At 41.9% G+C, this 67,411-nt stretch overlaps 1 protein-coding gene across 1 annotated transcript; it reads right to left on the bottom strand.

Moving 5' to 3' along the window:
• Window positions 1-7,241: 7,241 nt before the first annotated feature.
• anapc5 (anaphase promoting complex subunit 5) lies at window positions 7,242-45,303 on the bottom strand. The gene is made up of 17 exons (XM_061985741.2): window positions 44,821-45,303; window positions 44,660-44,739; window positions 38,615-38,724; window positions 38,306-38,543; window positions 38,022-38,088; window positions 37,838-37,939; window positions 32,304-32,494; window positions 32,143-32,224; window positions 31,980-32,072; window positions 21,606-21,778; window positions 21,262-21,397; window positions 19,036-19,110; window positions 17,183-17,304; window positions 16,998-17,105; window positions 16,755-16,902; window positions 10,869-11,031; window positions 7,242-8,246 (listed from the first exon to the last, which is right to left on the bottom strand). The coding sequence occupies exons 1-17, from the start codon at window positions 45,019-45,021 to the stop codon at window positions 8,026-8,028; spliced, it is 2,310 nt and encodes a 769-aa protein (XP_061841725.2). The 5' UTR covers window positions 45,022-45,303; the 3' UTR covers window positions 7,242-8,025.
• Window positions 45,304-67,411: the final 22,108 nt, after the last annotated feature.

Raw genomic sequence — 67,411 nt, 5'->3', positions numbered from 1 at the left:
GGTATGGATGGTATGGTATGAGAACAATTGATTTATATCATACATGCACTTATACAGCAAAATATAGATTGCAGCACAATAATTCATTGGATGAGTTTGTTTTTAGGAAATGATTACATTTTATTCGTATTAATACATTAAGCCTTCAGGAGTTTACAAACCCCAAAACCAGTGTGTAAATGCTAAATAAAAAGAGAATACAATGATTTTTCAACTTATATTCAATTGAATAGACTGCAAAGACAAGATACTTAACGTTCGAAATGGAAAACTTTGTTATTTTTTGCAAATATTAGCTCATTTGGAATTTGATGCCTGCAACATGTTTCAAAAAAGCTGGCACAAGTGGCAAAAAAAGAGTGAGAAAGTTGAGGAATGCTCATCAAAGACTTATTTGGAACATCCCACAGGTGAGCAGGCTAATTGGGAATAGGTGGGTGCCATGATTGGGTATAAAAGTAGATTCCATGAAATGCTCAGTCATTCACAAACAAGGACGGGGGCGAGGGTCACCACTTTGTCAACAAATGCCTGAGCAAATTGTTTAAGAACAACATTTCTCAACAAGGAATTTAGGGATTTCACCATCTACGCTCCGTAATATCACCAAAAGGTTCGGAGAATCTGGAGAAATCACTGCACGTAAGCCATGATATTACGGACCTTGGATCTGCTGCATCAAAAACAGACATCAGTGTGTAAAGGATATCACCACATGGGCTCAGGAACACTTCAGAAAAACCACTGTCAGTAACTACAGTTTGTCACTACGTCTGTAAGTGCAAGTTAAAACTCTACTATGCAAAGCCAAAGCCATTTATCAACAACACCCAGAAACGCCGCCGGCTTCGCTGGGCCCGAGCTCATCTAAGATGGACTGATACAAAGTGGAAAAGTGTTCTGTGGTCTGACGGGTCCACATTTCAAATTGTTTTTGGAAATATTCGACATCGTGTCATCCGGACCAAAGAGGATTGTTCTCGGCGCAAAGTGTAAAAGGCAGCATGTGTGATGGTATGGGGGTGTATTAGTGCCCAAGACATGGGTAACTTACACATCTGTGAAGGCACCATTAATACTGAAAAGGTACATACAGCTTTTGGAGCAACATATGTTGCCATCCAAGCAACGTTACCATGGACGCCCCTGCTTATTTCAGCAAGACAATGCCAAGCCTCGTGTTACAACAGCGTGGCTTCATAGTAAAAGAGTGCGGGTACTAGACTGGCCTGCCTGTAGTCCAGACATTGAAAATGTGTGAAGGCTAAAATATGAGAAGGGAGACTGTTGAACAACTTAAGCTGTACATCAAGCAAGAATGGGAAAGAATTCCACTTCAAAAATGTGTCTCCTCAGTTCCCAAACTTTTACTGAGTGTTGTTAAAAGGAAAGGCCATGTAACACAGTGGTAAAAATGCCTTTTTTGCAATGTGTTGCTGCCATTAAATTCTAAGTTAATGATTATTTGCAAAAAATAACAAAGTTTCTGAGTGTGAACATGAAATATCTTGTCTTTGCAGTCTATTCAATTGAATATAAGTTGAAAAGGATTTGTTGTATTCTCTTTTTATTTACCATTTACACAACCTGACAACTTCACTGCTTTTGGGCTTTGTATGACACAGTTGGAGTGGGAATGTTTGGATCTCATACAGGAATGTTGCAAACTCATTATGTCATCTATATTGTTATTAGCACTCAAATATATTTATAAGATAGAAGACTGTAGAAAAAACACATTTATTGTGCCAGTAACATACTGAAATCATTTTGTAAGAGCTTTAAGTATTGTTCATGGCGACTTTGTGTCATGAAACAGAATGTCTGCTTTGCATTACTTGCAGAAATAAAGACATCAATAATAAATAATTTGAACAAACAGAAGCCTGAACATGTTTTCTTCATCTCAGTCACTAATTCTATGATTGATCAAATGTTGACATTCCAGGTTTCTCTTTTTAAAACTGACATTACATAGTCATCTTAAAATGATCCTGTTAATGTAATATGCTTTTATAAATATGACATTTTTTATTTGGACATACATTCTAAGGCAGTTCTTAACCTTGTTGGAGGTACCGAACCTCACCACTTTCATATGCGCATTCACCCAACCCTTCTTTAGTGACAAATAAAATGTTGTTTTTTTCAAATTCAACACAAAGTTATATGTTTTTGGTAACACTTTAGTATGGGGAACATATTCTAAGTAATAAAGTGTCATGTCTGTGTAATCATGTTTTGTTTTAAGTGATGTTTTGTTTAGTTTCTGGCTTTTCACTCCCTTGTCTTGTTTGCATGATTACCCCATTAGTTTCACCTGTTCCACGTTTGGACTCATTGTGCACTCTTGTTTGTCACCATAGCAACCATTAGTTTTCATCTGTCACGTCACGCACCTGTTTCACGTTTTGAGTCACGCACCTGTTTTCGTTAATCATGTCTGTAGTATTTAAGTTCATTCATTTTCTGTTGTTCGTCCTGACGACCTCACCACATGTATGCTCTGTCCATGCCTGATACTTCTTTCCATGTCAATTCCTCAAGCAACTATTTTTGTCCAAGCCAAGTAAGTTTTTGTTCCATGTTTATAGTCTTTTTGGTTTCATAGTTTGTTCTCCGCCATTGTGCGTGTTTTTTGTTTGTACTTTTTTGCTATAGTCTTTTGGTTTCATAGTTTATTCTCCACCACTGTGCGCGCTTTTTTGATATATTAATAAATCATGTACCTTCATTCATTGACTTGCGGAAAAGCGGGTCTGCTGACGACCTACTGTCATGACTTGGTCTTGGGTGTTTGCTTTTCCGGGATGCAACGGAAAGTTGGCACGGGCGAGACGGGAATTAAAGGTACATGATTTATTAATATATTAAAAAAAAGTACAAACGAAAAGCGCGCACAGTGGCGGAGAATAAACTATGAAACCAAAAGACTATAGCAAAAAAGTACAAACAAAAAACACGCACAATGGCGGAGAACAAACTATGAAACCAAAAAGACTATAAACATGGAACAAAAACTTACTTGGCTTGGACAAAAATAGTTGCATGAAGAATGGACATGGAAAGAAGTATCAGGCATGGACAGAGCATAAATGTGGTGAGGTTGTCAGGACGAACAACAGAAAATGAAAAGCTTAAATAACAGACATGATTAACGAAAACAGGTGTGTGACTCAAAACGTGAAACAGGTGCGTGACGTGACAGGTGAAAACTAATGGTTGCTATGGTGACAAACAAGAGTGCACAATGAGTCCAAACGTGGAACAGGTGAAACTAATGGGTAATCATGCAAACAAGACAAGGGAGTGAAAAGCCAGAAACTAAACAAAACATGACTTAAAACAAAACATGATTACACAGACATGACATAAAGACTTAATTTAGAGTTATTTGGTTAGGGTTAGGGCCAGGGTTAGGGTTATAATAAGGCCATGCCGAATAAGGCATTAATAAGTACTTAATAATGACTAGTTAAGAGCCAATATGTTACTAATTTGCATGTTAATAAGCAACTAATTAATGGTGAATGTGTTCCCCATACTAAAGTGTTACCATGTTTTATTACTGGTGCACAAAATGAAGCGTGCATGAACATCACCTTGTTCAAACAACAAAACCAACACAGTGCATAAACTCACAACAAATTACACACCTGCAAATCAGTCTGCTGTTGTCGTATCTGTAATACGCTGATAGGGAGAAGTTTGTATTTACCGTATTTTCCGCACCATAAGCCGCCCTGGGTTATAAGCCGCGCCTTCAATGAACGGCATATTTCAAAACTTTGTCCACCTATAAGCCGCCCCGTGTTGTAAGCCGCATCTAACTGCGCTAAAGGGAATGTCAAAAAAACAGTCAGATAGGTCAGTCAAACTTTAATAATATATTAAAAACCAGCGTGATGTGGGCGCGCATGGAGTCGTATATCAACATGGACGGAGCTGCGTGAAAAAAGCCACCCGGCCTCTTCGCGTAAACTTACCTTAACCACTCGCTCATCTTTTCTTCATCCATCCATCCCTTCGAGTTAGCTTTTATGATGACGCCGGCTGGAAAGGTCTCTTTTGGCAAGGTCTTCCTTTTGAATATCACCATGGGTGGAAGTTTCTGGCCATTAGCATGGCAAGCTAGAACCACAGTGAAGGATGACTTCTCATTCCCTGTGGTGCGAATATTCACCGTACGTGCTCCCGTTGTATCCACAGTGCGGTTCACAGGAATATCAAAAGTCAGTGGAACCTCGTCCATGTTGATAATGTTCTCTGGCCGGATCTTTTTTTCAGCTATCTTGTTTTTACAATATGCACGGAAAGTAGCCAGCTTTTCTTGAAAGTCTTTAGGCAGTTGCTGTGAAATAGTAGTCCGTGTGCGGATGGAGAGATTGCGTCTTTTCATGAACCGGAAACCTGTCGCTTAGTAGGAGCCATTTTGTGGTCTTTACAGATGTAAACACACAAAGGAAATGAAACGTAATATCCGCGCTTCTTCTTCTTCTTCTACGGGGGCGGGTGGTTGCTTACAGTAGAAGAAGAAGCGCTTCCTGTTCTATGGGGGCGGGTGCTTACCTTGGCGGTTGCTTGCGTAGAAGAAGAAGCACTTCCTCTTCTACGGGTAAAAAAGATGGCGGCTGTTTACCGTAGTTGCGAGACCGAAACTTTATGAAAATGAATCTTAATATTAATCCATATATAAAGCGCACCGGGTTATAAGGCGCACTGTCAGCTTTTGAGTAAATTTGTGGTTTTTAGGTGCGGCTAATAGTGCGGAAAATACGGTACACGATGAGTCGGGTGTGTTTTAACCTCCGCCGAACCCCTGAGGCCGACTCACCGAACCCCTTAGGGTTCCATCAAACCCAGGTTAAGAACCACTGCTCTAAGGTTTGTGCTAATGCGATGTTTTACGTGGGACTCCAAGCACACTTTTAGGAAGGAGACCCCTGATCACAGACTGTATAACAACCAGAAACCGCCTCAGTTTACGTCTTCCATGAGACGTCTGAACAAAGAATGTGTTAAAGCAGCCATCCACGTTGAAGCTAAAGAAACATGTACGGTCAAAATAAATGGTGTGAATAATCTGCGTTTGAATATAATGAATGCTACCAGTTTTTGTGATACATCACATGTGTTGAAGCTCATATCGAAACACTTGTTTTGCTTTTCATGTTTTTTGCTCAGAAAAAATACATGGACGTGTATCATGACCAATTATGCAAATTAGACATAGACCCATTTGCACAGACAGGTTAGGTTGGGTTGAGTTTATTTCGAACATGTATAAAGTTTCAATACGTTTCATTACATATTCTCTTCATAAATAGCTAAGTCAGTTATGAATCACCCAATTTTCAATAAGTTCAAGACATGCATCATTCTTCTTCTTCTTTGTAAACACTTGTAGTTTGAACAGTGTCTTAGACTGGATCGTATTAGTACGTTGTTTGACTTCTTTGCTTAATCCATTCCATAGTTTCTTCTTCTTTGTAAACACTTGTAGTTTGAACAGTGTCTTAGACTGGATCGTATTAGTACATTGTTTGACTTCTTTGCTTAACCCATTCCATAGTTTCTTCTTCTTTGTAAACACTTGTAGTTTGAACAGTCTCTTAAACGGGATCGTATTAGTACATTGTTTGACTTCTTTGCTTAATCCATTCCATAGTTTAATTCCATATACTGATATGCTAAAGGTTTTAAGTGTTGTACGAGCATACAAATGTTTTACGTTAGATTTTCCTCTAAGATTATATTTCTCCTCTTTTGTTGAGAAGAATTGTTGTATATTCTTGACTAGCTTGCTTTGTGTATCATTTTAGCTGTTTGCAAATGCACCAGGTGGTTGAATTTAAATATTTCTGATTCAATAAATAAAGAGTTTGTATGTTCTCTATATCCAACATTATGTAATTAGGGCCCGCATGGCCCATTGCATAAGGACTCCCACAGGGAGTCCTTATGCAATGGGCCATAAGGACCTATTGAATTTGTAAGGTTTTATTCTTTCTTTATTATTCTTCCGCCGCCTCTTTGAGCACTAATTTGACCCAATTAACATGCTTCAAAACTCACCATATTTGACCCACACATCAGGACCTGCGAAAATTGCCTTTTAATGAAAAAACCGAACCCCAAAACTCATAATTGCGCTCTAGCGCCCCCTAGGGGAAAAAAAAAACTAGACTGCCTGTAACTCCCACTAGGAAGGTCGGAGAGACATGAAACAAAAACCTCTATGTAGGTTTGACTTAGACCTAGTTTTCATAATTGTATATCCTCGGGCAAAAATCAACAGGAAGTTGGCAATTCCCCCTTCAAGACAAAAAAGTACTAAAAACAGTCACTTTTGCCTTTTTGAGCTGTAATTTGACCCCCTTAACATGCTTCAAAACTCACCAAACTGAACGCACACATCAGGACTGGCAAAAATTGTGATCTAATAAAAAAACCTAACCCCAAATTTAAAAATTGCGCTCTAGAGCAATTTTTGAATAAAACGGAGAAAAAACTGCTCCTCGGAAGAAAAAAAAATGACAAAACTGCCTGTAACTCCCACTGGGAAGGTCGGAGAGACATGAAACAAAATCCTCTCCGTAGGTCTCACTTAGACCTACATTTCATAAATTGACAACCCCCAGCAAAAATCTAAAAGAAGCTTGCTATTCCCCCTTCAACACAACGTTTTTGTAAAAACCGGTCACCTTTCTTCAAACATTATCTCCTCTGAGCGTGTTTGTTGTTTCGGCTTCAAACAGGAGAGAGATTGAACCCTTTTGATTAAAAGTTATCGAAAGAGTTTTAATAACGGCTCCGGTTTTGATTTTATGACCCTTCAAAGAGCCGCATGCTGCTGTTTTTTTCAAGAAGGCTGCTTAAAAGCAGGAAGCACCAGCGTGCCCACACAATGCAGACAAGGTAGGTACACTAAACAAAAGTATTGGGACAATTCGGACTAAAAGTAGACAAAAGTATTGGGACACTTATGACTACCACTGGACAAAAGTATTGGGACACTTAGGACTAGCACCTGCCAAATATGCGGGCCCGACCAATGCTGCTTGCAGCTTTAATATTCTAACTGATCTTTTTTGTAGCACAATTAGTGAATACATTGTAGTTTTGTAATTATCACCCCACATAATGCTTTATTCATTAATGAAATATTTCCTACCACATTATGTTGTATTTTTTTATATATTTCCAGTTAATTGTATCAGTTTATTTCAGGGTGTACAAAGTCAGCTGGGATAGGCTCCAGCTCACCGCTGAGCCTAATGAGGACAAGCAGTAAACAAAAAGGATGGATTTTATTGCACAAATCTGGCAAGGTTCTCCACACAATTTATTGTTAAACTAATGAAAACAAAGTATAAGATGAAACTACATTTTTAAAAGAAGACAATCAATATAATTACAGTTCTAGACCACAGTCCTGTGATAAAACCTAGATGTTATCAGCACAAATAGCCCTCACACATTGAGTTAAGTGCAATCCAGACACAGCGTCTACTCTTATGTCATGTTTTCTACATTATAAATGGGATGACTATTTCCTCCTGTGGATGCAGCATCAGTATTCTCCAGGCGCACTATGAATCAGCCGGGCCGGAGAAACTGCATGATTACCTTCATTTATCATAAAGCGTGCGCCTAAAAAGCGTCGGCACGACAGCTGCTGATAAACTTGCACAATTTCTTGCAGCAGGTCTGACAAAGCAAGGCTGCTGCTGCTGTTTGCAAGCTATTAAGCCATGTTGGGTTTATCCACAAGCCATCATTTACAACGCTGCCTGTCCACCATTAAATGGGAAGTGGACCTTGTCTTGTTCTACTCAAAACTGAAGCACTGCCTCATATTTATTCCAGAACATTTTTAGCTGAGATAGGCTCCAGCACCACCCGCCACCTCAAAAGGGACACACTGTAGAAAAATGGATGGATGGCTGGATTAAAGCAGTTTCTCTACAAAAAAGAGGTTTTGAGTGTCACTGCCATCTAGTGGTGTTAGCATGAAAGTGTCCTTTAGAGGCGCATAGAGAGTGAGGGTGCTGGGGACTGTAAGTCCTGGTCCAGCAGGCGGAAGAGCATAGTGCTTTTGTTACGTTGTGACGTTTGTCCCAGACAGTGGTAGAGCTGAGCTTGCAGGTAGTGGACGTCTCGCAGGCGCTCCTTGCAGTTGAGCTTGGAGAAATAAACTGCAGCCTCATCTAGCATGTCTACCGCCGAGACAGCCACGCACAAATCTGTTAGGGAGAACATCGTGTGAGGCCGAGTCACATGTAAGTCTAAGGCAGGGGTCACCCGAGGGATACTTGCTAGGTAATATATTGAGGGCACTCTTCTGATTGACTTTATTTCATTTTGAATGATATTAATCTATATGCACAAAGTCACCACATTAATAATGTCTCAAAATAATGATCACAAATGATGTAACAAGATAAACATTAAGATGCAACACTTTTTTAATCAATTGTTTCATTTTGATCATTCGTTCCATTTTCACAAGACATTCTTATAATCATGAATTATGTTGCATCACATTTGTACATGTAAAACCAAATATGAATTAGTCAATGCTAGTTTTAGTTAGGGATGACACTCGGGGTGTAACGGTACGTGTATTTGTATTGAATACCATGGTCCGTAAACCAGGCACGGGTAGATTTTGCGCTGTGTGCAGGCGCCAAGTCCTGTTGGAACTTGAAATCTCCATCTCCATAGAGCAGGTCAGCAGCAGGAAGCATGAAGTGCTCTAAAACTTGCTGGTAGACGGCTGCGTTGACCCTGGATCTCAGGAAACAGAGTGGACCGACACCAGCAGATGACATGGCACCCCAAACCATCACTGATGGTGGAAACTTTACACTAGACTTCAGGCAACGTGGATCCTGTGCCTCTCCTGTCTTCCTCCAGACTCTGGGACCTCGATTTCCAAAGGAAATGCAAAATTTGCATGGTTGGGTGATGGTTTGGGGTGCCATGTCATCTGCTGGTGTCGGTCCACTCTGTTTCCTGAGATCCAGGGTCAACGCAGCCGTCTACCAGCAAGTTTTAGAGCACTTCATGCTTCCTGCTGCTGACCTGCTCTATGGAGATGGAGATTTCAAGTTCCAACAGGACTTGGCGCCTGCACACAGCGCAAAATCTACCCGTGCCTGGTTTACGGACCATGGTATTTCTGTTCTAAATTGGCCCGCCAACTCCCCTGACCTTAGCCCCATAGAAAATCTGTGGGGTATTGTGAAAAGGAAGATGCAGAATGCCAGACCCAAAAACGCAGAAGAGTTGAAGGCCACTATCAGAGCAACCTGGGCTCTCATAACACCTGAGCAGTGCCAGAAACTCATCGACTCCATGCCACGCCGCATTAACGCAGTAATTGAGGCAAAAGGAGCTCCAACCAAGTATTGAGTATTGTACATGCTCATATTTTTCATTTTCATACTTTTCAGTTGGCCAACATTTCTAAAAATCCCTTTTTTGTATTAGCCTTAAGTAATATTCTAATTTTGTGACACACGGAATTTTGGATTTTCATTTGTTGCCACTTCAAATCATCAAAATTAAATGAAATAAACATTTGAATGCATCAGTCTGTGTGCAATGAATAAATATAATGTACAAGTTACACCTTTTGAATGCAATTACTGAAATAAATCAAGTTTTTCAAAATATTCTAATTTACTGGCTTTTACCTGTATATACGTATATACATATTTATTTTATTATATGTATATATATATATATATATATATATATATACGTATATATATATATATATATATACATATATATATATATTAATTTTATTATATATATATATATATATATACACATTTTATTATTTATATATGTATATATATATATATGGTGGCGACTTGTCCAGGGTGTACCCCGCCTTCCGCCCGATTGTAGCTGAGATAGGCTCCAGCGCCCCCCGCGACCCCAAAGGGAATAAGCGGTAGAAAATGGATGGATGGATATATAAAAAAAAAAATACTTGAATTTCAGTGTTCATTTATTTACACATATACACACACATAACACTAGATGGCAGTATTGTCCTGTTTAAGAGTGTCACAACATTGCTGTTTACGGCAGACGAACTGCTTTACGGTATACAAAAACGTGACTGCTGTTGTTGTGTGTTGTTGCCGCGCTGGGAGGAAGTTAATGAAACTGCCTAACAATAAACCCACATAAGAAACCAAGAACTCGCCCTCCATCATTCTACAGTTTTAACGTGATTGGGCAGGTATGCTGAATTTCGGGAGAAAATTTGTCACGGGAGGTTTTCGGGAGAGGCGCTGAATTTCGGGAGTCTCCCGGAAAATCCGGGAGCGTTGGCAAGTATGGTACTGTTACACGCCTAGCGCATATAGATTTATAGATTTAATATAGATTTCCTTGGCATCTTAATACTTATTAACTGATACGGATCGTTAGTGTATTTAAGAAGTATGCCGCTATAAAAATATTTAATGACAACTATAGGGACACGTGAAATATAGCTGTGGTTTTAATGACTATTAGCTTTGGCAAGAGCAGTGAACGCAACATTTAAGAGTAGAACCATTTCAACAAGAAGTAGTATTTCCCTTCTCTCCTAAGTGTTCGATGGCATCTTATAACGCGCTGGAATTCTAAGTTATTGAGGTCTCTGTCGGCGTGGTTCGCAAAGTGATGTGTGTTTCAAAACTACTGATGAGGCCGCAGAATACCAACACAATAAAAGACCATTTTAGACACAAATAACTGCTATTTTTAGAACAGGCTCCAATGTGACTCGTATGTTGCTCGGGTGTGACCTTATGGCCGTGGTGACCCCTGCTCTAAAGTGTGTAAAAGTTATAATGTGTTACCTGCTTGCCCTTGTCGGTTTGGCCTGAATCCAGCAACCGCCATCTGACAGCGGGCTGCCAGCAACAGGGCGCGCCCTTTGTCGACCAGTGCACCGTGTGCCAGGATGGGCTCGATGGCTTCATGCAGGACTAGAAGAGCCTGCGCGGGGACCCCCAACATCAACTACGGAGAGTGAGGAATAAAATAGTAAAGCCATTGATGAATAGGGTTTGATTGATTGATTGACATTTGTATTAGTAGATTGCACAGTACAGTACATATTCCGTACAATTGACCACTAAATGGTAACACCACAATAAGTTTTTAAACTTGTTTAAGTCGGGGTCCACGTAAATCAATTCATGGTTCTTCAGGGCTGGGCGATATGGACAAAAAAGTATATCTCGATATATTTTTACTTAAACTCGATATTCGACATACCGTATTTTTCGGAGTATACCGTATTTTCCGCACCATAAGCCGCCCTGGGTTAAAAGCCGCGCCTTCAATGAACGGCATATTTCAAAACTTTGTCCACCTATAAGCCGCCCCGTGTTATAAGCCGCATCTAACTGCGCTAAAGGTATGTCAAAAAAACAGTCGGATAGGTCAGTCAAACTTTAATAATATATTAAAAACCAGCGTGATGTGGGCGCGCATGGAGTCGTATATCAACATGGACGGAGCTGCGTGAAAAAAGCCACCCGGCCTCTTCGCGTAAACTTAAACTTACCTTAACCACTCGCTCATCTTTTCTTCATCCATCCATCCTTTCGAGTTAGCTTTTATGATGACGCCGGCTGGAAAGGTCTCTTTTGGCAAGGTCTTCCTTTTGAATATCACCATGGGTGGAAGTTTCTGGCCATTAGCATGGCAAGCTAGAACCACAGTGAAGGATGACTTCTCATTCCCTGTGGTGCGAATATTCACCGTACGTGCTCCCGTTGTATCCACAGTGCGGTTCACGGGAATATCAAAAGTCAGTGGAACCTCGTCCATGTTGATAATGTTCTCTGGCCGGATCTTTTTTTCAGCTATCTTGTTTTTACAATATGCACGGAAAGTAGCCAGCTTTTCTTGAAAGTCTTTAGGCAGTTGCTGTGAAATAGTAGTCCGTGTGCGGATGGAGAGATTGCGTCTTTTCATGAACCGGAAAACTGTCGCTTAGTAGGAGCCATTTTGTGGTCTTTACAGATGTAAACACACAAAGGAAATGAAACGTAATATCCGCGCGCTTCTTCTTCTTCTTCTACCGGGGCGGGTGGTTGCTTACAGTAGAAGAAGAAGCGCTTCCTGTTCTATGGGGGCGGGTGCTTACCTTGGCGGTTGCTTGCGTAGAAGAAGAAGCACTTCCTCTTCTACGGGGAAAAAAGATGGCGGCTGTTTACCGTAGTTGCGAGACCGAAACTTTATGAAAATGAATCTTAATATTAATCCATATAAAAAGCGCACCGGGTTATAAGCTGCACTGTCAGCTTTTGAGTAAATTTGTGGTTTTTAGGTGCGGCTAATAGTGCGGAAAATACGGTAAGTTGCTCCGGAGTATAAGTCGCACCGGCTGAAAATGCATAATAAAGAAGGAAAAAACATATATAAATCGCATTTTTGGGGGAAATATATTTGATAAAAGCCAACAGCAAGAATAGACATTTGAAAGGCAATTTAAAATAAATGAAGAATAGTGAACAACAGGCTGAATAAGTGTACGTTATATGAGGCATAAATAACCAACTGGTATGTTAACGTAACATATTATGGTAAGAGTCATTCAAATAACTATAACATATAGAACATGCTATACGTTTACCAAACAATCTGTCACTCCTAATCGCTAAATCCCATGAAATCTTATACGTCTAGTCTCTTACGTGAATGAGATCAATAATATTATTTGATATTTTACGCTAATGTGTTAATCATTTCACACATAAGTCGCGCCTGCGTATAAGTCGCACCCCCGGCCAAACTATGAAAAAACTGCGATTTATAGTCTGAAAAATACAGTGCATCTCAATATATCTTTCGGTGAAAGTATACATATAAAGATATTCATTTCTGAGCGAGATTCAGTAAAATTGAAGTGAATGACAACTGTACTGTAAACAGTCAGTGACACTTTTATTAACCCAGTTAGTCAAGATGGGTATTAACAGCACTTTTATTAACCAGTTAGTCAAGATGGGTATTAACAGCACTTTTATTAACCCAGTTAGTCAAGATGGGTATTAACAGCACTTTTATTAACCCAGTTAGTCAAGATGGGTATTAACAGCACTTTTATTAACCCAGTTAGTCAAGATGGGTATTAACAGCACTTTTATTAACCCAGTTAGTCAAGATGGGTATTAACAGCACTTTTATTAACCCAGTTAGTCAAGATGGGTATTAACAGCACTTTTATTAACCAGTTAGTCAAGATGGGTATTAACAGCACTTTTATTAACCCAGTTAGTCAAGATGGGTATTAACAGCACTTTTATTAACCCAGTTAGTCAAGATGGGTATTAACAGCACTTTTATTAACCAGTTAGTCAAGATGGGTATTAACAGCACTTTTATTAACCCAGTTAGTCAAGATGGGTATTAACAGCACTTTTATTAACCCAGTTAGTCAAGATGGGTATTAACAGCACAGAAAATAAACTGTTGAAGTATCACATAATTTTACATAACATAAGTAAAATATTATTTCTATCTAAAATAAATAACATAGCTGTGCAAATAATACAAAATGTATCAAACTCAGAAAAAAAAATAATTTGCAGGCAGGCACTTTTTAATTCCCAGTGGATGATGTAAAGGACTGTCTCACACGTACGGTTCAGGTCAGCACCAAGTACCGTATTTTCCGCACTATTAGCCGCACCTAAAAACCACAAATTTACTCAAAAGCTGACAGTGCGGCTTATAACCCGGTGCGCTTTATATATGGATTAATATTAAGATTCATTTTCATAAAGTTTCGGTCTCGCAACTACGGTAAACAGCCGCCATCTTTTTTCCCCGTAGAAGAGGAAGTGCTTCTTCTTCTACGCAAGCAACCGCCAAGGTAAGCACCCCCCCCCATAGAACAGGAAGCGCTTCTTCTTCTACTGTAAGCAACCACCCGCCCGCGTAGAAGAAGAAGAAGAAGCGCGCGGATATTACGTTTCATTTCCTTTGTGTGTTTACATCTGTAAAGACCACAAAATGGCTCCTACTAAGCGACAGGTTTCCAAGACGCAATCTCTCCATCCGCACACGGACTACTATTTCACAGCAACTGCCTAAAGACTTTCAAGAAAAGCTGGCTACTTTCCGTGCATATTGTAAAAACAAGATAGCTGAAAAAAAGATCCGGCCAGAGAACATTATCAACATGGACGAGGTTCCACTGACTTTTGATATTCCTGTGAACCGCACTGTGGATACAACGGGAGCACGTACGGTGAATATTCGCACCACAGGGAATGAGAAGCCATCCTTCACTGTGGTTCTAGCTTGCCATGCTAATGGCCAGAAACTTCCACACATGGTGATATTCAAAAGGAAGACCTTGCCAAAAGAGACCTTTCCAGCCGGCGTCATCATAAAAGCTAACTCGAAGGGATGGATGAAGAAAAGATGAGCGAGTGGTTAAGGTAAGTTTACGCGAAGAGGCCGGGTGGCTTTTTTCACGCAGCTCCGTCCATGTTGATATACGACTCCATGCGCGCCCACGTCACGCTGGTTTTTAATATATTATTAAAGTTTGACTGACCTATCTGACTGTTTTTTTGACATTCCTTTAGCGCAGTTAGATGCGGCTTACAACACGGGGCGTCTTATAGGTGGACAAAGTTTTGAAATATGCCCTTCATTGAAGGCGCGGCTTATAACCCAGGGCGCCTTATGGTGCGGAAAATACGGTAGTTATGCTGTCAACATTTAACAATATTTCTTCAACTTGGACTTGAAAGCATAAATAGTATAAACACTTTTAACAGTATAACAGTACTAAACAATTCCAATAGATAACATTGGTGTCATTACCTTTTTGTGGCTAAAATCCGAAAAACGTTGAAAGTTTTCCACTTGTATCGCTAGCAACGGCATTAGACTTGTGTTTTTTTGTCCCAACGTGGTCTTTTACATCGCTAATTCCTCCGTGTCCGATCGAAAAATCTTGTCTGCACAAGGTGCAATTCGCGTAGTTTTCACCCTTTTTGGAACGGATAATTATTCCCGGATAGGCTTTTGAATATTCTTCACGGAATGACTGCAGTTTTCTTTTCGGTTTAAGACTCATTTGCGATTTTTCTCCGGCTGATTCCATGATCGTTCACTCGTTTGGAAACAATGGCAACTAGTGCCTCGTGCTTGGCAGCGGTGCTATAAATAGCCTCGCGCATTTAAAAAACTTTTTTTTTTAAATTAATGAAAAACCGTATTTTTTATCACTGCAACCGTAACCCGGAATAGGTTGATGAAAACCGTACTAATTACGGGAAAACCGGAGTAGTTGACAGGTATGGACTCATCATAGTAAACAACCAACCAATCATGGATGTTCTTATACATGCAAGCACGTCTTGGAAGGAGGAAGGGGAGGGGCTTAGTAGCCAATGGACTTTTTGAGAGGGAGTGGGAAGCGGGGGAAGAACAAGGAACACATCAAGTGATTGGTAATTTTAACGTGAAATACATTATATCAATATTACGATATTTTCTTAATTCATATCTTGTTTAAAAATATATCGATATATCTTGCAAACTCGATATATCGCCCAGCCCTAGTGATGAATGCGACTTAAAGCAAAAGTGTTAGGACTAGAGATGCGCGGATAGGCAATTATTTCATCCGCAACCGCATCAGAAAGTCGTCAACCATCCGCCATCCACCCGATCCAACATTTGATCAGAACCGCACCCGCCCGTTGTTATATATCTAATACAGACGATGCAAGGCATTAGTGAGGTTATAAAGCTTTTGCCTGTTAAAGAAAGGAGACTGATCCAATGCAGCACAGACATTCGCGTGCCACGCTGTCACGGCCCAGACGCACACCAGTGCGCAATCATATGAGAGCCGCGCCGAGCGCAACTCCAAGCGCATCTCGCTGCCGGCGACGGCCGTATGGGCCCGACGCTCCAGTGCCATCCATTTTCAGGGCTAGTTGATTCGGCAGGTGGGTTGTTACACACTCCTTAGTGGGTTCCGACTTCCATGGCCACCGTCCTGCTGTCTATATCAACCAGGGTGAGCCCCACCCCTTTCGTGAGCGCACTGCGCGCGGAGTGACCCCTGTTACGCGCCCCCGGCAACAGGGGTGGCGGGCAGGTAAGCTGCGCGGGCGGAGCGCGCGGAGTGACCCCTGTTACGAGCCCCTGGCCACGGGGGTGGCGGGCATATGCTGCATATGCCACAACAGAAGAAAAAAAAGAAAAAGAGATGGACACTTTTACGGAGCGGAGAAGGGACGCGCCGGCCGCGGCGAAGGCGGACGAGGCGGGGTGTCGGTGCGGTGGGCGCGGTGGTGACCCTGGACGTGCGTCGGGCCCTTCTCGCGGATCGCCTCAGCTACGGCTCCCGGTGGGGCCCTCTCGGGGGAAGGGGCCTCGGTCCCGGACCCCGGCGAGGCGTCCCTTCTCCGCTCCGTAAAAGTGTCAATCTCTTTTTTTTTTTTCTTCTGTTGTGGCATATGCTGCAGGTGCCTGCTCGCTTTTCGTATGTGGGTAACAACATTTAACTATGTATATATATTTCCGAATTGGTTTAACTGCCACCCGCCTGAATCTATTTAAAATCAATTTTTTTTTTATTTCAACCGCCCGACCCGACCCGCGGATAAAATCTAATTTTTTTTTATTTCATCCGCCCGATCCGCGGATAATCCGCGGACTCCGCGGTTGTGCCCGCAAACCGCGCATCTCTAGTTAGGACTGACCTGAGTGAAGGCCAGGTGCATGAGGGTCTCTGAGGCCAGCGACTGGAGGTGGTGCTGTCGGGCCAGAGCCAAGGCCTGGAAGAGGAGAGGAAGTGCTGTGGAAAAGTCGGATGACTCCCAGTGGAGCTCAGCTGTTGAAAGCAGAACTCTGTGCGAGATAAAAAAACCAAACTGTTTTGCCTTCCCAAGATAAGAAGGACACGTAAATGTATTTTTAGATAAAGAGCAGGAGTGTTTGTCAACCTGATGACCGTCTCTGTGCATTTATTCTTCTCGCAATGCGCCTGCAGTCGCTGCAAGATGCTGTAAGCCTCAGTGGTCCGACTCAAAACCTTAAGGACACAGACTTTCCTGGCAAAAACCAAAGGACTGTTTTAACTGCAATGATAAAGGCGGGTTATAGTTAAATGTGTCTGCCTTCCACTTACCTGTAGAGACCCTCTGTTTTGTTTAAAGCAGAAATAGATGGGACCAGTTGTTCGGCCAAATTGTACTTTCCTTCGACCATGTGCCTCTCAAATTGGATTTTTATGTCACTCAGCATCCAGAGCTGCATTGGAGAAGAATGGATGCAAGTCATGCACCAAAAATACACAGTCATCTCTTCCCAAATACAGTGGGGCAAAAAAGTATTGTCAGCCACCAATTGTGCAAGTTCTCCCACTTAAAATGATGACAGAGGTCATAGGTACACTTCAACTGTGAGAGACAGAATGTGAAAAAAAATTCCAGGAATTCACATTGTAGGATTTTTAAAGAATTTATTTGTAAATTATGGTGGAAAATAAGTATTTGGTCAATAACAAAAATTCAACTCAATACTTTGTTATTGCCAACAAAGTTTATATTACAGAGGTCAAACGATTACTATAGGTCTTTACCAGGTTTGCACACGCAGTAGCTGGTATTTTGGCCCATTCCTCCATGCAGATCTTCTCGAGAGCAGTGATGTTTTGGGGCTGTCGCCGAGCAACACAGACTTTCAACTCCCTCCACAGATTTTCTATGGGGTTGAGGTCTGGAGACTGGCTAGGCCACTCCAGGACTTTCAAATGCTTCTTACGGAGCCACTCCTTCGTTGCCCGGGCGGTGTGTTTGGGATCATTGTCATGCTGGAAGACCCAGCCACGTTTCATCTTCAAAGCTCTCTCTGATGGAAGGAGGTTTTGGCTCAAAATCTCACGATACATGGCCCCATTCATTCTTTCCTTAACACAGATCAGTCGGCCTGTCCCCTTAGCAGAAAAACAGCCCCAAAGCATGATGTTTCCACCCCCATGCTTCACAGTAGGTATGGTGTTCTTGGGATGCAACTCAGTATTCTTCTTCCTCCAAACGCGACGAGTTGAGTTTATACCAAAAAGTTCTATTTTGGTTTCATCTGACCACATGACATTCTCCCAATCATCCATGTGCTCTCTGGCAAACTTCAGACGGGCCTGGACATGCACTGGCTTAAGCAGGGGGACACGTCTGGCACTGCAGGATTTGATTCCCTGTCGGCGTAGTGTGTTACTGATGGTAACCTTTGTTACTTTGGTCCCAGCTCTCTGCAGGTCATTCACCAGGTCCCCCCGTGTGGTTCTGGGATTTTTGCTCACCGTTCTCATGATCATTTTGACCCCACGGGATGAGATCTTGCGTGGAGCCCCAGATTGAGGGAGATTATCAGTGGTTTTGTATGTCTTCCATTTTCTGATAATTGCTCCCACAGTTGATTTTTTCACACCAAGCTGCTTGCCTATTGTAGATTCACTCTTCACAGTCTGGTGCAGGTCTACAATTATTTTCCTGGTGTCCTTCGACAGCTCTTTGGTCTTGGCCATAGTGGAGTTTGGAGTCTGACTGTTTGAAGCTGTGGACAGGTGTCTTTTATACAGATAACCAGTTCAAACAGGTGCCTTTAAGACACGTAACGAGTGGAGGACAGAAGAGCTTCTTTAAAGAAGAAGTTACAGGTCTGTGAGAGCCAGAGATCTTCCTTGTTTGAAGTGACCAAATACTTATTTCCCACCATAATTTACAAATAAATTCTTTAAAATTCCTACAATGTGAATTCCTGGATTTTTTTTCACATTCTGTCTCTCACAGTTGAAGTGTACCTATGATGAAAATTACAGACCTCTGTCATCATTTTAAGTGGGAGAACTTGCACTATCGGTGGCTGACTAAATACTTTTTTGCCCCACTGTACATAGAGGTAAAGTGGGCCCCTGCATCCTTTGATTTTTCAGTAGATGGTTTTGGTGGAAGGTTAGGACACCCCTGAGCTGGAACATACCTTGGCATGCTGTGTATGAGCAGGAAACTGATCTTTAAGATGCTGGAGGATGTCAGCAACAGCCCCATACAGGCCCTGTAACCCAAGCAAAGGAATAAAAACAAGAACCGCTTACTGGTCGCTAAGCCGTCGATCGCAAGCGACCAGTAGATCTTTGGGACACTATTGTGAAAATATTAGAAAAAATAAATATGACATCAGTGACACCCCTACTCAGAGAGTGATCAGCAGACCCGCAAACAGGCACCCATTTTAACCCCTGAACCCACCTCGCCTCTCCCTCTTTAGCCTCACATGCGGCACTACCGACACCGCGGCCATGTTCCCGAGCGTGGCTGCACACAACACCCGCTCGACTTACAAACGCGCATTGCATGACGTGGACAAAAATCTCCGGGCTGCAACAATGCATTAAGGCTGACTGCTGCAGCACATCGGACATTTTCTAGCATCCAACATCAAACAACTCCCTCAACCACGATCATCATCACTCACCTATGACTGGAAGCTAACAAACACCCGTGAACATTGCTCCAAAGTACGGATTTGCTGTTGATTTATTGTGCATACAAAAGTCAAGATTGACATGTGCAAAGGCAGTAATATGATAAAACAAGGTGGCAGCTAAAGAACGACTACCAAGTTTAGCCCCTCTTTATAACACACAGGAAAAACCCGCCAGGTGAAAGGCTGATTTTACTACTGCCCACGCTGACTCGTGTCCCAAATGTGATCAAGGATGAACAAATATACTACAGTATTAAGAATAGAGTGGCCATAAACAGTTAGTTTTTTTACAAAAAAGTGCGGCACAGGGGCCAAATGGCCCCAAATGGCTTGTGACTCGTTTGTCAATGGCCCTAAGCATAATACCAAAAAAATAGCAAAAATTGGGAAAACAGCTAGAAGCACAATGAGAAAGGAACAACATTATTGACAAAAGCCAATAACAACACAAAGCTTTGTCTTTAAAACATAAATTTAAAAAAATATATATATACTTTATTTATACATATCCATAAACAGTATGAATGTATATATATATATATATATATATATATATATATATATATATATATATATATATATATATATATATATATATATATACTAGGGGTGTAACGGTACACAAAAATTCCGGTTCGGTACGTACCTCGGTTTAGAGGTCACGATTCGGTTCATTTTCGGTACAGTAAGAAAACAACAAAATATACATGTTTGGGTTATTTATTTACCAAATTTGCAAAATCTTCCACCAAAAATATTTTTCTTAGTGGAATATTTGATGTGAAGTAATGGGAACCTTGGATAGGTCAATAATTCATAATAACATTGATTTTGATTCAATATTATGTTTTGAGCAATGACAGTTTGAAAGAAAAAAAAAACAGCTTTGTTTTATTAGTCAACATTGCAACTTTTTCTAAATGACATTTAACCTTTAAGCTTTTTTATTTCACTTTTGTTATGTTTTTGTTTATTTTAATAGTATTTTTAGAATGTGCCGTGGGCCTTTAAAACATTAGCTGTGGGCCGCAAATGGCCTCCGGGGCACACTTTTGACACCCCTGCTATAGATAATAAAAAATTAAATGTGATAAATCTATGGATAAAAAGCAGAGCCTGGCGACGCATACGCGTTTATCATAACTCTCTCTCTCTCTCTCTGTCTCTGCCCCTCCCTCACCAATGCTGCTGCGCACACAATTTGTTTTGTTTTTAACCCCTTCTTAACCCTGAACGTACATTGAAAATACACGCAACCCTAACTCAAAATGCCGGACATTTGAGGCATTTAAGAAACTCTGCCCTGACAGCTCCGCAAAAGAGGACATGTCCGGTGAAAAGAGGATGTATGGTCAGTCTATCCTAGCCCGTTAGCAGCTAGCATGCCGTGTGTTGTGCCTCGGTGTGCATTGTTTACACAACGCGCGTTACGCTACTTAATATGTCCGTGTGGAAACTCGTTCGGTACAGAACCCCCGTACCAAAACGGTTCAATACAAATACACGTACCGTTACACCCCTAATATATATAAAACATAGTTGACCTAGGGGTAGGTCTTGCTTTGTTTTTTGGCTGAGACCAGGGATCTTGGGCTTGAAAAGGTTGGTGACCACTGCGCTAAGGAATGCTCATCTGTGTTATTACTTTCTCCCCATGCATGTCAGTGATGTACCAGCAGGGCATAAATCAGGCACAGGAAATTAAATTCAGAGTGTTACCTGCTCAGCGTGCAACTCAGCCAGATGGCAGAGCGCCACGGCAAAAGCCTCTGTGTTATTCTGCTGGACCCCGTAATTGACCGGCTCTAGGCTGCTCATGTGGAGAAGCAGCTGGGCCTGCTGCAGAGCCATGGTGCTGCATACGGGCGACACATGAATACATTGAGAGGAAGACAATTCATCTGTATAGATAAATGATCCATCCTTTATGTACTCAAGATCACCCAAGTGCTACCTAGTTACGTGCATGCAACTTTTCAAATGTTCAGGAAGTCATTCCATGTGACTGTGTCTGCAGGTGTAGCAGAGTAGACAACTTTGTGACGCCAGGTGAAGGGTCTGACCTCTTGCCATACATCTTCCATATGGACGTTGTCTGAGCCAAGCTGATCTCGATCAGCTCCGACAAGCTGTGCTTCCAGTGCAGGATGTCTGCGTCCTTCAGTGCCTCCATGGCCGTTTTACCCTGCGTGGTCCTCTGCTGGACCAAAGACTGGATGCGCAGAGAAGCCAGGTACTGTAGCAGAGAGAGGAGACTATCAGTCGCTCAACCTCGACAGTGCACATGCTTCTTGTGTTGACTAAGTAGGTGTTTGTTTTCTGTTTGTTGGACAAATGAAAGATTTGGCCTCTGCCTCAATATGTATGAACTTGTACCATTACACCACCAGGGCATGTAAACAGCTTATTAGAAAAGCATAAATGGGACAATTGCCCAATAACACTAACAATGCGCAAATACTGCACTGCAAAAACTGAAATCTACCGTATTTTCCGCACCATTAGCCGCACCTAAAAACCACAAATTTACTCAAAAGCTGACAGTGCGGCTTTTAACCCGGTGCGCTTTATATATGGATAAATATTAAGATTCATTTTCATAAAGTTTCGATCTCGCAACTTCGGTAAACAGCCGCCATCTTTTTTCCCGGTAGAACAGGAAGCGCTTCTTCTTCTACGCAAGCAATCGCCAAGGTAAGCACCCGCCCCCATAGAACAGGAAGCGCTTCTTCTTCTACTGTAAGCAACCACCCGCCCGCGTAGAAGAAGGAAAAACGCGCGGATATTACCGTACGTTTCATTTCCTGTTTACATCTGTAAAGACCACAAAATGGCTCCTACAAAGCGACAAGGATCCGGTTCACGAAAAGACGCAATCTCTCCATCCTCACACGGATTACTATTTCACAGCAACTGATATTCCTGTGAACCGCACTGTGGATACTGTGGATACAACGGGAGCACGTACGGTGAATATTCGCACCACAGGGAATGAGAAGTCATCCTTCACTGTGGTTCTAGCTTGCCATGCTAATGGCCTGAAACTTCCACCCATGGTGATATTCAAAAGGAAGACCTTGCCAAAAGAGACCTTTCCAGCCGGCGTCATCATAAAAGCTAACTCGAAGGGATGAATGGATGAAGAAAAGATGAGCGAGTGGTTAAGGGAAGTTTACGCGAAGAGGCCGGGTGGCTTTTTTCACACAGCTCCGTCCATGTTGATATACGACTCCATGCGCGCCCACATCACAGATGGTGTCAAAAAACAAGTGAAGCACACAAATACAACACTCGCCGTCATTCCGGGTGGATTAACCAAAGAACTCCAACCGCTGGATATTGGTGTCAACAGGGCATTCAAATCACGACTGCGAACGGCGTGGGAACAATGGATGACCGAAGGCGAACACACTTTCACTAAGACAGGCAGACAGCGCCGGACGACATACGCCAACATCTGCCAGTGGATCGTAAATGCCTGGGCAGATATTTCGGTCACAACTGTGGTCCGAGCTTTCCGGAAGGCAAGATTCACAGAACTGCTGGACAACAGCGACACTGACTCCGATGACTTCGACGAGACGGAACCGGCCATTTTGGATCCCACATTTGCCCAACTTTTCAATTCGGACACCGAAAAGACGAAGAATTCGAAGGATTTACGAATGAAGAATAACTTCAGAAAGTGAGTGCTATGTTTATTTTGTGTGTTGTGACATTAACGTTCGAGCAACATTATGTTGCTATTGCTCTGCACTATTTTGAATTTTACTATGTTTGTAATTGCACATTTGCGTACATTTTGGGACAGAGTTGTTAGAACGCTGGTTTTTAATATATTATTAAAGTTTGACTGACCTATCTGACTGTTTTTTTGACATTCCCTTTAGCGCAGCGTAGGCGCGGCTTATAGTCCGGGCGGCTTATAGGTGGACAAAGTTTTGAAATATGCCATTCATTGAAGGTGCGGCTAATAACCCGGGGCGGCTTATAGTGCGGAAAATACGGTAAGTAAGATGAAATATGTCAAATAAGGGTGTTATTTGCTTATTTTCTGTCTGAAAAGATAATTATTCTCACTAAGCAGATTTTATGTTAGAGTGTTCTACTTGTTTTAAGGGTTTTGGTCCTAAATGATCTCAGTAAGATATTTAGCTGAGATGTGATGACCTATATTGAGTAAAACATGCTTGAAACTAGAATATCAAGTGTTGCAAAGCTGTGTCATCAACACTCACAAGTATAAAACTACTTTTTTTTAAAGTAACAATTTCTTATTTCAAGCATTTTCCGTTCAACAAAAAAGAAAAAAACATCTCCTCATGGCAGACTTCATGAGAGCCATCAAAGACTACTTCAGAACAAACGATGATCCAGAACCTTATATTTCTGCAGAGGTGGGTAGTAACGCGCTACATTTACTCCGTTACATCTACTTGAGTAACTTTTGGGATAAATTGTACTTCTAAGAGTAGTTTTAATGCAACATACTTTTACTTGAGTATATTTATAGAGAAGAAACGCTACTTTTACTCCGCTACTTTTATCTACATTCAGCTCGCTACTCGCTACTAATTTTTATCGATCTGTTAATGCACGCTTGGTTTGTTTTGGTCTGTCAGACAGACCTTTAAAGTGCCTGCGTTACTGGTGACGTTTCACTCCGTTCCACCAATAAAATGCAGTCACTAGTGACGTTTGACTCCGTTCCACCAATCAGATGCAGTCACTGGTGACGTTGGGCCAATCAAACAGAGCCAGGCGGTCACATGACCTGACTTAAACAAGTTGAAAAACTTATTGGGGTGTTACCATTTAGTGGTCAATTGTACGGAATAAGTACTGTACTGTGCAATCTACTAATACAAGTTTCAATCAATCAATCAAAAGTGTGAAGGAAAAAAGACACTTTTTTATTTCAACCGTACATCCCGTCAAAAGCCTAAAGACTGACTGCACAGTTCCTGTCTTCACAATAAAAGTGCCGCTCCATCGCACCTGCACTTACAAAATAAGAGTCTCCGAAAGCCAGCGCAAACAAGCTAGTAAGCTACGGAATTTGCCGCCAATGTATTTCTTGTAAAGTGTGTGAAAACGAATATGGAAGCTGGACAAATAAGATGCCAAAAACCAACCACTTTCATGTGGTATTAGACAGAAAGGAGGAACTTTTCTTCTCCTCCATTTGAAAACGTGGACGTTATCATCACTACTGTCTGATTACAATCAATGCAAGTCATCAGAATCAGGTAATACACCAACTTATATTCTTGTCTTCATGAAAGAAAGGAATCCGTATGTTAAACATGCATGTATATTCATTAAAACACCTTTAACATGTAAACAAAAACGGCAAAATAAATAAATATAAATGATATACTGTATATATCAATTTATATATATATATATATATATATATATATATATATATATATATATATATATAATATGTGTGTGTATGTTACTCATCAGTTACTCAGTACTTGAGTAGTTTTTTCACAACATACTTTTTACTTTTACTCAAGTAAATATTTGGGTGACTACTCATTACTTTTACTTGAGTAATAAATCTCTAAAGTAACAGTACTCTTACTTGAGTACAATTTCTGGCTACTCTACCCACCTCTGTATTTCTGAGCCTGAATATAAGGAGGATGATCTACAAGTTTTAGAAGCTGGATCCAGCTTTAGTGAAGCACTTAGCATCGTGAAGCAGTATTGCTAAGTGCTAAACAAGAAATACAAACAAACCACGAAACAATCACTTCCTGTAGAATGTTAAATATCGCTGGGATGCCGACTGATGGGATGTTCATATCTTCCCGTTTGGATGAAGAACTAATCATAATCCACCAGAGGTAAAAAATAAAAAAAGGGGTTGTCTTTCTTGACATCTGCGGGTCTAAGTCGACTCTCAAAGTTGACCAACTTCTCGGTTTATGGCCACGACCTTCTACTATTCAGGTGAGACACATGATTTATATAATAGAATTAACTTTTACCAGCTCAGAGGCGATGCAGCAGCTGACCGCCTCAATATGTCAATACAGCAGCACCAGCTAGTTAGCGCTCTGTGATGACGGCGCCACTAAAAATAGTTTTGTCTGCGTTAGCGCTTATAATACCAATAACAATGACATATTCCCGTCGTGAGATGTAAATGGAGTGTTGGTGGTGGTTTTTGGATGTTTTTAGAGGGCTTTATGAGTGCAATAGAGTAAAATCATAAGGTGCGTTTTTAGCCACCTAATACATGAAGTAAATGATAAATGATAAATGGGTTATACTTGTATAGCGCTTTTCTACCTTCAAGGTACTCAAAGCGCTTTGACAGTATTTCCACATTCACCCATTCACACACCCATTCACACACTGATGGCGGGAGCTGCCATGCAAGGCGCTAACCAGCAGCCATCAGGAGCAAGGGTGAAGTGTCTTGCTCAAGGACACAACGGACGTGACTAGGATGGTAGAAGGTGGGGATTGAACCCCAGTAACCAGCAACCCTCCGATTGCTGGCACGGCCACTCTACCAACTTCGCCAAGTAATTTACGACTTATATAATGCGTAAGAAAGAAAAAAGAAAAACATGAGTTCTTGTCTTACATAAGGATTGTGAATGATAGGCATTAGAGATGCGCGGTTTGCGGGCACAACCGCGGAGTCCGCGGATTATCCGCGGATCGGGCGGATGAAATAAAAAAAAATTAGATTTTATCCGCGGGTCGGGTCGGGTCGGGCGGTTGAAATAAAAAAAAATTAGATTTTAAATAGATTCAGGCGGGTGGCAGTTAAACCAATTGGGAAATATATATACATAGTTAAATGTTGTTACCCACATACGAAAAACGAGCAGGCACCTGCAGCATATGCCACAACAGAAGAAAAAAAAAAAAAGAGATGGACACTTTTACGGAGCGGAGAAGGGACGCCTCGCCGGGGTCCGGGACTGAGGCCCCTTCCCCCGAGAGGGCCCCACTGGGAGCCGTAGCTGAGGCGATCCACGAGAAGGGCCCGACGCACGTCCAGAGTCACCACCGCGCCCACCGCACCGACACCCCGCCTCGTCCGCCTTCGCCGCGGCCGGCGTCACGCGCAGCAGGCAAGCAGCTTACCTGCCCGCCACCCCCGTGGCCGGGGGCTCGTAACAGGGGTCACTCCGCGCGCTCCGCCCGCGCAGCTTACCTGCCCGCCACCCCTGTTTCCGGGGGCGCGTAACAGGGGTCACTCCGCGCGCAGTGCGCTCACGAAAGGGGTGGGGCTCACCCTGGTTGATATAGACAGCAGGACGGTGGCCATGGAAGTTGGAACCCGCTAAGGAGTGTGTAACAACCCACCTGCCGAATCAACTAGCCCTGAAAATGGATGGCGCTGGAGCGTCGGGCCCATATACCCGGCCGTCGCCGGCAGCGAGACGCTCTTGGAGGTGCGCTCAGCGCGGCTCCCATATGATTGCGCACTGGTGTGCGTCTGGGCCGTGACAGCGTGGCACGCGAATGTCTGTGCTGCATTGGATCAGTCTCCTTTCTTTAACAGGCAAAAGCTTTATAACCTCACTAATGCCTTGCATCGTCTATATTAGATATATAACAACGGGCGGGTGCGGTTCTGATCAAATGTTAGATCGGGTGGATGGCGGATGGTTGACGACTTTCTGATGCGGTTGCAGATGAAATAATTGCCTATCCGCGCATCTCTAATAGGCATCATTTTAGTGCTGTTCCCCTTTAAGATAACATTTATATAGGTTCTCACATGAATACAATGTATTTGTGGCGTTGGGTTGCATAATTGGTTATAACACATGTAATTTTGTAAAGGAAAAAAGCAAAACAAATATGTTTAGAAATACAAATTCCATTTTCCTCTCTTGCTTCTTTTTATGTGTGTGTTTATTTTTTTAACGTGACAAGCAAGACAAAGTTGCCTATGAGAAGTGTCAGGGACCTAGAAGCAATGGCTGGAGAATTGAGAATGTTCTTTTATCTTTAAAAAAAAAAAAACTAATCTAAAAGGGTCTGAATACATGCTAAAAGTTTCTAAATTGGCAAAACTGGTTTGTATGAGGTGTGTTAAAGCAGAGTTACGATGCAATCTAAATTCACACACAGTCCTATTATAATGTGTTTATGAGCGAGGGCAACAGAATGTGGCAGACAAATTTTGTGGCAATCAAAATGCATTTGTGGCAACCCGCCACAATTATTGAATACATACCACTGATTTATGATGCACTCAATTAAACTAATAAATGATCTACAGTACTTTCATGATCACATGCTGCAGTGGGTATGTTACCTGATTGCCATGTGTATTGACTTTTGTTGTTTTTGACTTCTGCTATTTTTACGGTGCCTTCCATTTATCTCAGAAGTTGGGAGTCTGAGCTGGGAATGACGTCACAGCCGAGTTGTGAGCGTTCCCCTTACGAGGTCGGAAATCAAGAAGGCCGCAGCCACAAAAGCTATTGTTGCGCTTGCCTTGTCTGAATATAAACAACTTATAGAGAAATTGGCACTCTTTCTGCAGTCCTCAAACACGGTGGATGGAGAGGAAACACAGATGCTATTGCTAGCAATGTAAAACGTATAAAAACATGAAATACATTTAGTTTACACTACACTAACGTCACGATATATACCGGTAAGCGTTGAACAATACATTGTATTTGGCTGATTTAGTGCAACAAAAATGAATCAGAAGTGCTAACAATGGATATTTTAGAAGCATATATCAATGTTTACATCCAGAGCAGCCATCTTTGAAACCAACTCGGGGGGTGGTGAGAATGCTCCGACTTTCCGAGTAGGGAATCAGACCTCGAGGGGCGTTCCAGAAATTCCGACAAGACAAGAAACTTGTGAATTCCAACTTCCCAGTACAAATGGAACGCACCATTATTCCCACCACGGGTGAGAAAGGTTGTTTGGATTGCTCCATACAGAACTAAGCACAGACCTAACTCGTAAAATATATAAAGTCATTGACTAACGATCCTCCCCGTCATCAAGATGTGAGCATTCTTGAGGAACACAACTGCCTGGACCTTTAAAAAAATAATAATTAAAAAATCATAAGACATTCCAGTGGCCAGATTGTGGACGTTGGCGGGCTGTAGTTTAGACACCTCTGTTTATGTATACAATTATGTTTAGCCTTTAAAAAATGCCGGTAATACACGTGTCATAGCTAATTATGCAAATTATACAATGACGTCCAGTGTTTCCCACAGGACAGACATCTATTTGTGGTGGTGTGGTCGAGGGGCGGCGGCGGCAGCGGCGATGACCAAGAAGAACGCGGAGTTGGAATATAATTACAACATTTTATGTACATATTTATATACAGATTTGAACAATTAGTGATTCACTGAAATATATTTATTAATTGTGGTTCTTACAAAAAATATATCTTATAAAATATAAAAGCTAAAATGTCTCTTAAAGCTCTGCCCCTTTAATTAGTGAATACTAAATAATTTAACTTTAGCCTACTACTACAACCATATTATTTACCAGCAACATGAAGTGAAACAGAGGCAGAGGTGTCCTGCCACAGTCAGTCAACCTCCTCCTCCTCCTCCTCCTCCTGCTGCTGCTGAACTGGTCGCACCTGTGGTCCGAACTGTAGGCCTACCTCCTCTCCAAGTCCAGCCCTTTTCGGCCGTTGAAAATATTTTTCTATACTCATCTGTGTGAAGGAGTGAACATCCAACATTAGAATTTATTACTAACGAGCAGAAGCGCTCTATGTACAGTGCCGTCTAACCTTAAGCGGCAGCAGCTCAACACATGCAGGGTTCAACGTTAAGGTTTTTTTCTACTTGCCTGACTTCTCAAATCTACTTGCCCCAATATTTTTACTTGTCCTGCCTAGGTTTTTTTCTGGCTGTGTAGTGCTCATGGCTTATATCTTACTAAAATTCTTCCCGTTGACGATTTATAACACTACACAGTATTTATTATTATTATTATTATCTATAATTACATTTAAATGGCATTGCATACATGTAAAATTAAATGCTATTTCACATTATTTGACCAGTAGCAGTTACCGTATTTTCCGCACCATTAGCCGCACCTAAAAACCACAAATTTACTCAAAAGCTGACAGTGCGGCTTTTAACCCGGTGCGCTTTATATATGGATAAATATTAAGATTCATTTTCATAAAGTTTCGTTCTCGCAACTTCGGTAAACAGCCGCCATCTTTTTTCCCGGTAGAGCAGGAAGCGCTTCTTCTTCTACGCAAGCAACCGCCAAGGTAAGCACCCGCCCCCATAGAACAGGAAGCGCTTCTTCTTGTACTGTAAGCAACCACCCGCCCCCGGAAGAAGAAGAAGCGCGCGGTGCATGCTGGGATATGTGACGTTTCATTTCCATTTGTGTGTTTATGTAAAGACCCCAAAATGGCTCCTATTAAGTGTGTTGTCTGTCTAATTATAAATAATGCAGACGAGGCGTGTTAACTGAGTTCTCAACGTTTACTCACAGCGTGCTCATAACCACATTCTAACTCCCAGCATACAACAACGCTTCTCAGGGCTACCGCGCATGCTCGTAACTATCGTTGCATGCTGGGTAGTGTAGTTGTTATATTTGCTAGCTCATAACATCACATTAAGAGACACGCTTACGCGCTTAATTCAATACTCGCCGTCATTCCGGGTGGATTGACAAAAGACCTCCAGCCGCTAGATATTGGTGTCAACAGGGCATTCGAAGCTAGACTGCTAACTGCGTGGGAACAATGGATGACAGAAGGCGAACACACCTTCACTAAGACAGGGAGACAGCGCCAGACGACGCCAACATCTGCCAGTGGATCGTAAATGCCTGGGCAGATATTTCGGTCACAACTGTGGTCCGAGCTTTCCGGAAGGCAGGATTCACAGAACTGCTGGATAACAGTGACACTGACTCCGATGACTTCGACGAGACGGAACCGGCTATTTTGGATCTCACATTTGCCCAACTTTTCACTTCGGACACCGAAGACGAAGGATTTACGAATGAAGAATAACTTCAGAAAGTGAGCGCTATGTTTATTTTGTGTGTTGTGACATTAACGTTCGAGCAACATTATGTTGCTATTGCTCTGCACTATTTTGAATTTTACTATGTTTGTGATTGCACATTTGCGTACATTTTGGGAGTGAACAGAGTTGTTAGAACGCTGGTTTTTAATATATTATTAAAGTTTGACTGCCCTGCGATGAGGTGGCGACTTGTCCAGGGTGTACCCCGCCTTCCGCCCGATTGTAGCTGAGATAGGCTCCAGCGCCCCCCGCGACCCCAAAAGGGAATAAGCGGTAGAAAATGGATGGATGGAAGTTTGACTGACCTATCTGACTGTTTTTTTGACATTCCCTTTAGCGCAGCGTAGGCGCGGCTTATAGTCCGGGGCGGCTTATAGGTGGACAAAGTTTTGAAATATGCCATTCATTGAAGGTGCGGCTAATAACCCGGGGCGGCTTATAGTGCGGAAAATACGGTACACCCATCTGAACAGGTCAGCCACCTGTTTAAAGCCCGATCACAGTTGAAATCTTGAAATGAAGGGCCTTTAATGGCCAAAACATTAACCTGGACAACATTTTAACAGCTGGTTGGCTCAGATTTGATTCTTTTCATTGCATTCACATGCTGCAGTGGACAGTGGACAATTTAGCTTCAGTCCATGTGTGTTTATTGACAACAGGGTTATAACCTGGACACGTTAGCTCGTCGGTGAAACGCTCGGTGAAATCGCGGATTAACGTTAAATATATGACGAGCCGCGAGCGATGCAGCTATAACCTATCTACCTATAACACCTGTAAAAATGAAGCAATGCTACCACGCTAGCAAGCGAGCCACCAAGCTGCTAACTATCGCCAAAAGGCACCATTTAAGTTTTTTTCCCCATGGCATCCTGGATCAAGGCTTTCAGCAGCTTTTGGACGTTTGAGGTAGAAACGTAGGAAGCGCCATCATTATGAAAAGTAGCCGGCGAGTGTTTTGATCCGTCCGTCCGTCTTCCTCTTCCTTTTCTTCTTCTTCTTCTGGCCCACCAGGTGAATTAAGTGCTATTGGCGGAGTTACAATGCATAGTAGGCTACCGCCACCTACAGCACCGGAGGTGTATCTACAAGCAACATTCACAGACAGTCCCATTACTTTTATGAGCGGTCGAGCGAGTCAAAAGCCGAAAAATCCATTTGTGGCGGACGTAATTCTTTCGTGGCGGGCCGCCACCAATAAATGAATGTGTGGGAAACACTGACGTCATATTGACACCAACCCTGACACATAGTAGTCTCCACAGATAGATTGCTGTCCTATGAAATAAAATAAAGAGATGACCACATTCAAATCAATGTGATAAAGTCATCTGACACTAACAGTAAAACTAACTTTTCATTACAGCCTTGTCATTCAAGTCACGCTGCACTCACCGGCAGGCAGAAATGAGCAGCGGTTTTGACAGAATCCAATGTTAACGCAGTGGTGTCTGATCCTTTCATCTGTTCCAGTGTGTAGAGCCAACTCTGTCGCAGGATACAAGATTAGTAGAGGGAAACTGTACACAGGTGCAAGGTTGGACGAGTTGTTTTTTACCAGACAATGCTGCAAGCAGACGTGATCATTGGACTCCTGGGCGATGCGGATGGCCTCCTGCAGAGCTAAATCAGCCTGCAAGCTAGAGCAGAGAAAAGAAAGTAGCTGGAGAGATGAAGCAAGCAAGTCTAGTCTGTCTAGTTCTAGTATGCTATACGCACTAGTGTCCAAAGCGACAATGAAGGCTGGCTAAGTTGAGAGCAGCGTAGCGAAGACTTCTGCCGTAACCTTCTTCTCCGTTGCTCTTCCCCTCGTTCCCAGACAAGATGAGGCGGTCAAAATAATGTAACAGACTATGGGCAGAGAGGAAGATGTCCTGCACTCTGATGCTGTTCAGATAGTTCAAGTAATGCTGAGGAAAGAGGAAGCACCAAGTGTGAAACTTTTCCAAAACAAGAAAGACTTTTTAAAGGGGCTGTTTGCTACTTGCTCAAGGCAAACTTTTTTTTTTCCATATCAAAATAATAGCACCACTAGCTAGCTTATGTTAAGGGATATGTATGTAACCAATATTAGTACCAAATCATTACCAGAGGTGGGTAGAGTAGCCAGAAATTGTACTCAAGTAAGAGTACTGTTACTTTAGAGATTTATTACTCAAGTAAAAGTAAGGAGTAGTCACCCAAATATTTACTTGAGTAAAAGTAAAAAGTATGTTGTGAAAAAACTACTCAAGTACTGAGTAACTGATGAGTAACATACACACACATATATACATATATATATATATATATATATATATATATATATATATATATATATATATATATATATATATATATGTGTGGGAAAAAAATCACAAGACTATTTCATCTCTACAGGCCTGTTTCATGAGGGGGGGTACCCTCAATCGTCAGGAGATTTTAATGGGAGCATTCGCATACCATGGTTTGTATAGGGCACAGAGTGGGTGGGTACAGGCTGGCGTAGGGGCGTGGTGATTGGCTCATGTGTTACCTAGGAGGTGTTTCCGTCTATGGCGGCATGTTGTTACAATTTCGCTGCGCTTGTTGAGGGATGACAGGTCTGGACGGTAAATAATAAACAGTTTCTCTTTCAAGCATAGGTTGCATCTTTTATTACCACTATTGTAAAATTGTAACAACATGCCGCCATAGACGGAAACACCTCCTAGGTAACACATGAGCCAATCACCACGCCCCTAGGCCAGCCTGTACCCACCCACTCTGTGCCCTATATAAACCATGGTATGCGAATTCTCCCATTAAAATCTCCTGACGATTGAGGGTACCCCCCCTCATGAAACAGGCCTGTAGAGATGAAATAGTCTTGTGATTTTTTTCCCACACATACATATATTGCGCTCTACTACGGTATCGAGCACTATTTTTTGGATAACCTTATTAAGACATATATATATATATATATATATATATATATATATACATTGATATATACAGTATATAATTTATATTTATTTATTTTGCCGCTTTTGTTTACATGTTAAAGGTGTTTTAATGAATATACATGCATGTTTAACACATATAGATTCCTTTCTTTCATGAAGACAAGAATATAAGTTGGTGTATTACCTGATTCTGATGACTTGCATTGATTGTAATCAGACAGTAGTGCTGATAACATCCACATTTTCAAATGGAGGAGAAAAAAAGTTACTCCTTTCTGTTTAATACCACATGAAAGTGGTTGGTTTTTGGCATCTTATTTGTCCAGCTTCCATATTCGTTTTTATACACTTTACAAGAAATACATTGGCGGCAAACTCCGTAGCTTGCTAGCTTGTTTGCGCTGGCTTTCGAAGACTCTTATTTTGAAAGCGCAAGCGCAATGGAGCGGCACTTTTATTGTGAAGACAGGAACTGTGCAGTCAGTCTTTAGGCTTTTGACGGGATGTACGGTTGAAATAAAAAATTGTCTTTTTTCCTTCACAGTTTTGATTGATTGATTGGAACTTTTATTAGTAGATTGCACAGTACAGTACATATTCCTTACAATTGACCACTAAATGGTAACACCCGAATAAGTTTTTCAACTTGTTTAAGTCAGGTCATGTGACCCCTGGCTCTGTTTGATTGGTCCAACGTCACCAGTGACTGCATCTGATTGGTGGAACGGAGTGAACGTCACCAGTGACTGTATTTGTTGAAACGCAGGCACTATGAAGGTCTGTCTGACAGACCAAAACAAACAAAGCGTGCATTAACAGATCGATAAAAATTAGTAGCGAGTAGCGAGCTGAATGTAGATAAAAGTAGCGGAGTAAAAGTAGCGTTTCTTCTCTATAAATATACTCAAGTAAAAGTAAGAGTATGTTGCAATAAAACTACTCTCAGAAGTACAATTTATCCCAAAAGTTACTCAAGTAGATGTAACGGAGTAAATGTAGCGCGTTACTACCCACTTCTGATCATTACCTAAAAAGCAGTACTGGCACTTAAACGGTGCCCGAACAGGTACTTAAAAATGGAAAACAAGCAAACTTCTGTAAAAAAAAAAAGTCAACGACTTTAAATTTCCATGGAATTTTGTGATGTTCAAGTTGAACTGACTGGTAATTTAAATACTTTAATTAGGTGGCGACTTGTCCAGGGTGTACACTGCCTTCCGCCCGAATGCAGCTGAGATAGGCTCCAGCACCCCCCGCGACTCCGAAAGGGACAAGCGCATACCTGCCAACTTTTGAAATCAGAAAAACCTAGTAGCCAGGGTCCAGGGGCCCCAGGCCCCGGTAGGTCCAGGACAAAGTCCTGGTGGGGGGGTTCAGGCTTCGCCCCCCAACGCAAAATGATTATTAGCATTCAGACAGGTTAAAATGTTGCTAAAACCATCACTTTTCTATCAGTCACAGTGACTTTTCAAAACAAAAATCTTACAGCAAAAATCATATGGGTTGATTGACATGTTTATTCTGTAAGCTAACTTCAATAGTTTGAAATGATTTTGACAGTTAATGCCAGTTATCCTGTCAACCTTTCACAAGACTTCAATTTGTTCATTGAAAGTATAAACAGTATAAACACTATTTACAGTAAACAAATGGTAAAACAGTACTAAACAATTCCATTAAAAAAAAAATTGGTGTCATTATTAACTTTCTGTCCAAGCTTGTATAATCTACTGCCTTGTTCAATTGTATAAAATATTCTGTGCCTAAAATTCACATTTCTATCACAATTATCATACTGTAAACATGGTAAGCTAACTTCATTAAAATTAATAGTCCTGTCAATAGCATGGAATTACAATTCAAATGTAGTTTTTTTGTAAGCCTTTCAAAAGAATTCAAAATATGAAAAATTAATGAAAATTAATTGAAGCCATCAGACACTTGAAAAGTGGCACATCACATCTCTAATGTAATCATTTGAACTTTTCAACAGAAATAGCACTGCAAAAATATTAAGGACATACTTCTGTATTTTGGTAGTTATGCTGTCAACATTTAACAAGATTTCTTCAACTTGGACTTGAAAGCATAAAAAGTATAAACACTTTTAACAGTATAACAGTACTTTTTTTGTCCCAACGTGGTCTTTTACATCGCTAATTCCTCCGTGTCCGATCGAAAAATCTTGTCTGCACAAGGTGCAATTCGCGTAGTTTTCACCCTTTTTGGAACGGATAATTATTCCCGGATAGGCTTTTGAATATTCTTCACGGAATGACTGCAGTTTTCTTTTCGGTTTAAGACTCGTTTGCGATTTTTCTCCGGCTGATTCCATGATCGTTCGCTCGTTTGGAAACAATGGCAACTGTATGGCGTCACATTAGTGCCAAAAATCCGAGCGCATAAAAACTGTTATCGCGCGCTGATTCTCCACTTAGTGCGCGGGCGCGACACCATTTTGCGCGCGCGTGATTCCTTTCTGCGCGCACGCGGTGCCTTTCTGCGGTGCGCGCGACACCTTTCTGCGCGCTCTCTGTGTACTCCTGGCATCTCTCCTCGCGCTGTCATGTTTCTTTTTGGCACTTTGGGGGTGGGTATGCTTAGACGGCCCCTTCTTTCTGATTGGCTGTGAGCATTTTTCATATGACCAATCATTCTCCAGTGTAGCAACATTGTAGCCATCTTACTTCAGACATCTAGCCTCAATCATTACATTGATGTCAATGGTACATGTACTACTTAAATTACCATAACTTGCTCGATTTTCCACCAATTTACAAACAATTTGCCTTGTTACAAATCTTATTACATGTAGATATGACATAGGATGCTGTACCTGTTGAAATGACCTCTTTCGCTTTAAAAAAAAAGACTTAATTGTGCAACATAGTTGTGTAGGGTCAGTGTTAGTCAGTTCTCTGATTATTTTAAACTGTTTCAGAATACATTATTAAAAGCTATTTTTAACATTTTAAAAACAAAATTCAAAGATTATTTCATTAATTTTATGGCTGAATCAAAAGAAATTCCATAAATTAGAAAACAAATGTTCAAGAAGAAGTGAAAATATAAAATAATGTTATTGCTGGTGGACCAGTTGTGGCTGAAAGATGTGATTATGGTGTTTGTTGTCTTATTATTTATTTGGCTCACATTTTGTATTACCCTGTATTGTGTTTATGTGCTATGAAATAACCTTCATCAGCGCGCCACATTTTTTTATCCACTTCTTCCTCCGTAAATCTTGATACATATTGACGATGACCCGCCCTGCTATACTTCTGATTGTCTCTGAGCATTTTTCAGCGTTTTTCGCCTGACCAATCAGAAAGAAGAGGTTGTCTAAGCATACCCGCCCCCAAAGTGCCAAAAAGAAACATGACAGCGCGAGGAGAGATGCCAGGAGTACACAGAGAGCGCGCAGAAAGGCACCGCGCGCGCGCTAAAAGGCACCACGCGCGCGCAAAATGGTGTCGCTCGCGCGCACGAAGTGGAGAATCAGCGCACGATAACAGTTTTTATGCGCTCGGATTTTTGGCACTAATGTGACGCCATACAACTGGTGCCTCGTGCTTGGCAGCGGTGCTATAAATAGCCTCGCGCATGACGTTCGGAATGGCTCGATAGGAAGTTACGGGAAGCAGTGTCGATTGTCATTGTTGTTACGCGATTTCGTGAATAAAACTTTAAAAAAAAAAATATATTTTTAATTAATGAAAAACCGTACTTTTTATCACTGCAACCGTAACCCGGAATAGGTTGATGAAAACCGTACTAATTACGGGAAAACCGGAGTAGTTGGCAGGTATGTATTTGATAAAAGCCAACAGCAAGAATAGACATTTGAAAGGCAATTTAAAATAAATGAAGAATAGTGAACAACAGGCTGAATAAGTGTACGTTATATGAGGCATAAATAACCAACTGGTATGTTAATGTAACATATTATGGTAAGAGTCATTCAAATAACTATAACATATAGAACATGCTATACGTTTACCAAACAATCTGTCACTCCTAATCGCTAAATCCCATAAAATCTTATACGTCTAGTCTCTTACGTGAATGAGATCAATAATATTATTTGATATTTTACGCTAATGTGTTCATCATTTCACACATAAGTCGCTCCTGAGTATAAGTCGCACCCCCGGCCAAACTATGAAAAAACTGCCACTTATAGTCCGAAAAAATACGGTAATGTGTGTGTCTTACATGAGGTGTAGTTTACGTGATCAAAGGCAAAAGAGGGCGGGATTTAATGCTTACAACACTTTAGAAAGCAGCCACATAAAGGTTGCAAACAGCCCCTTTAAGTTTTCTTACCGCCTCAGCAAAGTCTGGGTTAAACTTGAGCATGTTGTTGAGCTCCTCCTGCAGCACAGCAGGCTTCAGGGCTTTGTTTTCATCATTCTTCAGAAGGTACGCCTGACAACATGCGTTATATGCTCTGTGTGCCTCTTGATATCAAACACAATATGGATGGTCTATTGGTGAGTTTCCAACTCACCTGTCGTGCAAGAAAGTACTCTGCTTGCTTTTGTGACAGGGGACCTCGACTTGGAGTGTTTTCCTCCCTTAAAATAATTGAATCAGGTTAGCAACCCTCCTGATCACAACAAAAAGATTAGTACAATGAATCTTTACTATACTTTGCATAACAAAAAGATTAGTACAATGAAACTTTGCTAAATTCTTTGCCAAGTTAAAGGGCACAAACCACATGTAGCTGCAGAAAATGACTTGGAAAGGAACCAAAGCTTAGAGAATTAATAAAACGATGGCAAAACAAACCGTATTTCTGATTCGTCAAAAGGGATGTCCCCCGCCTCAGTTCGGTCGCCGACAGTATCTTCCGCGCTGGTGAGGTCCATATCGCAGTCATCCACAGCCATTTCCATCAAACTCACCTGGCCCTCGGTGGGCTTGGGGTAGTGGCTGTGGTAGTAATGCTGCAGGGACTTGTACAGCTTGTACACCTGACTGAAGGAAAGCTTGTTGTAGGCCAGCAGCATGTGTCTCATGAAGAGACCTAAAACACAAGAGAAGCGCAGAAGTAAGTTTGGTCGGTCCAATTTCTTAATGCTTTGCACTGTTACCTACCCACGACACTGGTTTTGTATGCCTCTGAATCAAAAGCTGTGAAAGGAGTGGGAAGAGTCGAAAAGAAGTGTTCCATGTCTTTAAGCTCGCCATCTACCATTTCATGGAGCCTTTGAAAGAAAAAAAGCAAACAATGCAATTAATTGCTGCACGATTAGTCGACATTGAAAGGACGTTCATGTTTTGATTAGTGCAATAACCTAACTGAAAGAGGCTGAGGTTTTTAGGGCCCGCATGGCCCATTGTATAAGGACTCCCAAAGGGAGTCCTTATGCAATGGTCTAGCTCCGTCCTATCTTGTCGATTGCATTGTACCATATGTCCCGGCAAGAAATCTGCGTTCAAAGAACTCCGGCTTATTAGTGATTCCCAGAGCCCAAAAAAAGTCTGCGGGCTATAGAGCGTTTTCTATTCGGGCTCCAGTACTATGGAATGCCCTCCCGGTAACAATTAGAGATGCTACCTCAGTAGAAGCATTTAAGTCCCATCTTAAAACTCATTTGTATACTCTAGCCTTTAAATAGCCCCCCTGTTAGACCAGTTGATCTGCCGTTTCTTTTCTTTTCTCCTCTGCTCCCCTTTTCCTTGAGGGGGGGGGGGGGGGGGGCACAGGTCCGGTGGCCATGGATGAAGTGCTGGCTGTCCAGAGTCGGGACCCGGGGTGGACCGCTCGCCTGTGCATCGGCTGGGAACATCTCTACGCTGCTGACCCGTCTCCGCTCGGGATGGTGTCCTGCTGGCCCCACTATGGACTGGACTCTTACTATTATGTTGGATCCACTATGGACTGGACTCTCACAATATTATGTCAGACCCACTCGACATCCATTGCTTTCGGTCTCCCCTAGAGGGGGGGGGGTTACCCACATATGCGGTCCTCTCCAAGGTTTCTCATAGTCATTCACATCGACGTCCCACTGGGGTGAGTTTTTCCTTGCCCGTATGTGGGCTTTGTACCGAGGATGTCGTTGTGGCTTGTGCAGCCCTTTGAGACACTTGTGAATTAGGGATATATAAACAAAGATTGATTGATTGATTGATTGACATAAGGACCTATTGAATTAGTAAGGTTTTATTATTATTATTCTTCCGCAACTTTGCGCTGTAATTTGACCCCCTTAGCATGCTTCAAAACTCACCAAATTTTACACACACATCAGTAATATACGGCAAAACTTTTTATCAAAAAACCAAACCCCCAAACTCAAAATTGCGCTCTAGCGCCCCCTAGAAAGAAAACTGCTTATAACTCCCAGTACAAATGTTGTAGAGACATGAAACAAAAACCTCTATGTAGGTCTTACTTAGACCTACTTTTCATTAATTAATTTCCTCGGGCAAAAATCAACAGGAAGTTGGCAATTCCCCCTTCAAGACAAAAATGTACTAAAAACAGTCACTTTTGCCTCTTTGACCCCCTTAACATGCTTCAAAACTCACCGAACTGAACACACACATCAGGACTGGCAAAAATTGAGATCTAATAAAAAAACCTAACCCCAAATCTCAAAATTGCGCTCTACAGCAATTTTTGAATAAAACGGAGAAAAAACTGCTCCTCGGAAGAAAAAAATGACAAAACTGCCTGTAACTCCCACTGGGAAAGTCAGAGAGACATGAAACAAAAACCTCTATGTAGGTCTCACTTAGACCTACTTTTCATAGATTGACAACCCTCAGCAAAAATCAACAGGAAGTTTGCAATTTCCCCTTCAAAACAAAATTTTTTTATAAACCGGTCACTTCTCTTCAAACATTATCTCCTCTGAGCGCGTTTGTCGTTTCGGCTTCAGACTAACACAGGAGAGAGATTGAACCCTTCCAAAAAAAAGTTATCGAAATAATTTTTATAACTGCTCCGGTTTTGATTTTATGAGCCTTCAAAGAACCGCTGCGCTGATGCTGCTGCGCTGATGCTGCTGCGCTGCTGTTTTCTCAAGATGGCTGCTTAAAAGCAGGAAGCACCAGCGTGCCCACACAATGCAGACAAGGTAGGTACACTAGACAAAAGTATTGGGACACTTCGGACTAAAAGTAGACAAAAGTATTGGGACACTTATGACTACCACTGGACAAAAGTATTGGGACATTTAGGCCGAAAACTGGACAAAAGTATTGGGATACTTGGGACTAAAACTTGACAAAAGTATTGGGACACTTGGGACTAAAACTTGACAAAAGTATTGGGACACTTGGGACTAAAACTTGACAAAAGTATTGGGACACTTAGGACTAGCACCTGCCAAATACGCGGGCCCGACCAATGCTGCTTGCAGCTTTAATTTTATTTGTATTTCTTTTGTCTCCTCCGTCTTCTGCATTTGAGTGACAGGCGGACAAGCCGCACGTCCTTGGCCTGCTGTCCATTCAAAAGTGGTTACAGGAAACAGCAAGTTTGTGTGCGCTGATGCCGATGCAGTCAGCGCATTAATGAACACCACTGTACAGTATGTAAACAAAGTAAAAGGGCTGAAAGAACTTCTCTGGTGACAGCAGTACTAAAGTTCGAAGCGGGTGGACGAATAAGAAGCTACGACAATCGGCCAAAAACTAAGCTAACGTCCAATACATGCAGCATGACCTCAAGACACTGCATAGTTTTTTGGGTTATTTATTTGGTTCAGCAACATGATATAGACAAAAGCTCTTGAGTCTTCTTCACTCGACAGATTTTCAGTAATTCAGAAGAGGGCGCTGTCCACACAAACCCAAATAATTGTGAAAATAGATTATTGCACATAATGATGTGGCAACTGGAGAGAATTGTTGACAGTCTAAATAAAAGTAACATAACTTCCTTCACTCATCATTTAACAACTTTCATTTAATAAATACAATCTAAATAGTCAGAGCTCGGACTGACATTACAGCCAAGCTGTGAGCATTACAGATACGATGTCGTAAATCAAGATCATACCTGCCAACTTTTGAAATCAGAAAAACCTAGTAGCCAGGGTCCAGGGGCCGCAGGCCCCGGTAGGTCCAGGACAAAGTCCTGGTGGGGGGTTCAGGCTTCGCCCCCCGACGCAAAATGATTATTAGCATTCAGACAGGTTAAAATGTTGCTAAAACCATCACTTTTCTATCAGTCACAGTGACTTTTCAAAACAAAAATATTACAGCAAAAATCATATGGGTTGATTGACATGTTTATTCTGTAAGCTAACTTCAATAGTTTGAAATTATTTTGACAGTTAATGCCAGTTATCCTGTCAACCTTTCACAAGACTTCAATTTGTTAATTGAAAGTATAAACACTTTTTACAGTAAAAAAATGGTAAAACAGTACTAAACAATTCCATTTAAAAAAAAGTTGGTGTCATTATTAACTTTCTGTCCAAGCTTGTATAATCTACTGCCTTGTTCAATTGTAAAAAATATTCTGTGCCTAAAATTCACATTTCTATCACAATTATCATACTGTAAACATGGTAAGCTAAGCTAACTTCATTAAAATTAATAGTCCTGTCAATAGCATGGAATTACAATTCAAATGTAGTTTTTTTGTAAGCCTTTCAAAAGAATTCAAAATATGAAAAATTAATGAAAATGAATTGAAGCCATCAGACACTTGAAAAGTGGCACATCACATCTCTAATGTAATCATTTGAACTTTTCAACAGAAATAGCACTGCAAAAATATTAAGGACATACTTCTGTATTTTGGTAGTTATGCTGTCAACATTTAACAAGATTTCTTCAACTTGGACTTGAAAGCATAAATAGTATAAACACTTTTAACAGTATAACAGTACTAAACAAATCCAATAGATAACATTGGTGTCATTACCTTTTTGTGGCTAAAATCCGAAAAACGTTGAAAGTTTTCCACTTGTATCGCTAGCAACGACATTAGACTTGTGTTCTTTTGTCCCAACGTGGTCTTTTACATCGCTAATTCCTCCGTGTCCGATCGAAAAATCTTGTCTGCACAAGGTGCAATTCGCGTAGTTTTCACCCTTTTAGGAACGGATAATTATTCCCGGATAGGCTTTTGAATATTCTTCACGGAATGACTGCAGTTTTCTTTTCGGTTTAAAACTCGTTTGCGATTTTTCTCCGGCTGATTCCATGATCGTTCGCTCGTTTGGAAACAATGGCAACTGGTGCCTCGTGCTTGGCAGCGGTGCTATAAATAGCCTCGCGCATTTAAAAAAAATTTTTTTTTTTAATTAATGAAAAACCGTATTTTTTATCACTGCAACCGTAACCCAGAATAGGTTGATGAAAACCGTACTAATTACGGGAAAACCGGAGTAGTTGGCAGGTATGTTTCCACCTTAAAGATCTAAAAAAAATATTTGGGAATGTCCGGCGGGCCGGATTGAAAAGCTTAACGGGCCGCATGTGGCCCCTGGGCCTTAGTTTGCCTAGCTCTGCTCTAAAGTCATATCCAACAATTGCGACAACGACTTTTTACTGTCAACTGAGTTTAGTTTTTTTAATAATTTCTGCTGGTGTTGTGCCTTCGGACTTTTTCAACGCAAAAAATGTGCCCTGGCTCAAAAAAGGTTGAAAAACACAACCCTAGAAGCAGAGGTGGGTAGAGTAGCCAGAAATTGTACTCAAGTAAGAGTACTGTTACTTTAGAGATTTATTACTCAAGTAAAAGTAAGGAGTAGTCACCCAAATATTTACTTGAGTAAAAGTAAAAAGTATATTGTGAAAAAACTACTCAAGTACTGAGTAACTGATGAGTAACATACACACACATATCATATATATATATATATATATATATATATATATATATATATACACACATATATATATATATATATATATATACACACACACATATATATATATATATATGCACACACACACACACACATATATATATATATATATATACACATATACATAAGGTATATATACACACACACACACACACACACACATATATATATATATATACACATATACATAATGTATATATATACACACACACACATATATATATATATATATATATATATATACATACACACACACACACATATATATATATATACATACATTGATATATACAGTATATAATTTATATTTATTTATTTTGCCGTTTTTGTTTACATGTTAAAGGTGTTTTAATGAATATACATGCATGTTTAACACATATAGATTCCTTTCTTTCATGAAAACAAGAATATAAGTTGGTGTATTACCTGATTCTGATGACTTGCATTGATTGTAATCAGACAGTAGTGATGATAACGTCCACGTTTTCAAATGGAGGAGAAAAAAAGTTCCTCCTTTCTGTCTAATACCACATGAAAGTGGTTGGTTTTTGGTATCTTATTTGTCCAGCTTCCATATTCGTTTTTATACACTTTACAAGAAATACATTGGCGGCAAACTCCGTAGCTTGCTAGCTTGTTTGCGCTGGCTTTCGGAGACTCTTATTTTGAAAGCGCAGGCGCGATGGAGCGGCACTTTTATTGTGAAGACAGGAACTGTGCAGTCAGTCTTTAGGCTTTTGACGGGATGTACGGTTGAAATAAAAAAAAAAGATCTTTTTTCCTTCACACTTTTGATTGATTGATTGGAACTTTTATAAGTAGATTTCACAGTACCGGTACAGTACATATTCCGTACAATTGACCACTAAATGGTAACACCCGAATACGTTTTTCAACTTGTTTAAGTCAGGTCATGTGACCACCTGGCTCTGTTTGATTGGTCCAACGTCACCAGTGACTGCATCTGATTGGCGGAACGGAGTGAACGTCACCAGTGACTGTATTTGTTGAAACGCAGGCACTTTGAAGGTCTGTCTGACAGACCAAAACAAACAAAGCGTGCATTAACAGATCGATAAAAATTAGTAGCGAGTAGCGAGCTGAATGTAGATAAAAGTAGCGGAGTAAAAGTAGCGTTTCTTCTCTATAAATATACTCAAGTAAAAGTAAAAGTATGTTGCATTAAAACTACTCTTAGAAGTACAATTTATCCCAAAAGTTACTCAAGTAGATGTAACGGAGTAAATGTAGCGCGTTACTACCCACCTCTGCCTAGAAGTGAGGTTTTTTGTTTGGTATAGCAAACCTGATTTTGACGGAATATGCCGTTTCCGGGCAACACTCCTCCACAGTCTTGAGGAACTGGCCAAGAGTCCGATCTGAGCTCTGAAAGCCAAAGACGAGCCATGTGAGACAAGAAGCTTTGACAAGTGCAGAGAACGACACATGACCATATTAGGACACTACCTGCTGCAAAGGTAAGATGAGCTTGTTAAGTCGTCTTCTTTCCGGAAGTGTTATTATCTTCGATGACGTCATCTCGTACAGCAACGCCAGGACGGAGATTTTATATGGAGTCACCCAGTCTTTGATACCGAACACGTTAGCGTGAACAACACCGTTTGTCATCATCGGGTTGAAATACAAACTTTCATGTACACTCGCCATTCTTTTTTTTGTTTGTTTGAGGTGCTTCTTTGCCCGGGTACTGGTGGCTAGCTAACTAGCAAGCTAACACTCGTTAACATGTATTAGGCGTCTACAATGGACTTGTTGGCTTGGAGGTAAGGTGTCATATTTCCGTGGATGGTCCGCGTCTATCTTCTTAAAAATGTTCAATAGTTTTGAACTATTTCACATCCCGACAAGTTTCTTTGCTTTCAAACCAGCCTCCTCTTGTCCACTGAAATACACGTCACTATGACGCTTTGTGGCGACGTCGCCAAATCTCGCGAGAGTAACGAGCAACCGCAACCATAGACATGTTGTAAGGGTACGCAGCATGGAGCGCTACTGCCTACTGGCGCTGACGAGACGCGGGGCCGCCATCTTGGAGTGGTGATCCGCTCCACTCAGTGCAATTCATTTGGCAGGAGCAATGAAGTGTCAGCGCATTTAATTCATCTTACCTCACTGAATACCACTGATTTTCACGCGCTTTTTTGTCACACGTGTAGCTATGATAAAGGTCACATGTTTTACTATTCATAGTTTGCTTAACAGTAATAGAATATTAATTCTTACATGCTATAAGTCAGGGGTGCTCACACTTTTTCTGCAGGCGAGCTACTTTTCAATTGATCAAGTCGTGGGGATCTACCTCATTCATATATATCATTTATATTTACTTATTTATGAAACATAAGTTAAAGGTGTTTAATGATAATGCAAGCATGTTTAACACATATAGTTAATATTGTTAATAAATTAAAGGTGTTTAATGAAAATACAAGTATGTTTAATACATATAGTTAATATTGTTAACAAGTTAAAGGTGTTTAATGATAATACAAGCATGTTTAACACATATAGTTAATATTGTTAATAAATTAAAGGTGTTTAATGAAAATACAAGTATGTTTAATACATATAGTTAATATTGTTAACAAGTTAAAGGTGTTTAATGATAATACAAGCATGTTTAACACATATAGTTAATATTGTTAACAAGTTAAAGGTGTTTAAAGATAATGCAAACATGTTTAACACATATAGTTAATATTGTTAACAAGTTAAAGATGTTTAGTGATAATGCAAGCATGTTTAACACATATAGTTAATATTGTTAATAAATTAAAGGTATTTAATGATAATACAAGAATGTTTAACACATAGTTAATATTGTTAACAAGTTAAAGGTGTTTAAAGATAATACAAGCATGTTTAACACATATACTTAATATTGTTAATAAGTTAAAGGTGTTTAGTGATAATGCAAGCATGTTTAACACATATAGTTAATATTGTTAATACATTGAAGGTGTTTAATGATTATACAAGAATGTTTAACACATAGTTATTATTGTTAACAAGTTAAAGGTGTTTAAAGATAATACAAGCATGTTTAACACATATAGTTAATATTGGTAATAAGTTAAAGGTGTTTAAAGATAATACAAGCATGTTTAACACATATAGTTAGTTAATATTGTTAATAAGTTAAAAGTGTTTAGAGATAATACAAGCATGTTTAACACATATAGATTCCTTTCTTTCATGAAGACAAGAATATAAGTTGGTGTATTATCTGATTTTGATGACTTGCATTGATTGGAATCAGACAGTAGTGCTGATAAGGTCCGCATTTTCGAATGGAGGAGAAAAAAAGTCCTCCTTTCTGTCCAATACCACATGAAAGTGGTTGGTTTTTGCCATCTTATTTATCCAGCTTCCATACTCCTTTGTATACACTTAATAAGAAATACATTGTCGGCAAACTCCGTAGCTTGCTAGCTTGTGCACGCCAGCTTTCTGAGACTCTTATTTTGTTAGCGCAGGCAGGATGAAGCAGAGCTTTTATTGTGCAACTGTGCAGTCGGTCTTTGGAGTTTTGACGACAGGTACGGCGCCAGAGTCTGTTGAAATGAAGTGTTTCTCGCCTTCCTGTCGGTAATTTTAATGAGCTGGCAGCAGCCAGCGTCATCTCAGAAGACCCTCGGGTGCCGTGAATGTCAATCAAGTGACGAAAGTGACGTCATAGTGAAGATTTATGATCGCTCATTTTTAGGACTATTTTTTTAATGCCTGGCTGGTGATCGACTGACACACCCTCCGAGATCGACCGGTAGCTCGCGATCGACGTAATGAGCACCCCTGCTATAAGTGATCAAAACTGGGAATATAATCCCAGAGAAGGGGGGAAAAAAACGGTCAGCTATTTTTAAATTGAAGAAACATTATGATTAGGTTATATATGCATACCTATATCCTACATAAACAATGTATGAATACATAATTTCACTATTAAACACATTTGACTTCTTTTTTTTTTTTTTTTAATAATAGTGTTATTTTATGAAAATACTAACTACTTGCAAAATGCTTCATTTTCAGCACCCTCTTCAAAAAGTTGTGGGCTCAGAGTGTGAGGCGCAATACGCACATTGTCCGCAAGATGGCAGTACTGCACTGCTCACCTTGTCTGGCTTTTTCATTTAGTCTATTGATGGCTTGTGGCGTTGCACAAACACACGTGCACAGGTATGAACATGCATTTATATAAACATGTTTTTATGTTGCTTGGGAGCCCACAGTCGACACACGCTGACACCTTAATTTAACTTAACTTAACTTAACTTAACACCTGTCTGAGTGGATATTTGTGCAAAGCTTCAAGGGGCTGTAAAGTCCTGTGTCAATATATGAGTCACTGTCAGCTAACAGTACCAACTGCACTTTGCAGGGCTTTTGGAATATTTCATTTTATTCATGTCTGTATGTTTCTAAAGACAAACAAAAAGAACTGCAAATTCCAAATTGCTGGCAGGTAATTCTAAAAAAGAAAACATATATTGCAAACAAAAAATGTGCAGGATGTGAGGAAGACTTTAATAAGTGCATAAACAAATGCTAAAACCATTGATTATAGATCAATAAACAGCAGAGGTGTGGACTCGAGTCACATGACTTGGACTCGAGTCGGACTCGAGTCATGAATTTGATGACTTTAGACTCGACTTGACAAAATGTAAAAAGACTTGCAACTGGACTTAGACTTTAACATCAATGACTTGTGACTTCACTTGGACTTGAGCCTTTTGAATTGACATGACTTGACATGACTTGCTACTTTCCCCAAAACCCAAAGATGAAAAAGTTATTCGGGAGCGCTCCGTATTTTTCATTGTGTACTTGTCTATCAGCGTTGCGTGTGTCAGCTGGTGTGCTCTCAGTACAACAGACAATCAAATTACATCTACTTTGTTTTCATCACACAGCATTCATCCAATCAAATTGCAGGAAGAAGACATGTCCAAACCACACGCCAGTGAACAAAAAATGATACCTAAAATAATTTCGTTTGGGTATAAAAATTACGAGGTGGTCAACACAAAACGGTTTGCAGTATGCAACACATGCGGTTCCAAAATTACTGATGGAGAGGCAACAACTTCCAACTTCGTCCGGCATTTGAAGTTGCACAAAGAACGGTAAGTTTTGAATGTAAGATAACGTTTATTGGCTAAGTAACGTGACTTTTATTTGCTGTGTAGTTAAATCAGTGAGGCTGTAAACTCACTGCTAACGTTATAACGTTATTGCAAACACGGGAATCTGTTGCAGTTCACTACCTTATTCATACTTTTTGTTCAGTGATTTTTTTTAAGCAGGGTTACGTTAGTCAATATATCACACGTAACGTTAGACGGCGGTCAGCAGCACCGCGTATTTTAGCCACCTAAAAAAAGACAAAAATAGTAAAATAAAGGTCAGTTAAAATGTATACTATATTATGAATATGTGTACCGTTTTAGCTAGCTTTCTGACATACTGTTGGTTGTTTACCTCAGTGGTCCCCAACCACCGGGCCGCGGCCCGGTACTGGTCCGTGGATCGATTGGTATCGGGCCGCACAAGAAATAATTTTTTTTCCTTTTCTTTTTTTAATTAAATCAACATAAAAAACACAAGATACACTTACAAGTAGTGCACCAACCCAAAACAACTCTCTCCCCCCTTTTGTTCTGGGCATTGAACATGAAGACTCTTCCTTCACTGTTCCGAGTGGCCATGAGAGTCTTGGCAGTGCCTGCCTCCAGTGCTCCAGTGGAGCGAGTTTTCAGCCATGGTGGCATCATACTACGCCCCCATCGTGCACAAATGACTGACAGACTCTTGGCTAATTTGGTCTTTTGCAGATGCAATGCAGCATAGGGCCCTGACATATAAAAAGTACAACTTTTTTGTTATGTTCACGTATATGTCATGTTTTTTCAATGTTAACACTTTTGTACAAATAAGTACATTTGCACTTTATTTTTCAATGTGTTTGTTCTGTAAAGGAATGAGTTAATGTTTAAAATGACTGGTTAATAGTGCTATTATAAAGTGCAATGTCAGCACAATTTTCTTTCCTGCAATTTAAAATGCACTTGTTTTAATAAATAAATACAGCGTTTGAAAAGCATACACAATCTGTGTTAATATATTAGTCTGTGGTTAAAAGGACTTGAAAGGACTCGAAACTCAAAATGCAGGACTTAGGACTTGACTTGAGACTTTCCAGTCTTGACTTTGGACTTGACTCGGGGCTTGCCTGTCTTGACTCGGGACTTGACTCGGACTTGAGGGCAAAGACTTGAGACTTACTTGTGACTTGCAAAACAATGACTTGGTCCCACCTCTGATAAACAGTCGTCCCTTGTTTATTTAATAAGACATATTATTCATTTTTTGGGCTTGAATTAAGCATTTTCAAGTTTAGAAATGGCTAAATGAACTAAAAATATTAACAATGCAGTCATTCTTGCCAACCTTGAGACCTCCGATTTTGGGGGGTGGGGGGCGTGGTCGGGGGTGGGGCGAGGTGTGGTTGGGGGCGTGGTTAAAAGGGTAGGAGTATATTGACAGCTAGAATTCACCAAGTCAAGTATTTGATACATACCGTATTTTCCGCACCATAAACCGCCCTGGGTTATAAGCCGCGCCTTCAATGAACGGCATATTTCAAAACTTTGTCCACCTATAAGCCGCCCCGTGTTGTAAGCCGCATCTAACTGCGCTAAAGGAATGTCAAAAAAACAGTCAAATAGGTCAGTCAAACTTTAATAATATATTAAAAACCAGCGTGATGTGGGCGCGCATGGAGTCGTATATCAACATGGACGGAGCTGCGTGAAAAAAGCCACCCGGCCTCTTCGCGTAAACTTAAACTTACCTTAACCACTCGCTCATCTTTTCTTCATCCATCCCTTCGAGTTAGCTTTTATGATGACGCCGGCTGGAAAGGTCTCTTTTGGCAAGGTCTTCCTTTTGAATATCACCATGGGTGGAAGTTTCTGGCCATTAGCATGGCAAGCTAGAACCACAGTGAAGGATGACTTCTCATTCCCTGTGGTGCGAATATTCACCGTACGTGCTCCCGTTGTATCCACAGTGCGGTTCACAGGAATATCAGTTGCTGTGAAATAGTAGTCTGTGTGCGGATGGAGAGATTGCGTCTTTTCATGAACCGGATCCCTGTCGCTTAGTAGGAGCCATTTTGTGGTCTTTACAGATGTAAACACACAAAGGAAATGATAATATCCGAGCGCTTTTTCTTCTTCTACGCGGGCGGGTGGTTGCTTACAGTAGAAGAAGAAGCGCTTCCTGTTCTATGGGGGCGGGTGCTTACCTTGGCGGTTGCTTGCGTAGAAGAAGAAGCGCTTCCTGTTCTACCGGGAAAAAAGATGGCGGCTGTTTACCGAAGTTGCGAGACCGAAACTTTATGAAAATGAATCTTAATATTTATCCATATATAAAGCGCACCGGGTTAAAAGGCGCACTGTCAGCTTTTGAGAAAATTTGTGGTTTTTAGGTGCGCCTTATAGTGCGGAAAATACGGTATATATATATATATATATATATATATATATATATATATATATATATATATATATATATATATATATAATCTACATCCTGAAAATATGCAAACAAAACTGTGTTTAGATAATTGATACTTCAAACTTGCATAAATATAACATGAATATAACATAACTTGGCTTCTGAGAGCTTCAAAATGTAATGAATAAAATGCTAAAGTTGTTGATAAACAAGCAATTATTTTCATAATTAAATATGGTCATTTTAAATGAATTATTATGATCATTTAAAATAAATTGTTTCAAATATGCTTATTTTAATGTATAATTCTATGGCTGGATGTAATAAGGAGTCAGAAAAAATACAAAAAAAATACAATTAATTTTGATGTTTTTAGCAAAATATAGTAAACATTTATTTAGTTTTTTTTTTTTTTTTAATTAATAAATATATTTATTTTTAGGTAAGATAAACATAATAATACAATTTATCTCTAGTCTGGATGATTTAGTTCTTGTCACCCTGTTGTCCTCCCGTCGTGAAAAAAGGCTGTCCTCACTCAGGTCCGCATGGAGCTGGAGGGGGCGTGGCCTCCAGCTCCGGCTGAAAAATCGGGAGATTTTCGGGAGAATATTTGTCCCGGGAGGTTTTCGGGTGATGCGCTGAATTTCGGGAGTCTCCCGGAAAATTCGGGAGGGTTGGCAAGTATGAATGCAGTTCTACTGTAGGTGAGACCAAACCAATCAGAGCACATTGTTCAGAATTGTGGCCCCTGATTGGCTGAGTCTTAGGCTGTGTTACGACATTGCGGTGGCTCTCAAACCTTTTCCACCAAGTACCACCTCAGAGAAAACTTGGCTCCCCAAGTACCATAATTGACCAACATTAAAATACAGTAGCTTAAGGCCCAAGTATTCATTCAAAAAAGAGATGTCCGATAATGGCTTTTTTGCCGATATCTGATATTCCGATATTGTCCAACTCTTAATTACCGATTCCGATATCAACCGATACCGATATACGTATACTGTCATGACTTGGTCCGGGGTGTGTGCTTTTCCAGGATGCAACGGAAAGTTGGCACGGGCGAGACGGGAATTAAGGTACATGATTTATTATTATCAAAAAAAAGGAATAAATGAAAGCGCGCACAGTGGCGGAGAGCAAACTATGAAAAACAAAAACACTATAAACATGGAACCAAAACTTACTTTGACAAGAGACATGAAGCAGGATCTTAGAGGAATGGACAGAGCATAAATGTGGTGTGGTCGTCAAGACGAACAACAGAAAATGAATGAACTTAAATACTATGGACATGATTAGTGAAAGCAGGTGCGTGACTCAAAACGTGAAACAGGTGCGTGACGTGACAGGTGAAAACTAATGGTTGCTATGGTGACCAGACAAGGGAGTGAAAAGACAGAAACTAAACAAAACATGACTTAAAACAAAACATGATAATACAGACATGACATATACAGTCGTGGAATCGACACATTATTATGCCTAATTTTGTTGTGATGCCCCGCTGGATGCATTAAACAATGTAACAAGGTTTTCCAAAATAAATCAACTCAAGTTATGGGAAAAAATGCCAACATGGCACTGCCATATTTATTATTGAAGTCACAAAGTGCATTATTTTATTTAACATGCCTCAAAACAGCAGCTTGGAATTTGGGACATGCTCTCCCTGAGAGAGCATGAGGAGGTTGAGGTGAGCGGGGTTGGGGGGGCGGACTTTAGGTGTGTGTGTGTGTGTGTGGGGGGGGGGGGGGGGGGGTATACATTGTAGCGTCCCGGAAGAGTTAGTGCTGCAAGGGGTTCTGGGTATTTGTTCTGTTGTGTTTATGTTGTGTTACGGTGCGGATGTTCTCCCGAAATGTGTTTGTCATTCTTGTTTGGTGTGGCTTCACAGTGTGGCACATATTTGTAACAGTGTTAAACTTGTTTATACGGCCACCCTCAGTGTGACCTGTATGGATATTGACCAAGTATGCATGCATTCACTTACGAGTGTGTGAAAAGCCGTAGATATTATGTGACTGGGCCGACACGCAAAGGCAGTGCCTTTAAGGTTTATTGGCGCTCTGTACTTCTCCCAGCGGCCTTTTAAAAAGTCATACATTTTACTTTTTGGAACCCATACCGATAATTTTGAAACCGATACCGATAATTTCCGATATTACATTTTAAAGCATTTATCGGCCGATAATATCGGCAGTCCGATATTATCGGACATCCCTAATTAAAAACAAGGCAGAGGTTTTATTTAAGTCTTTTTGATATTTTGGCTACATATTTTGGTGTTTGAAAATAGGAATATAAAAGACTTTACTAAAATCAGGTGATTCTTTGGCGTACCACTTCATAGAGCCCATGTACCACTAGAGGTACATGCAGGGCCGGCCCGTGGCATAGGCCGTATAGGCAAATGCTAAGGGCGCCGTCCATCAGGGGGCGCCACGCCAGTGCCACAAATGTTGGAGAAAAAAAAAAAAAAAAAAAAGTTGGTACTATTATTTCTAAATACAAAAAATAATCCCACGTTAATTAAAATGCAAAGTAAAGCCTATTTAATAGAAATATTATTTGTTACAACATTACGCCCCCTCCCCCCGCACGGTGCGCCCCCTCCCTTCCCGTATCATGACTCTTTGTGGACGTCACCACATCAAAAAATCAACACAAGATGTCAAAACGGCCAAAACTGTCAGGTGCCCAGGGAAGAAAAAAGAGAAAAGAAGAGGAGGAGAAACGAGAAAAGACAGAGGTAGCAGGTAGGTAACGTTAGCCTACATGAAATTATTTGTCTGTTACAGAATGTGATAGTAACCTGGCTTTTTAGCATTAAGCTAATGTTACATGATTCGGCAATTGCTAATCAATAAATAGCTAGTTCTGTTTTAACGTCGGGTTAATATTGTGGAGGGGGCTAAATTGTTATGGAAAATAATAATGTAACGTTAGGTAATTACAGTACTCCCACCTTACATTCCTTGTATTAGATCTTTTAAGCAGGTGTTTTTTGTTTACATTGTTATTGCCTTCTGGTTAGCTAATGTTTGCCCTGCAGGTAATAGTCACTTTTCCACCCCTTTCTATATTAGGTATAGTTGTAAGTAAAAAAAAAAAGGTCAAAGACAAAGCTATTCGGTTTCTTGTGAGTATATACACTTCACTGCCGATGTGGGGGGGCGCCACCTAAAATCTTGCCTAGGGCGCCAGATTGGTTAGGGCCGGGCCTGGGTTGCAGTGCCACCACAAAAAGTCCACAAAAATGAGGTAAAAAAACCACATGAAAACAAAAGGAAACGTTAAATAACACAACCAAGATAAAACACATTAAAAGAGAGGAGGGCTGATGCAACCAGCTGCCACCAAAACATGAGCAATAAATACTACATTTTGTGCACGAAAGAGACCTGACAAAGCAACCCAGTTAAATGTATTCATGTTAAAAACATATTTAAAAGGTGCTCAAACTATGAAAATATTTGATTTCTAACAAAGTACTCTGACTTTGCTGAAATTCATTTACATACTTGCCAACCTTGAGACCTTCGAATTCGGGAGATTGGAGGGTTGGGGGGCGGGTTTGGTGGCAGCAGGGGTGTATATTGTAGCCCGGAAGAGTTAGGGCTGCAAGGGATTCTGGGTATTTGTTCTGTTGTGTTTATGTTGTGTTACGGTGCGGATGTTCTCCCGAAATGTGTTTGTCATTCTTGTTTGGTGTGGGTTCACAGTGTGGCGCATATTTGTAACAGTGTTAAAGTTGTTTATAAGGCCACCCTCAGTGTGACCTGTATGGCTGTGGATCAAGTATGTCTTGCAGTCTGCAGAAGCCGCATACAACATGTGTCTGTGTTGTATGTTTGTATGGTGAAAAAGCGTACGCGTCGACAGGTTGTAGAGGACGCTAAAGGCAGTGCTATCTCGACACGCCCTTAATATTGTTGTCTGGGTGAAAATCGGGAGAAATTCGGGAGAATTGTTAGCCCGGGAGATTTTCGGGAGGGGGCACTGAAATTTGGGAGTCTCCCGGAAAAATCGTGAGGGTTGGCAAATATGTAAATAAATGCAGTTTCTTACAGAGTCAGTATAATGTCATTTGTTAAGCTACAGTTTCATTCCAAAGGAAGACTGACTCACATTTATTCAACATATTTGAAAGATCCAGTCGAGCACTTCTAATGTTTGGCATCTCAATCACGAGTTCAATCATTGTTTAGAAGTGTCTTCACGCGTCTCACTTCATTAACACAGAAAGGTTTTTTTGATGACTGAAACTGTATTGTAAAAATATGTTCCAAATGTCGCTTTCCATTGTGCTTGAAGTGGTAATAAGAGCATCAGAGAGAGCCTCTGCTGCTCTTTGGCTTCCAAGAAACATGGCCTTCCTTCTTCATTAACATATTCAACTGCTCCTTTTTCATAAGGTCATCTTATCTACCTTGCACACTTAAAGGATTCTGCATAATAATATATACAGACGTATATACATATAAATATATATACAGGTAAAAGCCAGTAAATTAGAATATTTTGAAAAACTTGATTTATTTCAGTAATTGCATTCAAAAGGTGTAACTTGTACATTATATTTATTCATTGCACACAGACTGATGCATTCAAATGTTTATTTCATTTAATTTTGATGATTTGAAGTGGCAACAAATGAAAATCCAAAATTCCGTGTGTCACAAAATTAGAATATTACTTAAGGCTAATACAAAAAAGGGATTTTTAGAAATGTTGGCCAACTGAAAAGTATGAAAATGAAAAATATGAGCATGTACAATACTCAATACTTGGTTGGAGCTCCTTTTGCCTCAATTACTGCGTTAATGCGGCGTGGCATGGAGTCGATGAGTTTCTGGCACTGCTCAGGTGTTATGAGAGCCCAGGTTGCTCTGATAGTGGCCTTCAACTCTTCTGCGTTTTTGGGTCTGGCATTCTGCATCTTCCTTTTCACAATACCCCACAGATTTTCTATGGGGCTAAGGTCAGGGGAGTTGGCGGGCCAATTTAGAACAGAAATACCATGGTCCGTAAACCAGGCACGGGTAGATTTTGCGCTGTGTGCAGGCGCCGAGTCCTGTTGGAACTTGAAATCTCCATCTCCATAGAGCAGGTCAGCAGCAGGAAGCATGAAGTGCTCTAAAACTTGCTGGTAGACGGCTGCGTTGACCCTGGATCTCAGGAAACAGAGTGGACTGACACCAGCTGGACTGCTGCTGAGTGGTCCAAAGTCATGTTTTCTGACGAAAGCAAATTTTGCATTTCCTTTGGAAATCGAGGTCCCAGAGTCTGGAGGAAGACAGGAGAGGCACAGGATCCACGTTGCCTGAAGTCTAGTGTAAAGTTTCCACCATCAGTGATGGTTTGGGGTGCCATGTCATCTGCTGGTGTCGGTCCACTCTGTTTCCTGAGATCCAGGGTCAACGCAGCCGTCTACCAGCAAGTTTTAGAGCACTTCATGCCCGGACTTCATGCCCGGACTTCATTCCCCCCGGACCCTATCTCTAAGGGAGAGCCCCGCCACCTGGCGGAGGAAACTCATTTCGGCCGCTTGTACCCGTGATCTTGTCCTTTCGGTCATAACCCAAAGCTCATGACCATAGGTGAGGATGGGAACGTAGATCGACCGGTAAATTGAGAGCTTTGCCTTCCGGCTCAGCTCCTGAACAAGACTCCGAGGTACTTGAACTCCTCCAATTGGGGCAAGATCTACTCCCCAACCCGGAGATGGCACTGCACCCTTTTCCGGGCGAGAACCATGGACTCGGACTTGGAGGTGCTGATTCTCATCCCAGTCGCTTCACACTCGGCTGCGAACCGATCCAGTGAGAGCTGAAGATCCTGGCCAGATGAAGCCATCAGGACCACATCATCTGCAAAAAGCAGAGACCTAATCCTGCAGCCACCAAACCAGATCCCCTCAACGCCTTGACTGCGCCTAGAAATTCTGTCCATAAAAGTTATGAACAGAATGGGTGACAAAGGGCAGCCTTGGCGGAGTCCAACCCTCACTGGAAACGTGTCCGACTTACTACCGGCAATGCGAACCAAGCTCTGGCACTGAGCATACAGGGAGCGGACTGCCACAATCAGACAGTCCGCTACCCCATACTCTCCGAGCACTCCCCACAGGACTTCCGGAGGGACACGGTCGAATGCCTTCTCCAAGTCCACAAAACACATGTAGACTGGTTGGGCAAACTCCCATGCACCCTCAAGGACCCTGCCGAGAGTATAGAGCTGGTCCACAGTTCCACGACCAGGACGAAAACCACACTGTTCCTCCTGAATCCGAGGTTCGACTATCCGGCGTAGCCTCCTCTCCAGTACACCTGAATAGACCTTACCGGGAAGGCTGAGGAGTGTGATCCCACGATAGTTAGAGCACACCCTCCGGTTCCCCTTCTTAAAGAGAGGAACCACCACCCCGGTCTGCCAATCCAGAGGTACCGCCCCCGATGTCCACGCGATGCTGCAGAGTCTTGTCAACCAAGACAGCCCCACAGCATCCAGAGCCTTAAGGAACTCCGGGCGGATCTCATCTACCCCTGGGGCCTTGCCACCGAGGAGCTTTTTAACTACCTCAGCAACCTCAGCCCCAGAAATAGGAGAGCCCACCACAGACTCCCCAGGCACTGCTTCCTCATAAGAAGACGTGTTGGTGGGATGTATTTGGCCACCCATCCAAATGATGAGAATCAGGTGTCCTAATCACTTGGCCTGGTGTATCAAATCAGGCACTTAGGCATGGAGACTGTTTCTACAAACATTTGTGAAAGAATGGGCCGCTCTCAGTGATTTCCAGCGTGGTTGGGGGCGTGGTTAAGATATATATATATATATATATATATATATATAATATAAGAAATACTTGACTTTCAGTGAATTCTAGCTATATATATATATATATATATATATATATATATATATATATATATATATATATATATATATATATATGTATATATATATATATATATATATTATTATATATATATATATGTATATATATAAGAAATACTTGACTTTCAGTGAATTCTAGCTATATATATATATATATATATATATATATATATATATATATATATATTCTTATGAGGAAGCAGTCTTCCTCATAAGAAGACGTGTTGGTGGGATTGAGGAGGTCTTCGAAGTATTCCCTCCACCGATCCACAACATCCGCAGTCGAGGTCAGCAGAACACCATCCCCACCATACACGGTGTTGATAGTGCACTGCTTCCCCTTCCTGAGGCGGCGGATGGTGGTCCAGAATTGCTTCGAAGCCGTCCGGAAGTCGTTTTCCATACATGATTAATGATATATTTTTTGTGATTAGTCACATGAGTTATTTTTGACAGCCCTAATATATATATATATATATATATATATATATATATATATATATATATATATCCATCCATTTTCTACCGCTTATTCCCTTTTGGGGTCGCGGGGGGCGCTGGAGCCTATCTCAGCTACAATCGGGCGGAAGGCGGGGTACACCCTGGACAAGTCGCCACCTCATCGCAGGGCCATATATATATATATATATATATATATATATATATATATATATATATATATATATATATATATATATATATATATATATATATATATATATATAGTGGTGGTGGTCAAAAGTGTACATACACTTGTAAAGAACATAATGTCATGGCTGTCTTGAGTTTCCAATAATTTCTACAACTCTTATTTTTTTTGTGATGTAGTGATTGGAGCACATACTTGTTGGTCACAAAAAACATTCATGAAGTTTGCTTCTTTTATGAATTTATGGGTCTAAGTATATATATATATATATATATATATATATATATATATATATATATATATATATATATATATATATATATATATATGCGCAGTGGGTTATTCATGCATCAATGATGCAGTTAGAGAATGGGCAACACAAAAAGCCATTTAATCTCAGTTGTTGTTGTGTGACCTCCATCTGTGTTGGTTTACGTGTTGCAGGCGCCGTTTAATCATCCCGATATCGACAGGATGATTACATTCTCCTCCTGCTGCCTCTTTGCTGTTTGCGTCTCAAGTGTGCGTTGTAGATGATGAGAGATAAACTTATTGTTCCTCATGTGAGAAATGACAGACTTGACCCTGACTCAGCTTCCTGCCGCTTGCTCAGAGACTCTAAATGGATTAAGTTGTCAGTTGGACAGCCCGTGTGAGATTTTTAATATCCAGCCTGAGGTATATCAAGCAAACTGTCTGCCAAGTGGTATCAGAGGGATTTACTTGACTTTTATTGCAACTTTCTTTCCGCTTTTCTTATCCAAGATCCTGCATGGCCATGCACCTCAGTGACTCCTTGAGGGTGTTTGACTTCTGCATTAATATCACCTTGAAGAGGAAAAATAGATGAAGCCTCTTTCTTGGCGCTGTCTTCAAATCTAAAACATCAAACATGGATATGATCAGCTGGACTCTCGACGAAATTGACAACATCTTTTCGACGAGGAAAAGAGGTTCAGATGGAACCATTGCTGCATGGTACGTGAGAGATTCCTGGGATAAATGGAGAATCATGTGCCTCTCAGTCCTTTCCATCGAGGACATGGAAGACATCTACCTATTTGGAAGCGTGATCGCGGGGCACCTGCTGATTGGGCTGGGCATTGCTCTGGTGTATCGTCAAATTCGTAAGACGATGGCAGCCACTCAAGGAGCCCAACGGCTGTTCATCGCAATGGAAGGTTTGGGCAGGGCTGTGGGAACACAGACTGTGGCCATTTCTGAACTGAATCGCAAGATGGATCACATCATGGAGAAGTTTGCTGAAAAGGAGAATTGAATTTGAGAGCACCCAGCATGGACGAATAGAACAGACAAATGATAAATAAATGATAAATGGGTTGTACTTGTATAGCGCTTTTCTACCTTCAAGGTACTCAAAGCGCTTTGACACTACTTCCACATTTACCCATTCACACACACATTCACACACTGATGGAGGGAGCTGCCATGCAAGGCGCTAACCAGCAGCCATCAGGAGCAAGCGTGAAGTGTCTTGCTCAGGACACAACGGACATGACGAGGTTGGTACTAGGTGGGGATTGAACCAGGGACCCTCGGGTCGCGCACGGCCCCTCTTTCACTGCGCCACGCCGTCCCAAGTCATTGGTTTGTCTGCTCGTGGAAAAAACAAACATCCTAATCTACGATTTGACCCCCTCGAAATGGCCTTGACGCTGTGAAAACAGGACCAGGCTGTTCTGAAAAACACCCTCGAGGACACCTCAATGATGGACGCTTTTGACCTCCCTACCTCCTCAACGACACCTGAAGTCGAACTTTTGCATATCGGCCTCAGTCTAAAAAACATTACATCATCACACCCAAGACAATTGGGCACACACGCACACACTCCCCTCCCCCACCCCACACCTTCACCACCGCTTGTTTCCCCTCGGGGTGATGGTCGGATGGCAGTGCTTCATAGCAGCGGTCCCCTTCCAGGGCCCCAACTCCCCGCCCCTCTGTTGCCAGTTTGTGGTGATTAAATGTAACGTGTTTATGTGTGCATGGCATGGAGGTTTTTCCCACTCCAGACTAGACCCCCTTAGGAGCCCAGTCTAGATTGTATTTTTTTACTCATCTTTTTCCCCAGCGTTTTACCTTTTTCCCATCTTTTACGGGGCGCTTTGTGGCGACCCATCAGCGTTCCTGTTCTGTAACCCTGTACTTACTTACTTAGTCCTCTTGCACTTCAGGGCGCGTAGAGCCGACCATAGCAACCAGGTCTCTCCATCTGGGTCTGTTGTGGGCAAGGTGTTGAGCTTGTGCCATAGTCACATTGCAGGCCTTAAGGTCCTGGGCTAATACATCCAGCCGGCGAGTCCTGGGGGCGCCTCTAGGGCGTCTCCAGCCAGCTCGCTGCGGGTTGAAGTCCAGGATTTTGCGCGTGGGGTGTTCCCCCGGCAGGCGGATGACATGGCCATACCAGCGCACTCGCCGCATTGCTGCGAGGCGAGAGGCTGGGAACTGTTGGGTTAGCTCTCTTAGGGTCTTGTTGGTGACATGCTGGCTCCACGTGATGCCTTCTATCCTCCTAAGGGCTCTGGAATCAAAGCCATCTAGCCTGGCCGCCAGGATGTTATTCAGCGGCCATGTTTCCGAGCCGTACAGAAGGACAGAGATGACAGAGGAATTGTAGACCCTCAACTTGGTGTCCCGAGATATGTGCCGGTGTCGCCACAACGGTCTCCACAGGGACTGCATGACGGAGGCTGCAAGGGCGCGACAGCGGTCCACCTCTCGTTTGAGGTCGCCGGTGTTGGTGACTGTCGAGCCGAGGTATCTGACGGTAGGGACAAAGTGGACAGGGGTATCCTCAAACCGTGTACACTGTTTCTTTGTCTCATCTTCAACGGCTTTGTGCTGAAAACAAAGTTTGGTTGTACTTGTGCAATGACAATAAAGACCGATCTGATCTATCTGATCTCAGTCCAGGGCGAGTCTTCCATTTTTAAAACATTTGACAATTTATAGCATATGTGAGGTCGGCCAATTAAGACCACTACTAGAATCCCCACTGTTCTCTTTTGGCAGCTTTTTATTCTTATCTGGAGCCCCCACTCCTCCACCACAACCACAAGACAGATAAAGAAGAATGAAAAGCAAACACTGGAGACAACTTAATGGATTCAAGGGGGAGACGAGAGAAGGACCGCCGGCTTATTGACTCAAAGCAAGAGGAAGCGCATGAGTGACAGGCCATGATCTCCCAATGTTTTCAATAACTGGCCTCTCTTTGCAAAGGGCCACATCTCTTTGAGTCCGCGTTGAACTCCATCCCCTCCTTCCACGCTGCTTCTCTCAGAAATGAGGAGCCCACAGGAGTGTGACACTGCAGTAGTACCAATTTCCTCTCTGGCAAGTATCCACCAGGAAACATGTCCAATGATTCAGTGTCGCTGTTCCGGGGAGAATGTTTGCTTTAGTGCAGTCTGTTTTTTTGCGCCTGATGGTGTACGTGTGCCTACCTCCAGGGATGGAAAGTCCATCCATCCATCCATCTTCTTCCGCTTATCCGAGGTCGGGTCGCGGGGGCAGCAGCCTAAGCAGGGAAGCCCAGACTTCCCTCTCCCCAGCCACTTCGTCCAGCTCTTCCTGTGGGACCCCGAGGCGTTCCCAGGCCAGCCGGGAGACATAGTCTTCCCAACGTGTCCTGGGTCTTCCCCGCGGCCTCCTACCGGTCGGACGTGCCCTAAACACCTCCCTAGGGAGGCGTTCGGGTGGCATCCTGACCAGATGCCCGAACCACCTCATCTGGCTCCTCTCCATGTGGAGGAGCAGCGGCTTTACTTTGAGCTCCTCCCGGATGACAGAGCTTCTCACCCTATCTCAAAGGGAGAGACCCGCCACCCGGCGGAGGAAACTCATTTCGGCCGCTTGTACCCGTGATCTTGTCCTTTCGGTCATAACCCAAAGCTCATGACCATAGGTGAGGATGGGAACGTAGATCGACCGGTAAATTGAGAGCTTTGCCTTCCGGCTCAGCTCCTTCTTCACCACAACGGATCGATACAGCGTCCGCATTACTGAAGACGCCGCACCGATCCGCCTGTCGATCTCACGATCCACTCTTCCCTCACTCGTGAACAAGACGCCGAGGTACTTGAACTCCTCCACTTGGGGCAAGATCCCCTCCCCAACCCGGAGATGGCACTCCACCCTTTTCCGGGCGAGAACCATGGACTCGGGCTTGGAGGTGCTGATGGAAAGTGTACATTTTTATATTGTGTCTGACTGGAAAAATATACCAAAGGATGCTGATATTTGTAAACAATAACAAAAACAGCAAAACAATGTTTAGCACCGATATATGGATCTGCACTATCTTTTCTCGAGAGCATGCGTCGGCAACCTGCGGCTCTTTAGTTCCCAAACTCTTCCACTTTCTTATAATAAAGCCGACAGTCATACTTGCCAACCCTCCCGGATTTTCCGGGAGACTCCCGAAATTCAGCGCCTCTCCCGAAAACCTCCCGGGACAAATTTTCTCCCGAAAATCTCCCGAAATTCAGGCGGAGCTGGAGGCCACGCCCCCTCCAGCTCCATGCGGACCTGAGTGACGTGTTGACAGCCTGTTCACAACATTGCCGTAAACAGCAATGTTGTGACACTTTTAAACAGGACAATACTGCCATCTACTGTACATATATCTTAATCACGCCCCCAACCACGCCGCCCGCCCCACCCCCGACCACGCCCCCCACCCCCCACCCCCCACCTCCCGAAATCTGAGGTCTCAAGGTTGGCAAGTATGCCGACAGTTGACTTTGGAATATTTAGGAGCGAGGACATTTCAGGACTGGATTTGTTGCACAGGTGGCATCCTGTCACAGTTCCACGCTGGAAATCACTGAGAGCGGCCCATTCTTTCACAAATGTTTGTAGAAACAGTGTCCATGCCTAAGTGTTTGATTTGATACACCAGGCCAAGTGATTAGGACACCTGATTCTCATCATTTGGATGGGTGGCCAAATACATCCCACCAACACGTCTTCTTATGAGGAAGCAGTGCCTGGGGAGTCTGTGGTGGGCTCTCCTATTTCTGGGGCTGAGGTTGCTGAGGTAGTTAAAAAGCTCCTCGGTGGCAAGGCCCCAGGGGTAGATGAGATCCGCCCGGAGTTCCTTAAGGCTCTGGATGCTGTGGGGCTGTCTTGGTTGACAAGACTCTGCAGCATCGCGTGGACATCGGGGGCGGTACCTCTGGATTGGCAGACCGGGGTGGTGGTTCCTCTCTTTAAGAAGGGGAACCGGAGGGTGTGCTCTAACTATCGTGGGATCACACTCCTCAGCCTTCCCGGTAAGGTCTATTCAGGTGTACTGGAGAGGAGGCTACGCCGGATAGTCGAACCTCGGATTCAGGAGGAACAGTGTGGTTTTCGTCCTGGTCGTGGAACTGTGGACCAGCTCTATACTCTCGGCAGGGTCCTTGAGGGTGCATGGGAGTTTGCCCAACCAGTCTACATGTGTTTTGTGGACTTGGAGAAGGCATTCGACCGTGTCCCTCGGGAAGTCCTGTGGGGAGTGCTCAGAGAGTATGGGGTATCGGACTGTCTGATTGTGGCAGTCCGCTCCCTGTATGCTCAGTGCCAGAGCTTGGTCCGCATTGCCGGCAGTAAGTCGGACACGTTTCCAGTGAGGGTTGGACTCCGCCAAGGCTGCCCTTTGTCACCGATTCTGTTCATAATTTTTATGGACAGAATTTCTAGGCGCAGTCAAGGCGTTGAGGGGATCTGGTTTGGTGGCTGCAGGATTAGGTCTCTGCTTTTTGCAGATGATGTGGTCCTGTTGGCTTCATCTGGCCAGGATCTTCAGCTCTCACTGGATCGGTTCGCAGCCGAGTGTGAAGCGACTGGGATGAGAATCAGCACCTCCAAGTCCGAGTCCATGGTTCTCGCTCGGAAAAGGGTGGAGTGCCATCTCCGGGTTGGGGAGGAGATCTTGCCCCAAGTGGAGGAGTTCAAGTACCTCGGAGTCTTGTTCACGAGTGAGGGAAGAGTGGATCGTGAGATCGACAGGCGGATCGGTGCGGCGTCTTCAGTAATGCGGACGCTGTATCGATCCGTTGTGGTGAAGAAGGAGCTGAGCCGGAAGGCAAAGCTCTCGATTTACCGGTCGATCTACGTTCCCATCCTCACCTATGGTCATGAGCTTTGGGTTATGACCGAAAGGACAAGATCACGGGTACAAGCGGCCGAAATGAGTTTCCTCCGCCGGGTGGCGGGGCTCTCCCTTAGAGATAGGGTGAGAAGCTCTGTCATCCGAGAGGAGCTCAAAGTAAAGCCGCTGCTCCTCCACATGGAGAGGAGCCAGATGAGGTGGTTCGGGCATCTGGTCAGGATGCCACCCGAACGCCTCCCTAGGGAGGTGTTTAGGGCACGTCCGACCGGTAGGAGGCCACGGGGAAGACCCAGGACACGTTGGGAAGACTATGTCTCCCGGCTGGCCTGGGAACGCCTTGGGGTCCCACAGGAAGAGCTGGACCAAGTGGCTGGGGAGAGGGAAGTCTGGGCTTCCCTGCTTAGGCTGCTGCCCCCGCGACCTGACCTAGGATAAGCGGAAGAAGATGGATGGATGGATGGATGGATGGCTGGCCAAATACATTTGGCAATATAGTGTATTTGTCTGGTCCAGGTGAACTTTTTAGTCTCATGGAGTATAAACCCGAAAAAAAAATGATGATCATTCCTTTCAGCAGTAGCTAACTGATTGTGATTGAGACCAAGGCTGCAATGTTCACCTGTGACCTGTTTTGAATAAATGTTATATCTTTCAGAAAGACCTGACCTCTGACTGTTCAATCAAAACTCTAACAATTTCACTTCTCTTTCAATTGGCAGCTTGTATGGTCGCTGGCTCACTTCTTGATTGCAACCCAACTGTCCCAAAATGGATGTTGCTGAGTAAAATGCTTTTTAGTTCCATGATTTTGAAAGCAACAGTTTCTATGGAGTCAATCCCAATCTAGTTTGCGGAAGAAAAAACAAAACGTCAACATTTCTCAGTGTAGCTTTAACCATCAGACTTTTACCACTTTTCTCGGTTCTTTTAATCATTTATGACATACTTGCCAACCCTCCCGGATTTTCCGGGGGACTCCCGAAATTCAGCACCTCTCCCGAAAACCTCCCGGGACAAATTTTCTCCCGAAAATCTCCCGAAATTCAGGCGGAGCTGGAGGCCACGCCCCCTCCAGCTCCATGCGGACCTGAGTGACGTGTTGACAGCCTGTTCTCACGTCCGCTTTCCCACAATATAAACAGCTAATGATGGAGGGCGAGTTCTTGGTTTCTTATGTGGGTTTATTGTTAGGCAGTTTCATTAACGTCCTCCCAGCGCGGTAACAACACACAACAACAGCAGTCAAGTTTTCGTCCCCCGTAAAGCAGTTAGTCTGCCGTAAACAGCAATGTTGTAACACTTTTAAACAGGACAATACTGCCATCTACTGTACATGCATATGTGACCCACCCATAATGTGTCACATTTTTGTGTTGATTTATTTATTTTATTTTGTGGTTTGAATTCGTTTTTGGAGCTGTCATTACACATTTATCAGTATTCACATTGGTCAGTAGGGGGCAGTAGGGCGTTTCTTCCCAATTGAATGCTATCACCTGCAGACCGGAAGTGTCTTGTCATTCTGATGAGAGCGACCAGTCTGTGAACAATTGAAACGTCCTGTGTGCTTTTTCCTCCTGTATAACAGGTTAGTTTTGGTGAATCAACTCACTGAATAATATCCATGTGATCTTTATAAGTTTAAGTACACATTCTGATGGTGGAGCCTAACTCTAAAGTGTTTGTGAGGAGAGGGGTTTTTGGAATCGGGAAGGCAGACCATTTTTGGCCGCGCGATAGAATGTTCTATGCTAGACTGGTCTCAAAAAGTATATTTGCAAAGCTTTGAAAATATACAACAAAATACCTATTCTGTCTCTGGTGGTTTTTCAACTCAGCTTTAAGTGTCGTAAAGAGCTTGGGAGCGAATTGTGACTTGAATTCCCTGGGAGGAACAACTGGTCCAAAACGCAACAATACTAGTTTTAGCTATTTGGCTGTTCTAGTTTTTATTTTTATTTTTGTTTTTATTATCTTTTTTAATACACTGTAGCACTTTGAGGTTGTTTATTCAATGTAAAGTGCTTTTTACAAATAAAATCTGTTACTATTATTATTAAAGTATTTCTGATTCTGATTCTGATGTCATAGCAGCATGGTGACATCATAGTTCTTAGTGATTTTGGGAAGAAAAACAAACATCATCAGAATGGTAGAGGTCAACGTTGGCCAAGGATCAACTGAGAGCTTTAACTACATTCTATTTGTCTTTTCAGCCAGTTTTTCTAACTTGGGTGTGTTCCTTTGACTGTGTTTTATTCATTCATCTGTATAATTACTTACTTTAGGTCTGCAGTCTCTGGTGCAGTTGGGTTCACTTTTGGCATTTGTTTGAATCTTTTCTCCTTTTTTGCAGTGATACTCGGTTTGAAATTCTATCAAAGTATTAAAAAAAATGAAATGCATTTTTCTTATTCTATACACATATTTAATTTTGTAATTCATACAGTAGGTGTGATTGTTAAATCTCCTAGACTGTAAAGCATGTCAGCAATTACATTGTACTCCTTGGAAGTGTACCAATGAACCACAACTCCATTGCCAGTTTAATCAATACTTAATTAAAAATACAACATCATAATTTGTTGCCACATTTTTAGATGAAATCTTTAGCATTTTATGATATCAGTTATTATACGACTCCAGAGACATTACGAGACAGTAGCTAAATAGCAGTGCTTGCCATACATTCATTTATTCCTTCTGTGGTGGTACGCCAAAGTTGCAATTAAAATAGTTTTGGCGCTCATAAAGCCATTATAATGAGACACGCACGCCCTTTTTCACGCCAAAAAAAGGTCTCACCAACATTTTTTTTTAATAAAAAGATGGAGGCT

Source organism: Nerophis lumbriciformis, linkage group LG12, assembly GCF_033978685.3.
Source record: "Nerophis lumbriciformis linkage group LG12, RoL_Nlum_v2.1, whole genome shotgun sequence".
Taxonomy (NCBI): Eukaryota; Metazoa; Chordata; class Actinopteri; order Syngnathiformes; family Syngnathidae; genus Nerophis; species Nerophis lumbriciformis.
Note: the sequence above shows the minus strand (reverse complement) of the source record. Positions and strands in the feature narration are given on the sequence as shown.

Coding starts and splice junctions, on each gene's coding strand:
- anapc5 (XM_061985741.2), bottom strand. CDS start 45,021: ATGGCGAGTGTACATGAAAGTTTGTATTTCAACCCGATGATGACAAAC. Junction 17,106..17,182: donor AAAACAGAGGGTCTCTACAG/GTAAGTGGAAGG, acceptor GGTTTTTGCCAG/GAAAGTCTGTGTCCTTAAGG. Junction 11,032..16,754: donor TGCACCTGGCCTTCACTCAG/GTCAGTCCTAAC, acceptor CACTCTCCGTAG/TTGATGTTGGGGGTCCCCGC.